The following is a 72,089-nucleotide window of genomic DNA, read 5'->3' as shown; positions in this document are numbered from 1 at the left end:
TTCTTATGGTGTAAGCAGAGTTGTATGCTAAAAAGCAGGTTGAGACCTGCCAGACTACACATTTGGTGTGTTTTGGACTGGGTCATTACAATTGATATCACATTCAAATTCAGCACTTGGATCTACACCGTTATCATCAAATTTAAAGGAATAAAAGCAGTCTTATGTTCCTGAGATTGAGAATCTTGTAGAGGTTTATAAGTACTGGTTTCCTATAACCAGTTTGATGTTATAGGAGCCATTCATTAGTTAATTGGGTTAGTTTTTAGCTGTCGTTGCAGTTGAATTGGGAGACAAATTCAGTACTCAAACTTGGTCGACCTTAAAGGGGACACACTCATCAAATGTATGTGTTTCATCATATATTTAATGTGTTTTCAAATGTTGAAATAAGCACATTAATGTCGATAATGTATTATATGCTAGTTTATGTATGTGTTCACTGGGTTAGGCATCGAACTAAGGTGGAGAATATTATGCATATATAGTAATGTGATAGCATATGTGTGTGTGTGTGTGTGTGTGTGTGTTAGAAGCCCTGGTTAATGTCCCTATTTAATTATTTTAGCACGAATTACCCAACAGCTGATTTTCTAGGATTTTATGATGAACCTGGTTACAGCTAAATATATGCATGATGAATTATGATGTTAAGATACTATGTTAACTAAGCTCAAACCTAACCAAGTGTTTGGTCTTGCCGATCCCAACCTGCCCTGTAGTTGAGTTAAGTTCACACTATAAAAGATCAGAAACCAGGACTTAATAAACACCCAAATTGGATATATGGCATAAAGCTTACCCCATTCAACCAACCCTATGAGAAGATTTTGGAATACCTCATCTCCAAAGAAACTATCATGCTGCCTAAAGTTTCAAATCCACCAAGAATGATGAGAAATGACAACATAAGTTTTCAAGTTTCATCATGCACTTGGTCATAACACTAAGGACTGCTTTGTCCACAAGAATATCATTCGAAGTTTTATTGACAAAGATCTTGAAGCAGATGATTATAACACTCCCGAAGTCATGAAGAACCACTTTCCCAACAATGGAAAGACAACAATCATAGTGGTCACCCCGCTTCCTTACCACTTGCAAAAGTACATCCAACCTTGCAATGAATAAGAGCCGCATCAAGTTGTGGTAATCAGTCGGGGAAACTAGTTCCTACATTTCACCAGTATGAAATACAAATCAAAGAACCAATACAGTTCAATAATTCAACAGCAATACCTAAGACTTTCCTCTTGCAAGATGGTTAATTATTTGAGGTTTAATGAAGAGCGATACTTTGTAGGCAAAGTCTCTCCCCTTTAAAAGAATGTTTCATTGAAGAAGACTAGATTTCATGATTCAGAGAACTAGTCAATCACCTTCACGGAAAAGATCTCTCATAATAGGGATACTCTTGTGAGATAATTTGAAGATGGTTGTCTTTAACCGTAAACCTAGGTGAATATAATTGATCCTCCTCAATTAATTATAGATACAAAGAAAGCAAGTGCATTCATATAACCAAACGTACCGAGTAGTATATGCCATGCCGACATGGTCAAGGTTAAAAGGTGTGTGCTTAATGCCAGCAATAATGACAATATTTAAATAAAAATGCTATGAGGTTGCACATAGCTAAAAAATGACAGGTCTCATAATGGCCTCCATCTGTTTGCTTTTGCAAAATTGATTTTGGTTTCACCATGCATAATCTGTTTTTGAAAGTAAAAAAAAAAAAAAGGCCCGCCTGTTGGTACAAGGATGAGCCGTTCCAAACGGCTTTACCAGGGTAAATAAAGCAATGACTGTGCTCATTCTCGGTGCATTTTTATATTCTTTTTAAACATTATCTTTGGCCTATATGTGATGTGATGCATAGTAAGACTTTTAGAAGTTTAAAGTTTTATAAAGTGAAGAAAAGATGAAATCATAATTTTTTTAAATAAAAAAATATTTTGTAATCCCTTAGAAAGAAACAAGTTGTAAGATCTATGTGACAAAGCAATCCAATATTTTGGATGAAATAACATGTGGTTAATAAATCATGATTTGACAAAAACCTTTAATCTTTTTGAAAATCTTTGAAGATAAATAAAGTTAGATTTGGTTTTTATTAATTTGGTTGGCTAGTGTATCCATTTGAAATATTAGGCAGGTTCAAAATTTTAGTCTAATTCGGTTACTATGTAATTAGAGCTTCATCTCTTCCTTTTTAAGCCCTTTAAATGAGTGCTTATGAACATTTGTGAATTCCATAAGTACTTGCATATGCATGATTGCATGAATTCTATATGTTTTTCCACCAAAACATTCATCCAAGAGTATTCAATAATCACATGCATCTAAGGCTTCATTTATTTAAAGGACATCTTTTTTTCTTAGAAAACATTCATATTATGAGACTTTTTAAGGAAAAAAATTTTAAAAATGGATTCAGGTTGTAGGCCACATATATAATTTCAATCTTGGACAGAATACTTGGCTTTGAACTTAGTAGATTTTAGGCCAAGAAAAATAAGAATTTAAATTTACACTTTGAGGGAGAGGTAGAGAGAAATATGTTTAAAAGAGAGACTGAATTAAAGAGAGATCTTTAAAAAGAAGAAAAGAGAAAGAGAGAGGGGGGGTTTTAAGAGAGAGAAATTGAAAAAGAGAGAGAGAGAGAGAGAGAGAGAGAGAAAGATATCAGAGAGAGAAAGAGAAAATTTTTAAAAGAAAGAGACAAAAAGAGAAATTAAAAGATAAAGAAAAATTAATAGAAAAAGTGATTAATAAATGACCAAGAGAGAATAATGAATGAGTGAGATCGAAGAGAGAAAGGTAGAAATTAAAAAGAAAAAGATAGAGAGATTTAAAAGAGAAAGAAATTAATAAAAGAGAGGGAGATTTAAAAAAGCGAAATCAAAAAAAGAGAGGCGGGGAGAGAGAGATTAAATAGAAGAGAGAGAAAAAGAAAACGATAGAGATTAACAAAAAAGAAGGATAGAAAGAAATTTATAAGGGAGAGAAATTTTTAAAAGAGATAGAGTAAAAAGAGAAAAGGAGAGATTAATAAAAGAAAGAGAGAAAGAGAGGGAGGGATTTGAAAGAAAAATAGAAATTAATAAAAAAGAGTGATTTGCTTTAGTAAGCAGACATCTTATTTTTTTTTATATAAATTAAGACTATAAGTTTAAGAGATACTTTTAAAAATTTTACCGAATTTTTTTTATATAAGCTGGAAGGAATTGAGCTTATTGAAGAGCCTAGGTCAAGTCTCCAAACTTCTCTAAGGACTTGTTTTGAAATACTTTTGAAATCGGTAAAGGAAATTGAAGGACATAATAATAAAATCTCTCAATTAATTTTTCAGGTTATAAAAGAAAATATGTCTCTCCTATCATTGAATATGTGAAGGAGATCAAACTGTGAAGGAGTCACCTTTTATAAAAGTGGTTCATGAAGAATGTTCCTTTTGTACTCTTCTTGCACTTCAATCCCATTGAAGATGCGCTTTCAAGGAAAATCACTCTTGAAACTACAAATAAGATGGACAACAGGTGGCGACCTATAAAGAGAATGAGGATTAGAAAGTAGTTAAAGCTATGGTTAAAATTAATCCTAGAAATGTCATGGAAATATATGCATATTAACATGTATACATTCATAGAGTTTTCTTAAAATTGGACAAGCTCCAACTTCAAATTAAATCCCATTTCCAAGCTTTCCCCATCATCATTCATTTGTTCACAAATCAAAAAATCAGCCATCTATGTGTGCACACCGTTGAGTTTGTAGAGATATAAGCAAAACAAGCATTCGATGAGAGGCAGAAAGAAAGAGGCATATATCGTGCTCTGAATTGTAAAGAAAAGAAACGAGAGTTTAGCTTCTCCTAGTTCATGCTCCCACTGCACTAAAGGTTATCCCTTAGCTTCAAATATGATATTTCAGGAGGCCCCTTGCACTGCCATAGGGAGAAAAGGAAGGATTAAATGGAAGGGAGAAACCTACATACCATGAAGAAGCTTGAATATGGGGGCGATTCCTTTGCTTTCTTGAACCAGAAAGACTTCCAAATGATGTTTCCAACGAGTGGAAAGAGTATCACCAAGAGTCTCCCACGTGCTCCTACAAGGCTCGTGGCTCGTGGGTGAGTGATTGAAGTTGACGAGGAAGATGAACACCAAGTTTGAAAACAGAGGAATGATAAAGATAGAGGGTTGGTAGAGGAAGGAATGAGAGAGGCTTGAAAGTGTCCAAATTCATAGTTTGAAAGCTCAAAGGGTTCTTCAAGAGTTAGCATGTACTCAAGGGCCAAAATAGAGTATTTATAGAAAGAAATAGAGTTAAAATTCAAGATTTGAGTTTTTTTAATTTTTCATGTCTTATTACAAAATTTGAGTTTTTAAATTAGGGCGAGTTTTGATGAAAAAAAAAGGCAGGCGACCTATGCCCTACAACACGCACGACCTTCTATTGGCTGCGAGCGCTGCCATGCACTGCCCTGCATGTTACGCTCAGCGAGAGAGAGTTTTGTACCTCGCTTCGTGTATGTAATAAGTGTTTGCCAGATGTGAACCCTCTTATCAATATATACATTTACTTTTATGCCCAAACATTGCAAATGTATGTGCGTGAAATAAAAAATATGTATGAAATAACAAATAAGTATGAGATAATGTTTATAAGATAACAAAAGATTTATGAAATAATGAATGGACAGATATATCAGATAACCCTAAACATATGTATGAGATCAGAAAAGACTTATAAGATAATAACATAATATAAGTATGAGATAACACTAAACATATGAGATAGCATTTATGAGATAATGGATAGATGTACGAGATAACACTAAACATAAGTATGATGAGATAATATTTAAGAGATAATAAGATAACGGTATAAATGGGTCAAAAAAAAATAGAAATGTTTTTTTACTGTTTAAAGAGGTGTATTAACCTATGCATGACAAATTTTATTTTTATCTAATTTCCAAATCTTCTTTTTGTGATTTCTTCTTTTATCCATATAAAAAGACTTTTTTTTATTAATCATGAGCTTCATTGTCATACTTTAAATGATACATGAAATTAGACACATGGAGATGACCTATATAACCAGCTTCGGCAACGGAGTGCCAAATGTACTTGGCGTTTAGTCCGGCCCCTGCTAAGTGGGTCCCACAAGGGGTCCGTGGCGAAAAGAAAAATTGAAAATTTATAAACTTTTTGAAGGCCCAAATGGTCTTTTGGCAAAATGAGCATAACGATCGTTTCGGATCCGCAGCAAATTTCCTCCAATGGGGAAGGGTCTGGCCCTCTGAGTCGATGTCAAAAGCTCAAATCACGCTTTTGATCTCTGTTTAGGTTTGAAATATGGTTTTTTGATCCAGTTTTGGATTTTATAAAGTGAAATTGAGTCGAAAGGGGAGACGGAGCCCATGCGCCTGCTCAAGGATTCAAATCGAAATACGATGTTGGAAATTGATTATTGAACTCGATTTTGGGCATTTGTATTTAAAACTTGGGACAAAATCCAGATTTTATTTTTTTGAATCAAATTTCGATCTGACGGCGGTTTTTTTTATCTATATTTTTGTTTGGATTACCATCCTGATTTTGGGTCTAATTGTGGATCTTGGATCAGGTTTTTGGATCTAGGATATGATTTTGGATCTTAATTTAGATTTGAATCTGGATCTAAGAGCTTGAATTTAGTTATGGATCTCGAATATTGGATCTAAAGCTTGGATCTGGATCTAAGGTCTATTTTTATCTAAATCTAGGAATTGAATCCAAATTTTGAGCTAGGGCTTAGTTTTGGATCTAGAGCACGGTTTGGATCCAGACAGATTGGGATCTGGATATTTGTTTAGGATTTAAAACTGGGATTTGTATCAGGATCTGGATATAAGGTTTAGTTTTGCTTCTAGAGGTGGGATTTAGATCTAGATCTGTATCTACTATCCGAGTTAAAGTGAAATTTGGGCTGGACCTAGATATGAATTTGGATTTGAATTATAGATTGAGCTTGGGCTTGGGTTCAAAGTCCAAAACTAAATCAGCATAGGTACCAAATCTAGTCGACAATCACCTCATTGATCAGAATTAAGGATAATTGAAGCATTTGAAGCCCAAATTTTCTTAATATTTTATTGTAAATTTACTATAAAATGTTGGAAAATGCTGGATATAGACTTCAAAATTTTAGGGTCATTTCAACAATTAACTATCGTGTATAAAAGAAAATGGTTGTCTTTCACTTTGTGTTCCTTTCATGTCTACTACTTTTAAATCATTTGTGCAAGTCTACAGTTATTTCTTCAAATAAAATGGTACGCATGGTAGATACCCGCAGTAGAAGGCGTAATTTCATACATAGAAAGTTATTTGTGTTCGTACTTATGTCTCTACCGAGCCTATATATCCCAGGCATTGAAGCCTTTCATTTCAAGGCTAGTGCTTCACCTTTCTTAATCAATAGGATATGCGTATGAAGTGTATAAATATGTGTGTGCGTGCATATAACAACACTATATTCTAAATCGAGTAGTTAATAAGTCAGACAACAGACAGAATCTCTCTCTCTCTCTCTCTCTCTCTCTCTCTATATATATATATATATATATATATATATATATATATAGAGAGAGAGAGAGAGAGAAAGAGAGAATCTTGGTGTGTGTGTGTGAATTTTGTCACTTTGTGTTCTTAACAAATCCACTAGTTTTAAGCCATTAATTTCGTTGGGGTTACAATCTCATCACTTTTATACAAAGGGTAGGCGTACGTAGTAGATATATCAGGTGTAGACATTCTCTTCTTTGTATATCACTTGCATCTTCCACTTTACGTGTCTACATCATCCGTCTCTTTTAAACCATTTGAAGGTTAGAGCGTCTTTCTTGGAATCTAATTTTAACACAGACGATCCACACATATCCAAGGGGCACAATTTGGTAACTTATGTTGATAATTCCTTAAATAGAAATTACTTGTAACTAGATAAAAAAAAATAGCAAAGTATACGAAAAAAACAAGTTTTGGGTTGTTATATTTAAGCCTGAACACGAGCCGAGTCTATTTCAAGTTGCACCATCTCAAGCTTGGCTTGGTACCTGAAATATTCAGCTTGTCAAGCTCAAGAAATTACGCTTGAGTTCGACTCAATAATGCATTTCTAGAACTCATCTCCACTTGATAAACTGGTTTGTTTTATTTTCAAACAATCATCCAAAACTTGCCATTAACTTCTGTTGCGGCACAAAAATGTCTAGAATAATGAAAGAGAGAGGATGCTTTAATATAAACCGGACAAAGACAAAGAGAGCGACAGAAAGTAATCAATCGGTCGCGGGGGAAAGAGAAAGGGAGGAAAAGTGTGCGTGCAAACAGCAAAATGAATTAAACGGAATCAAAAGGTGAACGAGCCCGACTCGAGCTCTATTCGGTTAAACATATGAGTTTCCGTAAGAACTCCAATTCTAATAGTTTGTGAAAAGAGTCAGCTCGAACTTGACTCTAAACAAGATATACTGAATCAAGATCAGGCTACTCAGGCTCATGTTCAGACCTAATCATACTGCCAACCCGACTACATCACATGCCATGTCACAGGTGCAACCAAGTCCAGTGGGTCCCAACCAAAAAGGTAACACAAAAGTTCAGCTTTGACTCCCATTTTGTAAGTATTACAAAGGTACTGACATCCAAACAGTAACCTTCACCCAACCTCACGTGCAGCGATGGCCCCATTAATAAAAAAAGGGACGTTTGCTTCTCTCTCTTTCTCTCTTCCCACCACTCTCAACCCTCTGTCCCTTTCTCTCTGGTTCTTATTTAATTCTAAACATTTTGTTGTCGGCTTCACTCACATGTGTTTTATTGCAGGACTTTAGGTTCAAGAACGCAGATATTCAGGTGCATCCCTTATTCTGAGGTCATTCTTGTTGGAGCTTTGCGAGGAATCAAGATAGCGGACAAACGAAAATGCAGAAATTGAACAAACATTCATGGATCCATGTGTTTCATATAGGGCGGAAGAAGAACCTATAGAGGCGACCGCCGACTGAATGTCGGTGGCGGTGGGAAGAACAGCTACAGTCCCCATAGAGTTGTTCCCTAGCGGCATTGGCAGCAGCGGTGGCGGTGGCGGTGGCGGCGGCGGCAATGGGTTTCTCTCCTCAGCCATAGCAGCCCAGTGATGGGGACAGGCAATTCATGTATGGTTAAGGGGACCGATTACCCAGGCGGTAAAAACTGAATGTGCCTCACACCATCACAAGACACGAGCATTTATACTTAGGATCCCAAACGGATATGGACCCGTATCGACGCAAGACTATCCAGATGGAAAAATCCTAACAATCTCCCACTAGTCCAAGTTGATATCGATGGTAAACAAAATGAATGGACTAGCCTTAAAATCCATTCCAAGGTCTCACCTTGTTGTCTTACAAAACTTCTCAACAAACAAATGAGAATACAAAATAAATAGACAACAAACTTAATGAGAATCAACAAACTGTATGTGATCACATTCATAAATGTTTGCATAATAGTGTATTTACATTGAACTACACAAACTCATCCTCTTAACATGTTCAAAGAACATACCAGATGCTAGCGCTTTAGTAAGAGGATCTGCAACCATATTTGTAGTTCCAATGTGTTGAATACACACTACTTGATTCTCTGTCCTTTCCTTAACAACAAAATACTTAAGTTCCATACGCTTACAAGAAGTAGTACTTTTGTTGTTGTTGGAAAAGGACACTGCAGCTTCATTATCACAGTGAACCTTAAGTGGTTTCTCAATAGATTCCATTATCTTGAGCTGTGAAATGAAATTCTTTATCCAAATTGTCTGTGATGTAGTCTCATATAATGCAATGAATTCTGCTTTCATTGTGTGAGCAGCAGTCACAGTCTGCTTTTTGCTCCCCCATGAGGTGGCACCTCTTGATGGAAGGAAAACAAAACCAGTAGTAGACTTCCTACTATCGGTACATCCTCCAAGATCGGCGTCAGAATAGCCAATCACTTCTAAATGGTCCACCTTGCGATATGTCAACATGTAATCTTTTGTCCCTTGCAAGTATCGCATGACTCTCTTTACGGCCTTCCAATGTGCCATGCCTGGATTAGATTGAAATCTACCAAGCATGCCAATAGCAAAGAAAATGTCAGGCCTAGTGCAAATCTGCGCATACTGCAAGCTGCCAACCGCTGATGCATATGGAATGTTGATCATTTGTGTCTTTTCAAATTCGTCATTTGGACAATCATTTAGGCTCAATTTATCCCATTTAGCTATGGGTGCCGAAATAGGAGAACAATTCTCCATCTCATATCTCTTAAGAACTTTATTGATATATGCTAATTGGGAGAGACTTAAACCACATTTAGATCTATCTCGACGAATCTCAATGCCGAGAACAAATGAAGCCTCACCCATGTCCTTCATCTCAAAATGAGATGCGATAAAATGTTTGGTTTTTGTTAGCAATTGAAGATCATTTGAAGCAAGCAAAATGTCACCCACATATAAAGTCAAAATTATGAACTTACTCCCACATGTCTTAAGATACACACATCGATCAATGCTGTTTTCTGTAAATCCAAAAGTCGTAATGACTTCGAAAAACTTAATGTATAATTGACGTGAGGCCTGTTTAAGTCCATAAATCGCTTTATTAAGTTTGCATACCAAATGACCTTTACCACTCCCTGAAAACCCTTGAGGTTGATCCATATATACCTCTTCATCCAAATCACCATTTAAGAAAGCCGTTTTCACATCCATCTGATATAGCTCTAAGTCAAAATGAGCTACAAGTGCAAGGACAATCCTCATTGGCTTTTTAGCAGAGACAGGTGAATATGTCTCATTATAGTCAATGCCCTCCATTTGTGTGAATCCTTTAGCAACTAATCTTGCCTTGTATCTCTCTATGTTGCCTTTAGAGTCCCTCTTGGTCTTATAGACTCATTTACACCCTACGGGTTTTACTCCTTTAGGCAATGATACAAGACTCCATGTCTGGTTTTTAGCCATAGAGTCAAGCTCTTCTTTCATGGCATTAATCCAGAACCTGTATTGTTTACTTTCAACGGCTTCATTGAATGTGAAAGGATCATCGTCAACATCTATGAAATCACTAGGCTCTTGTAAGTATACCACATAGTCTGATGATATGGCAGATCTCCTGGCTCTTGCAGATCTACGAACAGGTAATTGATCATTTTCAATTTGTATGTCTACATCCTTTTCGTGTTCATCAGTATGATCTACATTTAATTCATTTGGATCTGATGCATTACCTGTATGATTTGCATTCATGTCATCCTGGGAGACAACATAATCATACACATTTATATTCTCTTTATCAGGTCTACTTTCAGTATCTTGTATTTCCTCAAAAGTGAGGTTTTGTAATGCATCTAACCCAAAAGAGCCATCTTTCAGGAACTTAACCTTAGCTGTTTCTACAATATGTGGTGTATGAGATGGACAATAAAACCTATAACCTTTCGATCTTTCTTGATAACCAATAAAGAAACCACTGGTTGTTCTAGGATCAAAGGTTTTTATGTAGGGGTTATACAATTTAGCTTCAGCAGGACATCCCCACATGTGCATATAAGAAAGAGAAGGTTTCCTATTTGTCCATAACTTGTAAGGAGTTGTAGGAACAGCTTTAGTAGGAACCCTATTTTGGATATGCACTGCTGTCCTGAGAGCTTCACCCCACAAAGTTAGAGGGAGAGTAGAGTAATTTAACATAGCTCGAACCATTTCTTTAAGCGTACGATTTCTTCTTTCGGCAACACCATTTTGATAGGCACTGCCTGGCATAGTGTATTGAGGCACAATGCCTTCTTCATTTAGAAATCGCGCTAATGGTCTCTCCCTTTGTCCCATCTCAGTAAACCTATCATAATATTCACCACCTCTATCTGATCTGACTATCTTGATAACCTCACCGGTTTGTTTCTCTACTTCTTTCTTATAGTCCTTGAAAACTTGACACACATCGGATTTTCAAAGATTAAGTAGAGATATAAATACCGAGAATAGTCATCTATAAAGGTGACAAAATACTTTTCGCCTGTGTAACAAGGAGGGAAAGGTCCACAAACATCTGTGTGAACAATTCCTAATCTTTCAGTACATTGCTCGGCACCTTCTTTATATATGTTAGTTTGCTTTGCCTTTATCCAATCTACACATATGTCGTTATCTGTAAAATCAAGAGATCGTAAGATCCATTCATTTATAAGTCTCCTTATTCTCTTTTCAGAGATATGACCCAAACGGCAGTGCCATAGCATGTATGAATCATCCTTTATGGTACTACGCTTATTGCTAATTATATTATGAGTAGAAACCAACGATTCAGGAGATTGGATCTTCACATTCAACTTGTATAAACCATCACACAAAATAGCAGAACCAATTTCAACAAGATCTTTATAAATGAACATCTTTGAATTCTCAAACTTTAAACAAAAATCAAATTTGTCCAGTCTTGATACAGAAATCAAGTTTCTACTATATGATGAAACAAAGAAAACATCATGAAGATCCAAAACAAAGCCAGTATCAAGCCTAATCTGGCATTCTCCAAAAACCTTCACATGTGAGCGCATTTTGTTTCCTGAGAAAATGCTCCTCGCATGTAGCGTTGGTTCCCTTTTGCTCAGAAAGGCTTGTAAAGAATTGGCAATATGCACAGTAGCACTAGAGTCAATCCACCAGCTATTAATAGGAACATGTAACTACTTTCAAGTGAAACAAATGATATGTTACTTTTCTTCTCTAACAAATTCTTATACTTGATGCAGTCTGACTTCTTATGTCCTTTTTTCTTGTAAAAGAAACACTTTATAGGAGCTAAGTTAGTCTGCACAGTTTGAGAAGCAGGTTGACTTGATGACTTCTTCTTGGCACTCCTTTTTATTAAACTTTTCTTTATGCCAACTTTACCAGCCCCAGAGTGAGAAACCATATGTGCACTTTGCAACTTCTCACCCTTCATCCTTTCCTCCTCTTCAACACACTTAGACATCAATTCATTGAATGTCCATTCAGTATTATGTGTATTGTAACTGATCTTAAAAGGAGTGTATTCAGCTGGTAAAGAAGTCAAAGTAAAGAATACCAAGAAAGATTCAGAAATAGTCAACTTCATGTCATTCAATTGAAAAGCAATGTTCCTCATTTATAACATATGCTGGCGAATGTTACCCCCTCCTTGATATTTCATAGATATTAACTTTGACATTAGGGTACTAGCTCTGGCTTTATGAGAGCTGACAAACTGAGCCTCAACTGCATCCAAGAACTCTCTTACCGATCTACAAGGTGGGATAGCACCACGTATGTTCTTAGCGACCCTTGATTGTAAAAGCAACAAACTTAGTCGGTTAGAACGCTCCCACTTGTCAAAATACACTATTTTATTATGTGTACTTTCTGGTGTAAGAGGTGGTGGCTCAGGTCGCCTCAATGCCATATCCACATCCATATACCACAATGTAAACACAACATTTTCTTTCCATTCAGCATAATTGGAATCATCAAGTAAAGGGATAGAATTTGAGCCATTAAAATAAATAGAACCAGGCACTGCAGATGACAAAAGATATCTATAAGTTGACATGCATTATATGAGACAAACCATCTGGAACAGTAAACCAAATAAAAGGCTCTTTATGTCTACTATTTACAAGACAAATACCCGGGGTCATTAGGATACTACTTTGGTAATATACATAATACGCACATGTATTCCGTCTTAACTTATCTAGTAAAAGTAGGAAATGTAAATCCAAATTATAGTTAAGCATAACACCTTTGGGTGTAAAATGACAGAACTATGTAAGGATCTATTTTCCTATTTTACTCTACTTATTCTCTTAAAACATAACACACTACCTTTGGGTAATTATGTTACTTCAAATGAGAATAAATACAACATGAAACACTAATGTGCCTTTAAATCATGCGTAGTCACTTTGGTGAAGTATGACATGATTTAACTAATCATAGGCTTTTTATATTAGCGTTATCGTACAAACTTTATGATCATGCAATAAAACTAACTTTAGCATAATCCTAAACAAAACATGATACAAGAATATGTTATAATAACACATATAAAATGAAATACACGAATCACATGAATCATTTCTGCATAATCAACTTAATACTATCTAAATTGTTCATTAAAGCTCCATAAAACATAATGAATCGGTCTCGTATCGATCTAAAATGATCGAACCAATCCATTAAACACCTTAAATGGGCATACAACCACATATACCAGCTCCCTCTAGCTTAGAACCGGTCCCGTATCAGTCTTCAATGAACCGAACTGGTGAAAAACTAGGTGAACCGGTCTGAAAAGGGAAAGAACCGGTCTCAAACAACTCTGAATCGGTTTGAAAAATCCTGACTCGGTTCAGCATCACAAACCAACAATCACAGTATGGAGTATGCTGTATGCTCAAATAGTTTAAGAGTTGCTTGTCATATTTTTTAAACTCTTCCTTTCTTAATTAGATTGGTTAAGCAAAATATTGTGGTTTTCAAAAGGGTTTAATTCATGTCTTTGCCAAGAATTTTTCCTGAGATCAATATTAGGCCAAAAGGATACATATACATTGTGAGAAAGAGATGATACACTGTGCAAATCATATTTCTGTAACCAATCATCCCTCAGGCATCATCAATATCAAATCCAAGGGCATCCCCATTCATCAGCAAGCACCTTTTTTTATTTATCATGCCATGCTCTGTCCAATATATGGAATTTGAAGCAAGAAAAAGACAGACCTTTGCCAATTCGGTGAAAGAGAGTAGTTGCGTGTGGCATCATCTAGAAAAAGTCTGGCCATTCTAAGGAAAACATTACAGGATTTAATCTACATCAGTTACATTTTAGATATTTGGCGTGTGGAAACAGTTCTAGTGTCCAACCGTTCGTTTGATTGCCTATTGTGAGATCAGGTCAGTTGCCTGCTCTTTTGTTCACCTTGAACTAGCTACAAGAAGCACCCATCTGTCACGGCCCTTTCAGTGATCATGGTATGCTGACAACAAAATAAAGGGAACTCGTATTCTTCTTCAAAAAAAAAAATAAAAGGCTCTCCTAATGTCAGATAAATGCATAAAATTGCTTTTATTTCTTACGTTCTTTTCTTCCATTGCACTGGGCAAAGCCTTGCACTCTACCTTGTCAATAATTCAGTTGCAAAACTTGCGTTGAACATTACAATTATGAAGTCTTTGAAAACCAATTTTCCAGGATTCAGGTATAGAAAGGACATACTAAGAATAGTAAGCCCTTGACTGCAAATGGCTGCTTGAGATATGTTCCTAAGAATAAAATGCTGATTTAACTAATGGACAAGGGGAGTGGGTCCCCGCACGTGGAGATCTAACCAGGGAAGGGAGGGAGGGACAAGATTTCAGCTCTTGCTCAAGTGGGGATTAATCCTCCTGCTCATCCCAAACTAGTAGACGAGGCTCGATGTAGCATAGCATCTTGTTTTGATATTGGCGTATTTTTTTCCCACCACAGTAATAGAATTTACAAAGAAAAGAAACAAATGAGAAAACAGGTAATGGACCACAGCTGCAAAGAGAAAAGGACCACAGCTGCAAAGCCAGTTCTCTCAGACAACTTACCAAACAGGTAATGGGCACAGTATAAGGACACCTCCAGACTAAACATCGGACAAAGAGAAAAAACACACAAGACAAAACTAAACCGAACTAAGATGCAAAACAAGACAAAACTATCAAGCAGAGCAGACAAGTTTCTCACGAATACTAAATACCATTTGATGGAATGACCTCAAAAGAAAAGAAACAAATGGCGCCCAGTCTCTGTCCGAGATGATAACGAAGAGGAGATGGAGATAAGTGAACATGAACAGGAAGAGCCAGTACGAACCTCAAAACATGTGGTTTCTGACGGGATCACGCGGACTTCGATCCGAACTCGAGTGGCCTGAAAGCTTCGTGTTCTCCTCTTAATTGGGACTGTTCTAGCGTGATTCCAGCAGATTCTCACCTCTTTTGATGCTGAGCAGCTACCTAATTAATATGCTATACAATTACAAAACCATGAATACGAGAAACACAATGGGGGAAAGCCAAAGATAACAAAAGAGAAACACACCCAAAACTGTGACAGCCGACTGGGAGGACCGAACTCCGAAGGAGGCAGCCGATGGGTGACGGCGACGACAACTGGGAGGACCGGTCACCGGAGGAGGCAGACCATGGGCGATGGCGACGGCGACTGCGACTGGGAGGACCGGTCACCAGAGGAGGCAGCCGTTGGGCGACGAGGAGGCAGTCTTCACTGAAGAGTCTCGACGGCGGCGAGGAACAGCCAAATAGGGAAGGGAAGAATCGAGAGAGTGAAAACTGAAAGTCTGAAACCCTACGTTAATGTCATAACTCATAAGTTAATTTTTTTTAAAAAAATAATAGTATCGGGCTCTCGGGTCGCCGCCGAGTACAGTGGCGGGCCCGAGCCCGACCCGTTAACTACCGGGCCGGGCCGAGCCCGGTAATTAATGGCCCGAAATTCATTTTTTCAAGGCCCGGGCCCGAGTCGGGCTGGGTACCGGGTACCCGGCGGCGGCCCAGCCTAGTGCCCAGGCTTAATTAGCCCTGCCCACACCCCAAAGGGGCATTCGGATGGCTAATGGCCAATGAGACTTAGTCAAAACCTATCTAACAAAGAAAATAAAAATCATTAAAAAATACTTGGAATTCGCATGAAAATGTTGTTCAATTAAAAAAAAAATCAAATTTTGAGTTTTGGCTTCAAAACTCTCTATAAAAACCCCCACAATCTCTTCTCTTAGACATGAACTAACCCTTGGGGAACCTCTAGTCTTTGTCATTTAAAAATCTATAGTTTTCCTTATCTCTCTTTTTTCAGTTCTCTCTTCGCAAGAAAATATCTCTTGGAATGATATCTTCATTATTTTGGAGCTTTACCCAAGGTAACCTTAGGATCATATGAAGAAAGATACACATTCATAAAATCATCTATATTAGAGGTACGTAACCCCTTTTTGTTTTCATTTCATCTTGCCACTTCGCCAAGGCTGTCCAAAAAGGCTCTAAAGATTTTCTATTTGGAGTCGAAAGTTACTCTTGAGTGCACCAGGAGTATAAGCAAGACAGAATAAAATTTCATTTTTTCATCTATTTCCAAAATATGTTTGTTATTTTGCTTTGTTCATAGTTTGTGTTTGAGAGCACATAGGCTCATAAGAAATCATTTTAGCTATGGATTTTACAAGATAGATGAGCAATGCAAAGTGAAGGAGAAATATTCTAGTCATCTAACATTAACAGCAACTTTTTCTTCTTGATTTTCTTAACTATTTATCCAAGAAAAAGTAATGACCATGATTATTCTTTACAGATCCGGCACCTGAACGTCTTGTACCTACCAATCTATATATATATATATATATATATATATATATATATATATATATATATATATATATATATATATATATATATATATATATATATCAAACCACTTCAATAAGGGATAAAACCAGACCTCATATATTTATGTTAAAAAGTGTTTTAAATCAGACTCCAATTTTAGTATTTTTGTGAAAAACATTAGATTTTCTACTGTCAAAATTTTCATCTTACAAGAGCCATTCATTTTTTTCTTATTAAAAAAAATCATTTAAGTAGAAACAGACAACCAAACCACTCTTAAGATCATATCCATAAAATTAGATTGCAAAAATAATAATCTAACAATTAATTTTAACCTAAGAATGTGTGTGTGTGTGTGTGTGTATAAGGAACAATTTCTTCACATCGATGGTTATAGAAAAATGAAGAAAAAATGGTGATTGACATTTTCATCATCATGTTCACTTTTTTCTTTGGGTTTTTTCTCAACTACTAAGCTAGAAAAGATTAAGGGTTGAGATTGTTTCTTATCTAAGTGTCTATTTTCCATGACTTAACGAGAGAGAGAGAGAATTTGATTATGCACCTTTGGCATGGAGTCTAACTATTTCTCCAAATGGAAGAGTGTGGCACATATAGGGTTATATATTGAACGATTTGAAGCTGCTAAATATCTTATACTTGAGTTTGTCGTGGGGTTAACGAGAACCAGTATTTGGTTAATAATAGCTTGGTACTCGCTATTTTTATTTATTCTAAATGCTATAACCGCAAAAGGTAATCGAATGCCAAAAGCTTCACAAATTGCAATTTTTAGCATGCCAGTTTGCCTGTCACAGGGAAACTTTTTGTGTTTGTGTGTGTGTCTCTCTCTCTCTCTCTCTCTCTCTCTCTCTCTCTCACACACACACACACACACACACAATTTTGTTGTTAATCAGGTTTCAAGCAAAGCATCACTGTCAATTCTTTTGAACTTCATTTATAGGTCCTAAATGGTTGGAGATCAGGTCATTTGAAGCTTTTGCTAAGTAGAATGAAATGCCATCAGAATCATTTCCTTGTGGCTATATCATTGCCGCTCAATTGACAAAGCTGCTCGTTTGCGTTAAATATTTAGTAACGCATAAATCAAAGGTCCAGAGCCTTTGTACAAAAACCTATATATGAATATTAGGTAAATAATGATAACAAAGTTAAACCAATCAGAGACATGCAATTTACAACAACCAAAATAATAACTAGCATGTTCTGAGAAATTAGAAAGGATGACTTAGTGTGATGACATGAACCAATTCACTTTTTTGCATCATTTTCCTTATTTAATCAATTATATTCCCCTTTTTATTTGATTTTAACAGCACTTGTGTGAAGTGCTGAAGTTTGAGCCTTGATATCTAACAAAAAAATTAATGTTAATTGAGCTAATGTACCATACATAAACCATAAACCAATGCTTAATTATTTGTTTCGATGCAGAAGCCACCGTTTTCCCTTTTTCTCTCCCCCTCTTTTTTTTTTTTTTTTTAGTGATGAAAACCCATCGTGAAGGGTGGTGGAGGGCACTAAATTGTTCAACTCGAGCCATGTGACCACAATGCCACTTTTCTTGGTTCTCACTCATATTTTGACTAGTTCCCAGCGGGGCTGTTAAAGGAACCTCAAGAGAACCTTCTCTGCATTTGGAGATTGAATATATTGCCGTCCAAGCATGACTGATAAAGAAACTGCCAACAAGAGGTTCACCCACTTTGTTATGGAGTTGGTTAGTTTTCAGGCCATCATGTTGAAGAAGGTCCGAAAGGGCCCCTGGCATGGTCTCTGTTTCTCTTTGAAACCGCACTAGGACTGTGGGACTTGGCTGTGCTTTTGCGACTTAAAACTTCAGCAGTTCCCTTGTTTTCTCTGCTGGCCGCTTGGCCCATAAACGCATTATAGAGCAGAGCTAGGATTTTTTGGTTGACGAGCACTCTAGCCAACAGTCAGTCCAATTTTGGTGTGGGCACCTAACTTAATTTTTAAGTCATCACAATATAATTTTGAATTTGTAAACTGAAACTTTTAATGGGTTGGTGTGGATCACACCAGCCTCCGGTGTATCTTGGCCATTGGAGCAGCAGCAGATCCAAAAAAAAAAAAAAAAAAATCTTCGCTAAAAATATTTCTCAAAATTTTTAAAGGAGCCAAATTATATTTTTTTTAGTTTTTTTGTTTGGAAAGGGTTGGAAGGGCACGAATTTTTAGAAGGGCTAGATTATATTTTTGCTTGGTAGAACTTCCTTTTGCAAAATTTTTTGGGGTCTTCTTTATCATGAAATTTTACGTTGAAAGGCTATCGTCGATGCAATAGGTAACAATGGCGCTGCCAGATATCGCACTCGAAGGGTTGTTTCTCTCTGACCAAAACCCAAAGTTCTGCCTTTTTTTTTATTGGAAAGAAAAATTGTTGTACTATCTTGACCATGCATACATTTGAAATAATAAAAGCATGCAACTTGGCTCCCTTGTTTTGGCTACATACAGCCCCCATATCCTTTACTCTCAAAACAAGAAATGAAAAAACAATCTGCAGTCAAACGGAATCCATTCGATTGCCTTTTTCAAGTTCCCCAGCATCAATTGACTGCTTAATAGTTTCATCTGTCAAAAAAGATAGTTGTCAGTATAGCTGATGGAGCTGTTGGCACAAAAACAAAGTATTGCCAACTGCGCTTCTAAATTATATTGGATGCAGCACGGTACTAAGTTGATGCTGCACTTTTTTTAGCGGCGGAGCTATGACGTGAGCAATTGTCTGCACAATTCCATCAAATTCACTTTATGTACGTATAGATACTTCAATAATTTTCATTTTTCTTTTTATACACGAGTGTCCTTCAAAGTTCAAATTTTAAACTTAAAAACTCTTCAATCCAAAAATTCTTATTCCGCCACTGAATTGTCCGTGAACCTTTATTGCTAACACAGCTTGTGCAAGCTTAAAATGTGTATAAAGAACAGGATCTGGAAAGATAGAAAAGCAGAGTTGGTGCATGAATTTGGAGGGGGCCAAGGCTCCCTTCCGAAATATATATGTAATAATTTTTAAGTTGTCGTTTCTCAAAGTATCGACATTATTTTTGATTTGACGCAACAACGTGCCATGTTCGCGTGCGGGACCCACCGCGCCGAAACCTCGCTCGAGAAAGTAGTAGTAACAATAATAAATGAATTTGCGGGCCGCACGTGAAGGCGCGGCCGCCGGTGTCCACTCTCGCGCGGGACCCGTCTTTAGGTGTCCCGCCGTTCTGCGCCTTATTATGTTAAGACGATTTTTTTTTGCGTAGAGGATCAGTTCCCACATAATCTCGAGCATGCGACACAAGTTTCTAATATTTTTCATATACGTCTCAGATGCACTAATAACCGCCAACTGTTAATGTCGACTTTTGCTTTAGAAAAAAAATTGTATAGAAGTTGCTTACATGTTATGAGAACAGAAATGATAGTGATATCCTTGTACTCTTTTTTTCTATTCTTTTTTTTGCAATAAAAAGGTCCGCAGCCTAACTCCCTTCAATTTCCGATTGGAAATTATAGTAATGTTCTTTCTTTTAAATAAAACAATAAAGAGATCCTTTTAACTTAAGAAAACAGAAGAGCTATAACCCTTGAAACCCATTTCTTGTAGAATTGTTAAAGAGTCTGAACTTAGAAGTAGAAAAATAAGAAAAGTGGAGTCCTAATCAGAAAAGTGGACTCCCAAACGATTACACCCCCCACAAGAGCTTTCCAACGGCGCCGAACCGAACCCCCAATCAGAGCGCCCATTCCAACCACCCGCCCCACCATCACTCGAAGATGGCGCAGAAATACACAGACGACCAGGGTCCCCCACATTCTTTATCATCTATTTTCTTACTTTTTCCTATGTTTAGTTTTATTTGTTCTCGGAAGACTTTCAATCGTGCACAGCACTTTCACTCTCTCTCTCTCTCTCTCTTTCCATCATCCTACCTTCGCCACACCCACATAGCATCATCACCAATACACTAACTGTAACCAGGACTTAGACTACATCTAAATGTGAAAAAACAAAAAAGTTAACAACATATGAACGGCTGGAGGTTACTTGAATACAGAAGCTTTCCAAATTACGACATGAATTAGCTTATACTGAATTAAAAATGCATAAAATATTAATTGGGCATTGAACAGAGAACGTGATCTTTCTGTGCCCGTTGATCTCTGCTGTGAGCCTGTTTATAGGAGCGCCTCTCTCCAATCCTGAAATGGCAGGGTTGATGCTCAAACTGAAACGATGAGAAAGCCGAGCTAGTGAAAGTAGGCAGCTACTTTCCCACTTTGACTGTGTCCCTGGTTTTGGCTGGACGCCATGAAGCTCGCTTGTTTTCTTCTGAATCTGCTAACTCTTTCAATTTTTCTAATGCTGTTGGCAGATAGAAATATAGAAATGAGATCGAGAAGTCGGCTTCAGAGAATAAGAAAGACCAAAATATGTGCGTACCAGATGAATAAACAGGCATAAGGCGTTCAATCGAATCTGATGCAAGTGGATATACGCTACACTTACTGATACCAGCCTTTTGTAACATCTTCTTGAAGCGTTTGACCTGAAGGAACACAAATGGTTCATGTGCAGTGATAGGATTAGGATGACCGTCAGAAGGGGAGAATACATTACACCACGGTAGTTCTTAACACTCTAACCGACCAAGTCGAAAGAAAATAAAACATGCAAATAGCCACGCAAAACTTTCATGTTATTGAGGAAAAAAAGGCAAGATGACTACCATCCATCAAGATAAACGTCAAGGTATATTCATGACAAAAATAACTCCACTTTTTCTATGAAATTATGTTATGATTGAGACAACACAAAAATTATTATCCCTGATCACGACCAATAATTAGAATACTACTACCTACTTGTTAACTAGCAGATTCCCAGAAAATCTTACAAAATTTTAGTATGCTTTCTCCCGTCACGAAGAACAGCCAAGATATCGTGTGAAGAAAAAAATATAATATCTTTAGAAAAAAACAGCCATCACACCACAGATGTTCAATTCCTGAGAAATACCACTGGAATCAATCACCATGACCAAGAGAGAAGACAAAGGAGGCACACAATCGTCACGAATCCCAACGTGTGGGTACTGTTGCTTCAGTGCATTGAAAGAATAACAATACCATGCTACATAAAGAAGAAATACAATAATATACAAGATAATGGTAAATACGTCAGACAAAAGAATGCACGTCTCAGGGATTCAGATTTAGTTTTGAGAAGCCTCAACCGCTTCCCTTGACTTGTGCATGGGCTTGTGCCAAAAAACAAAGCCAATATTTGATCAAGTCTTTTGTGAAAGCCAGTTACCTGATTTTCAGCAAGAAGAAATTCAATCTTTTTTCAAATTTTGACTGATGAAATGTTGACCAATCTCAATATATTTTGTTTCATGTTGATGGATGAAATGGAAAAAAAAAAAATCTCCAAATAGACTCACTCAATTCAGTCAACAAATGTCTGATCCATGTGACATCTGCTGGTAGTAGTCAACATCTTCATTTTGTTTTAGTGCTAGATCTAACAATGATTTTTTATTGTCTGCTACTCCAAGATACTAAATCAGCTCCAATAAAGACATTGTCATCTGGGACTAGCCTTCTTTCATGAAAATCCCGTCAAATGTGCATATGGGCCTTTATCCAACCAACTGGTTTTATACAAGAGTCCAATAGTGCCTTTCAAATATCTTTTTTTTTTTTTTTTTTTCTACATCAATACGTCATGGTGTTAGCCACCGCTAACCTTGATGAGCCCTTACAAGAGAAAACCCCCAAACTCCACTCAGCCCTAATCTCTAGATTAGGGTTTCTCCTCCCAGAGGAACACCCACTAATTTCTGCAATAACCTAATTACAGCTGCCCAACCCTTATTTATACTTGTTCCTGGGTCAGTCTAATGGGCCTGACCCACGACCCAGGACCCGGTCCCTAACAATACTCCCCTCTTTGAAGCACACCTTGCCCTCAAGGTATGAGCATGAAAGGCAATCACTGTCTGCGTCAAACTCCCTTTTGTTTGGCTTATGGCCTCTCTCCTAACTTTTGTGTGGCCCTGGGATGTCCCCTCTTTTTTCTTGAGTTTCAAGTTGAAGTCATTAATGACCACTAGAGGCTTGGAACTTCCGTAGCTAAACTTGCCCCGCCTTGGTGTAAGCGACCAAAGATCCCTTCTCCTTGTGACCCCTTCAATGGCCTCCAATATTGTTGGGAGTAGCTCGACGTGGTGGTAGTCAGCACAAAGAATTTCTCCATCCGTCATACAACTTCTTGTCTGTTGTAAGAAGTGAAAGTTGAAACAAAAAATTCCCTGCACGTTGCTTCATTATTCCTATAACTTCCAAGGCAGTTGCCTCCTTAGATGTTTGCAAGCAAATAGTAGGCTCCATCTCCTTTAATCTGGCACCTAGTAACCTTTTCACATGAAAATCAAGCAAGGGCATGAGTTCTTCCTTCTTGAAGTGCTCAGGTAGCTTCGTTGTAGAAACTTCTAGCGATTGAAGAAATGTCCACCTAACCTCGTCAAAATCTATGATAAAAAAAATGGCCTCCCTTTTGCTATTTCCTTCATGTAACAATCATGAAGTGCTACATATGTGGATCGACAAAATAGGACAAAACATATATCCCACGAGTCATCCACTTTTACCAATTGGTTGTGACAAGTGTCCTTACCTGCCGCAGCACTGAACTTCTCTAGCCACCTGGTGAGGTAATGCTCATCATTACCACTTTCTGCCGAGAATTCCCCTGTGCCAACTGGAGCTTCGACCAACATATACGGTGTTGGATAGAATGATAACATCGATGGTCCCAATATGAGTTTAATGGCTTGGATTGCTCCTCAGTGAGCCATCTATAGCTTCCATCTCCCTTCGAGGTACCTCAAGGACGCCGTGGCAAGGACAACCGTATAACCTTTACTATGGAAGAAGTTAGATAAAGAGGCCAGGGCAGGTTTTAGAGCAGTCATAGTGACAAGCGACCCTACCAGTTCTACGGCAAGCCAAACACCCAACGTCCAAATTGCAGTCAACTTCGTCTCTTCTTCCCGTTTCTCACTGGCTGCTTCCTCCATTTCGATTTCTAGAGTCGTTCTCTTCCATACTGAAAGGATACTTCTACCTCCTTCATCATCATCAATGGTCTTGCACACGATGGAACCCGTCTTTGGCTCCTCCAGCTTCCATCCCAGAAGACCTAATCTCAGAATATTAATCAGTGGCCAAATTCCACAGTCGCCCAAAGCATCTCTCCCATACACAGACTGCAATGGTAGGTAGCCTTTTCCCGTTTTATTGTGGTTGCCTTTATTTGTGTCCTGTCCATGTACTTCCTTCAGCAGGGGTGACACCTTCTGATCATCGAACTCAATGGCCGACCCTTCCATATCCTCTGTTGTTACTGCCACGTCTTGATTCCAAGGGGGCTTCTCTTGCTGCCTAACTGAAATATGCGAGGGCATCTCCCTTTCTAACTCATTCTCTTCGTACTTCTTTCCCCCAGTGCCAAACTCGAAGTGCGCAGTCCTATGGGTGATGCCATCCTCTCGTTGGCTCATTGATTCAACTATAAGAGCTCCTTTAGCTTTGTTGTCTCTGCCTTGGTGCTCGACGACATGACCGATCATCCTCTGTGGTAGGATTTGGAGTGGGAAAGCAATGTCTTCATCATCCCTAACTGCATGACGTTGTCTTCTAGCATCCCCCACGAACACAGGTTTTGACCCATCGCCTTGAACATCTTCTTCTTCTCGTTCACTATTTGAATTTTCTGAATCAATTGTTGCTTGTGCGTGAACTTCCTCTCTTGACAGAGCGACCTCGATCAGTTTCTTACCAAGAAGCTCTTCAAGCATTAGACGCATCTGCCTGTATTCTGCTATCATAGCCTCCCACATCTTATTCACGTTGTTTGGCATCTTCGCGGCCTCCCAACCAGTCGATCTTCCAACGTCTTTGCCTATTGAGGACAGCGTTTTCTCTACTCTTCCCAATGGAGGCGGTCCATGCTATCCCCCCGCCAGTTGATAGCTCTTTGTATCAGCCCTCTCTAGACTCGGTGAGTTTGAGTTCTTACCTTGTCGTAGAAGCTCTCGCATCATCACCGTGAGGGATTGCTACTCGCTGAGAACAGCCGGAATTCTTCCGTCCTTTTCCCAGCGATGTCGCTCCACCGTCTGCAGATATTGGTCCAATGCCTCCATCGATTCTTTTGCGCATTGGAGGACGTCTATGGCCGTCAAAGTGTCACACCAGGTCATCCGCTCCCCTTTCTTTGGCTCTGATACCATTGTTAGCCACCGCTAAGCTTGATGAGCCCTTACAAGAGAAAACCCTCAAACTCCATAAGCACACTGAGCCCTAATCTCCAGATTATGGTTTCTCCTCCCAAAGGAACACCCACTAATTTCTACAATACCCTAATTACAACTGCCCAACCCTTATTTATACGTGTTCCGTCAATCTAATGGGCCTGACACGCGACTCAAGACCCGGCCCCTAACACATGGCCACGATTTATACATCAGTTGATACACCCAATTCACAAAATAAATGATGTTTAGTTAGTTTAAAAAAAAAAAAAAAAAAAAAAAACTACTAATGCATACCCACTAACTGTTAAGTCTGTATGTATATTGGATCGGGTCTGTTCAGACCCGATCCACTTTCTTTCTTTTTTCACGCCTAAACATATTAGGCGGTGGTATCTCTTGTAATTACTTCATGTTTTATTCCTTTTGTTGTAACCTGATTAGGTCATGTTTTAATATAGAGATCAAGCATCGTGCGGCTGCATTGGCCGATGGCATTCTCTCCTTCATTGCTTCCCTTCTATTCTCTATTCTCCATCCCCCTTATTATCAGACGGAGAGACGTGGTCTCATGGTATTTTAAGAAGATTCTTACATGGTATCAGAGCCAGGATCGTCCTCCGGTGAGTGATTTCCGTTTGATATAATCTGCCCTAATTTCTGCCGTGATTATTCCTAAGTTCTGTTTCTGCCCTAAATCCCACGATTTGCCCTAATCTGCCCTAAATCCCACGTTTTGCCCTAATTTCTGCCTAAGTTCTGTTTCTGCCCTAAATCCCACGATTTGCCCTAATTTCGGTTGCGACAATTTGCCCTAATTTCTGTCGTTGCCTTTAAATTCTGCCCAAAACTTCAAATCGCCTGCCCTAATCTTCTCTAATCAGTCATGGATCAGCCGACCCCTTCTCTTCTATCCTCCAGTCTCCTCTCCCAACTCATCTCTCAAAAACTGAACCATAGCAATTATTTGACTTGGAAACGTCAAATTGTCCCATTTATTAAAAGTCATAGACTGTATGGGCACATCGATGGGACTACTCCAGCACCTCCAAAGTATATTGACCGTGAAGTAAAGAAGACAGTCGTGGGAGATAAAGGTGAAATTAGTTTTGAATATGAAACTCTTACTGAGAACAATCCCGAATATGAAGTTTGGCTGGCTCACGACCAGTCCCTTGTTGCTTATATCACTTCTACCTTGTCAGAGGAGGTATTGATAGGTATTGATGATGATTTAACTGCCCTAGAGTTGTGGTCTACCCTTGCCACAACATATTCTCAAGTCTCGGAAGCACTTTTTCTACAATTAAGAAGGCAATTTCAGGACATCAAGCGTGGGACGCGTACAGTTTTGGAATACTTGAATGAAATCAAGAGTGTTAGCGATCAGCTTGCTGCAATTGGACATCCTGTCAGCGACAAGGACAAAGTCCAACAAGCCTTGAGTGGACTGGGAACAGAATTTGATATTTTCTGCACAGCCTTGGAAGTCCTACCTGTTCTCCCATCTTTTGAAGATCTGAAGGCCAAGCTTTTTCAACATGAAGCTAGTCGTGTTCAGCGACAGAATTTGATTCCTTCTAATAGCCACAATGTACTGATCACAATGACACATGCACTGCAAGGGAATCGCACTCGTCCTTGGACTTCTCAGGCAGGAATGGGAAAAGGGATTCTCCCAACACCATCAGGCATGAATACTACCTCTGCCACATCTAGAAGGGTTCCAACTTGTTTCTATTGCAACAAAAGGGGGCATGTAAAATCAGAATGTTGGCACAACCCTCAGAACAAAAATAATCAGGTTAGGCGTGAGAACAGGGCAGCAGCAAGGTCAGCTTCGTCATCATCTGGCTCAAATCAGACATCAAATGTTTCAGCAGACGTGCAGCAACTTCGCATGACAACCCTATCTAAGCTCCACTTGAAACAAAACGAGCAAGGAGAGTGGTATGTGGACTCTGAAGCAGCAGCCCATGTTACTGGTGACACAGGTAATCTCTCTAGTGTTTTCCCCTATTTAGATCAAGGCTCAGTTGTCACAGGAGATGGTTCCCATCACACAATATCGCACATTGGAAATGCACAAATATCTATGGGCTATTCTTCCATTCCGTTAAAGAATGTCCTTGTTGTTCCAAATGTCAAGAAAAGTATCATCTCAGTGTCTAAACTTATTGATGATACTCACTCCTCTGTTGAATTCACACCATCTTCTGTTTATGTCAAGGATGCTCGAACCAAGAAGACATTCGCTGAGGGCACTCGCAAAGGAAATATGTATGTCCTTGAAGAAGCTCCACAGCTGTCAATACCTCACCCTTCAGATTCATGTTTTCCTAGTCATAGTGAAGTCAATGTCGCAGAGTATAATAAGCCATCCATTTGGCATGGTCGGTTAGCTCATTGTAGTCAGTCTTTTGTTCGAAGTCTTGTTGCAGACGGACTCTTAGATAAGTCCAGTTTAAGTTCAGTTAGTGAGTCCAGCATGTGCTCAAGTTGTCATATCTGTAAGAGCCATGCCCTTCCTTTTCAATTAATCAATAAAAGAGCTTCAAAGGTTTTTGACACCATATATTCTGATGTTTGGGGGCCTGCTCCAATTCCTTCTTCTTCTGGGAGTAGATACTATGTCATTTTTATTGATTCATATTCCCGATATACTTGGATCCATTTCATGAAACACAAATCAGAAGTTTTCCGCTTGTTCACTCAATTTCATGCCTTGGTTCGGAATAAATACTCCAGTAATATTGTGCATTTTCAATGTGATGGTGGTGGTGAATTTATTTCTAATGAATTTACTGAGTACTTACTAGATAAGGGGATCACTAGACAAATTTCATGCCCGCATACTCCTCAGCAAAACGGAATTGTTGAAAGGAAACATAGACATATTGTTGAAAGCGCCCTCAGCATGATGCATGACACAGACTTACCCATGACATTGTGGACCGAGGCTTTTCATACGGCTGTCCATGTTATAAATCGACTGCCATTAGCTTTGCTTGATGGAAAATCACCATATTTTCTATTACATCAAAAGCAGCCACACTATGAGGAATTGCGTGTTTTTGGATGTGTTTGCTATGTGCATGTTGATGTTTCTCTACGAAACAAGTTTCAAGATCGTGCTATTTTGTGCAGATTTATAGGGTATGCAGAAAATTACAAGGGTTATAGATGCTACAATCCTAAAACTGGGTGTGTTCATATTTCACGGCATGTTGTTTTTTATGAAAGCAGGTTACAAGAACAAGGCTACTTGTATGACACTCAAGGATAAAAATGAGGTTTATGACACTTGGCTACATGCTGAAATCTTAAAACAAGGGACAGAACGTTTGACTGAGCATAAAGAGCAAGGTGTTAATGAGCCCGATACACTTGTGAGTAGTGCCTTGGACAACATGCCCCCATCTTCTCACAGTGATCCACCTATACATAGTCGGTTCTTAGGGCTGGTGTACTCTAGGCGATCAGCTCCTACTGCAGTCCCACGTCAATCACAACGTGTGCGACATCTCATTGATCGATGGGTGAGTTATAACAACTTTTCTTTAGATTTTCAGTTGTTTATGACAGAAGTGAGCAAAAAGGTGGAACCTAAATCCTATCAACATGCGAGTAAGGAAAAATGTTGGGTTGAAGCTATGAATGAAGAAATGAAAGCCTTGCATGAGTGTCAGACTTATCCCTCGTCCAGATGATAAGAATGTTGTGGGCTCCAAATGGGTTTACAAACTGAAGTATAAGCCAGATGGTAGCATTGTTCGACATAAAGCACGTCTTGTGGCGCGTGGTTTCACTCAGCACTATGGGGAAGATTATGATGAAACATTCAGTCCTGTTATCAAGATGGGCACAATACGTGTGATTATTTCTCTTGCAGTCTCATATGGATGGTCTCTTTACCAGTTAGACATCAAAAATATTTTTCTTCATGGGATTCTTAAGGAAGAGGTATACATGGAGCAACCTCCCGGCTACACTACTCATGATCCTCACAAGTGGGTTTGTAAGTTACACAAGTCTTTATATGGGCTGAAGCAAGCTTCTAGATCATGGTTCGATCGGTTTTCTCATCATATACAACAAGTTGGTTTTCTACGAAGCTCTCTCGATCATTCCTTGTTTATATATCATACCGGAGAAGCTACCACTTGGTTACTTATATATGTAGATGATATTGTTATAACTGGGAATTCTTCTTCACATATATCTTATGTTAAGGGTATGTTGCAGCAAGAATTCAAGATGAAGGATCTCGGCGAACTATGGTACTTCTTGGGTGTTGAACTTGACAGGACGAATGATCGATTGACTCTTACCCAGCATAAGTATACCCTTGATATTTTAGACAGGGCAGGTATGATTAATTGCAAACCCATAACTACTCCTAGTGTTCTGAACACTAAATTGGCTGCCTCTGATGGAACCGCTGCCTATTCAAATCTTACCTTCTATCGCAGCATTGTTGGTATGTTACAATACCTCACTTTTACTCGCCCAGACATAGTATATGCTGTAAATCAGATTTCTCAATTTATGCATGCACCCATAGAAGGACATATGGATGCCGCTAAGCGGATCTTACGGTATCTCAAAGCTACTCTTGGGGATGGACTGGTCTATACAAAGTGCCCCAATGTTTCTCTTGGACATAGCATATATACTTATACTGATGCAGACTGGGCAGGAGATCCCGATGACCGACGCTCCGTTTCAGGTTTTTGTCTTTTTCTTGATTCTAATCTCATTTGTTGGAGCAGTAAAAAGCAGCACGCAGTTGCACGATCTAGCACTGAGGCAGAGTATAGAGCAATGGCTGCAGGGACAGCTGAAGCGTCATGGTTACGGCATTTGCTTGGCGAGCTCAATCTTCCGATTGTTCAGTCATCATTACTATGTGACAATCAAAGCGCAATCAAAATTGCCTACAACCCCGTTTTGCATAATCGTACCAAACACATTGAGATTGATCAACACTTCATTCGTCAGAAGGTTGAAGAAGCCGAGATCTTGCCTACTTATATCTCCACCAGTGAACAGATAGCGGATCTTTTTACCAAAGGACTCACAGGGCAGCACTTTTGGGATTTGAAAAACAAGTTGTGCATGATCAAATCTCATGCACAACTTGAGGGGGGCTGTTAAGTCTGTATGTATATTGGATCGGGTCTGTTCAGACCCGATCCACTTTCTTTCTTTTTTCACGCCTAAACATATTAGGCGGTGGTATCTCTTGTAATTACTTCATGTTTTATTCCTTTTGTTGTAACCTGATTAGGTCATGTTTTAATATAGAGATCAAGCATCGTGCGGCTGCATTGGCCGACGACATTCTCTCCTTCATTGCTTCCCTTCTATTCTCTATTCTCCATCCCCCTTATTATCAGACGGAGAGACGTGGTCTCATGGTATTTTGAGAAGATTCTTACACTAACTACCATACCTGATCAGATCATGATAATGAGTCAAAAAAGATCTCCATTTTGAGGGTTAAGTTTTTTATCGATTACACAAAGTTTAGCCAATGGTTTGTAAACTTTCATTTATGCCTTAATAAATATGTCTAGTGTGTACTTTCGTGGAGTTAAGACAAACTCTATCTTTCTTATCCATCTCCACCCTAGGAAAGTATTGTAAACTACCAAGATCCATCATTTTGCATCTTCAACTGTCATCTACATATTCAACAATAATGTGGACACATGTCCATAGCTTTAAAGATAAATAGTGGATGATCCAGTTCAAATCAATAAAGTCATGTTTCAATTTGTGGATCTCTAAAGAAAAGCTTTAAAACCAAGATTGAGAAATCTGCTTCGAACTATAGACAGCTCTCTTCAACTTACGTACATATGCTTTGGGGTTTCCTCTATGTCGTGCGGGTAGTTTCACTTATATCTCCTCCCTCAAGTCACCATGTAAGAACGTGTTTTTACATCTAACTCTACAACCACCCGTGATCAACAGCTAGCAAGAGTATAATCCAAATTGTTCTCATCTTAACAACAGGATTAAATTTTTCATTATAATCATGTACATTCTCCTGCATTAAGTCCTCTGTTACAAGTCTAGCCTTGTATAATTTAATGCTCCCATTTGGCTTGTATAATTTAGTACACTCAATTAGACCCTATAACATTCTTATTTCATGATCTCGCTGGAACTGCTTACAATTTGACAGTCATATTTATAATCTCAGTTCATTTGTTTGTCTTGGAAACTTGGCAAAAAAGGTTATAAGTTCACTTATATTTTTAATTTGAGGCAAAAATGATTGAATTTTCAAGGAAAGAATGCATGGCTACCCCATTTTCAACAGGTTATCTCTTGTGGATGGTTGTCTTGTGGGAGGAATATCTACGCTACGTATGATGGAAGAAGCATCTTGTTCTTCCCTATTTCTGAAGATGATCTGTTTTTTCCTTGTTTATAAATTTGTCAATGTAAAATAAAAAACAAGAAAGGAACACAATGTAATGTGGAAAACCCCTCAACAAGAGGGAAAAAAACACGGGTGAGGAGGCCTGGTGCCCACTAGCAACCAGACTCTCTCTCTCGCACACCGAAATTAGGGTTTACACAAGTTAAGTAGGCCCATAACAGTAACACACTGGATCGAGTCTAGATCCAGACCCGGATAGGTGACCCAAATACAACATATGTCAACACTCCCCCTCAAGTTAGACATACATATCAAACATGCCCAACTTGGATACATTTCTCTCAACCTGAGTCACAGGTAAGGCTTTAGTCATCTTCGGATTTCATATATGGTACAATCAACTCTCTGACATCAATTCTCTCCCGGATGAAGTGATGGTCAATGTCGACATGCTTTGTTCGGTCATGTAACACAGGGTTGTTGGCCAGATTGATTGCGGATTTGTTATCACAGTATATCTTCATAGGTCCTTCCGTCTCTATCCCAATATCAGTCAGTAATACTTTCAGCCACAGTAATTCTGACACTCCAGTAGTAATAGCCCTATATTCAGCTTCTGTACTTGAGCGGGAACAAACATCTTGTCTCTTGCTCCTCCAAACAACAAGTTTTTCCCCCAAGTAGACGTAGTACCCTGAAGTAGATCTTCTAGTATCAACATAGCATGCTCAGTCTGCATCTGAATACCCTTCAATCTCAATCGACCTTTGTTTCACATATAGAAGCCCCTTGCCATGATTCCTCTTCAAGTAACACAAGATTCTGTCGACAGCCTTCAAGTGAGTATCTTGTAGGTGTGTGCATGAACTGACTCATCACATTTACAGCAAATGTGATATCAGGTCTAGTCAGAGTGAGGTAGATCAATCTTACAACCAGACGTTGATACCTACCCTTAGCTTCTTCACAAAGAGGTTCTTCATCCTTAATACTAAGTTTGTGTCCAGCATCCAGAGGAGTAGAAGCCGGTCTACAACCTAGTTTTCCTATCTCCTTCAGTAAATCCAGGGTATGCTTCTTTTAATTTAGCACAAGGGTCGTACCTGATCTAGCAATTTTTGCCAAGATCCTTGAGACCAATTCAGCAACCAATAAACCCTTTAATCTTGTTATCTCATCTTCATCATCACATGTAACAATCATATCATCAACATAGACTAACAAGAGAGTAACCTTACCTTCCTTGCTCTTTACAAAGAGAGTATGATCTTTGTTTCCTTGATTGTAGCCATGTTGTCTCATTACAAGTCTAAGACGTTCAAACCATGAGCGAGGAGACTACTTGAGCCCATACAAAGCATTCTTCAGTTTACAACATTTTCCCGGTTTCTCATATCCTGGGAGCATACACATATATACTTCTTCTTCAAGATCTCCATTGAGAAAAGCATTCTTAACGTCAAGTTGGCACATCTTCCACTCCTTCAACACTGCTAGAGAAACAATAACTCTAACAGTCTTCATCTTCACAACAGGAGCAAATGTCTCCAAGTAATCAATCTCATATTTCTAACTAAACCCCTTAGCAACCAGGCGAGCTTTGTACCTCTCAACATTCCCATCTGGTTTGTACTTAATGGTGTAGAACCACTTGGATCCAACCAGATGAGCCGCTTCAGGGATCTCTACCACTTCCCATGTTCGGTTTCTGATCAAAGCTTCCATCCCTTCTTGCATAGCATGAATCCACTTGGGATCACTCTGAGCCTCTGTAACAGTCCTGGGAATCACAGCCAAAGAGAGAGATGATACAAAACATTTGTAATTCGTACTCAGTCTAGAATATGACACAAAGTTACCAATAGGGTGTTGGGTATAGGACCTAACACCCTTTCTCAGGGCAATGGGAAGCTCCTCATTTTCAGTTTCTGTCTGAAGCTCCTCATTTTCAGTTTCTGTCTGAATGTCTTCCTCAACAGGTTTCTTCTGAGCACGACTTAGGTCATCCAGGGAAGAAGTAGGATTGGGATTAGGAGTAGAATTCTCACCATCAGTCACCTTATCTGTAGAACTCTTTGCCTAGAGTACATCTGCCCAAACAAGCGATTACATTCTTCTTCCGTCCCAGTGGAACATCCTTCATTTCTCTCATGTTCAAGCACCTCAACACCCGATGGACTCTCTTCCTGCTTGTACTCCAAGAAATCAGTAAACTGAATTTCCTGACTCGGAGAATACTTTTCCCGTGACATAGACTTCTCCCCTCGAAGAGGATTCTCACTGAAATAAGAGACGTGTTCCAAGAATGTGACATCCTTGATAACGTAAACACAACCAGTGGTAGGATCAAGACATTTATACCCCTTTTGAGTAGGAGGATACCCAACAAATATTCCCTTGATTGACCTTGAATCAAGTTTTTTAACATTAAGGCTGTGATCATGAATGAAGCAAACACACCCAAAGACACGAGGGGGGAGGTGAAGGGGTTGACGATTCCCTGGAAGCATAGAGTGGGTCGTCCGCCCATTTAACACACGACTAGGCATGCGCTGGTAAGAACAGTATCTCCCCAATAATGTTTGGGAAGATTCCTTTGAAACAAGAGGGCTTTGATGACATTAAACAACTGACAATTTTTCCTCTCAGCGACCCCATTTTGAGTTGTATAACTACAAGATGTCTCATGAACAATCCCCCTTTTTCGAAAGAAATCCTCAACAGCATGACACACATACTCACGAGTGTTATCAGACCGAAATGTCTTAACAGAACCACCATATTGGTTCTCCACAAGAAGAATGAAAGTCTCTATGACATGAGGCACTTCACTACGATCTTTCAAGAGGTAAACAAAGGTAGTCCGTGAGTAATCATCTATAAATGTTATAAAATACTGAAAACCACAACGGGTATGAATTCCCGAAGGCCCCCACACATCAGAATGGATCAAGGAAAAAACTTCATTAGCACGACTGTTGGAAACAAGGTATGAAGCCCTAACATGTTTAGCAAACTGACATACATCACAAGATATCATAGATATGTCCAAACTAGAACATAACTCAGGAAATAACTTTTTCAAAACTCCAAAAGGGAGATGTCCAAGGCGTTCATGCCAATACAAAAAAAACTAAAGACAATCTTCTTTCTTCTTCTCGGTCCTGCTAATTGTTGTCATAAGAGCATTGGCCACACAGATGGGAAGTCAATATAAGCCTTTAGACACCAAACCAATCTCAATTCTCTTTCATGTCACCAAGTACTGCAAAACACAACGATTTGTAGAGAATATGAGTTCACAGTTCAACTCCTTAGTAATCTTGCTCACAGATAACATATCCAAGGGAGGATGAGGAACATGTAAGGCACCATGCACTAAAAATTTGTTTAACAAAGAAAGACTCGCTTTTCCTGCCACAAAGGTAAAGGAACCATCGGAAGATAGTTTATACTCATGAAAAAACTTAGGATTACCAGTCATGTGATGGGTGGCACCACTGTCAACAATCCATTCTTCCATACAAGAATTACCTTTTTCACCAGAAATGGCCAAATCATGGTTAACCTTTACATCATCTGACACTTCGGCCTGACCAACTGACTTAGATAAGCACAAAGCTCACGAATCTGTTCAGCTGAGATAGAAGTTGTCCCTCCACTAGAGTTGGTAGCATCAGAAGTAGATTTCTTCCCACTGGAAGGTTTCCCTCGACTATTCTTTTTTTTAGGATGGAGGTCCCAACAAAAATCCACTGTATGACTAATTTTATTGCAGTGAGTGAACTTGCGAGGAGGTCGGGCAGCTCCTACAGGACCACGGCTAACAAGGGCAGACCTCTCATTATACGAGATGTGATCCCCCTTTTTTCTAGTAATAACAAGGCGGCGTTGCTCTTCAGCCTCTACACGAGAGTAAACATCTTCAACACTAGGTAGTCTGTCAGAATTAAGGATTTGACTCCTTGTACCTTCAAAGTCATCATTCAACCCTGCTAAAAATAGGAATACCCCTATTCTCCCATTCTTTGGCTAAATAACGCACTTGATCTTGAGGACAATCTCAAGTGTCATCAGAGTAGTAGTCAAGTTCCTCCCACTTAGATTTCAAGACAGCATAGAAATCTGCTACAGAGTGTTCACCTTGCCAAAGAGAATAGACATCCTTCATCAACTGATACACCCGAACAACTTTCTTCTTTTGGCCAAACATCTGCTCAAGTATAACCCACATATCCCTCGCAGTCCTCTTGCAAAGAATAAGAGGTTGAATCTCGGGGGACACAGAGTTGACAATTCAAGTCTTAACTTGGTTGCCCTCAAGAAACAACGTGTCCTAAGCAACATTAGTCTCAGCAGGTTCAACTTTCCTTCCGTTAACATACGCAATTCGGCCCCGTCCAGCAATCCCCATAGTGATCGCTGCAGACCATTGAAGGTAATTTTCCTTGGTGAGGCGAATTGTAGTGAACTGGAATATTCTCAGTTGTAGACGCCCCAAAGAATCGACAGACTGAGCAGGGAGCACGGTGGAGCAGGGAGCACAGGAGAGCAGGGAGCACGGCAGAGCAGGGGGACGGTAGCCGAGGCTCAGGCGTCGGTGTTGTGCACACTTGAGCAGGGGCAGCAAACAGACAGCTCAGGCGACGACGGATGGGAGGCGACCAGCTGGCACTGGCGACGGTAGAAGCATAGCGATAGCCCCCACACACGACAGAAGGCAGCAGAATAAGGGCGCCAGAACTCCATGGCGACTACTCAACCGTTGAACAAGGAGCGCATAACCAACAGCGACCCTTGGGCGATCCGCGTAACAGTGGACTCCGTCGGCAGACCTTCCCGGAACTCAGGGCAACGACACCAAAAGACCACGGCGGCGAGCAGTGGGAAGCCGGAAGCCAGTGGGGAGCAGTGGTCGGGCGAGGGTGGCTTCGAGCGAGCAGTGGGAAGTCGGAAGTTCACGGCAGCGGCAGAAAGCAGGCAACAGGGAATCCTTCACCCAAACACTGTCCAGGGATTTTCGGTCTAAACTGAACAGTAATTTCAGAACCAGCCGGCTCTGATACCATGTATAGTCAAAAACAAGAAATGAACACAATGTAACGTGGAAAACCCCTCAACAAGAGGGAAAAAACCACGGGTGAGGAGGTGCCCACTAGCAACCAGACTCTCTCTCTCTTAGAATATCATTCACACTGAAATTAGGGTTTACACAGGTTAAGTAGGCCCATAACAGTAACACACTGGATCGGGTCGAAATCCAAACCCGGATAGGTGACCCAAATACAACATATGTCAACAGTCTATTTAAGGAACACAAACCTGTTGACCTCTGGCAGCAATGTCGCACACAGGCATTAATTTTAAACACAAGTAGATGAATAGCCACTGGCATTGCTAAAAGGGAGTTTTGCACTTAGCAATGGACGCCAAAGCTCACTGTTCAACTGCATAAGACTTGCACCTTCATCGTAAGCTGCCCTTGTCAAAAACATGCTTCAATGTCTTCATTTGACAATGATATTCCAGTCAAGAGAAGCTTCTTCCCACCCTGCTAGCCACTGGCACTTCTGGCTCTTTTCTACTCGATGATGATTCTCCCTTCTAAGAACAGTTCTTAAATATGGATTTCTTGCACTCAAAGTGGCAAGCGAAGAGTGGCCTATAGCTCTCGACCTCGTTATGCACTTATAGCTCAGCATCTTCCTCGAAAAGGGAAAAATCACCACACCCTCGTATTTCTGGACATCCTAGTAAGAACTCCATGCCTGTTGGACTATACATCAGAACCATCAGTCTTCCTCTTCATCATCATCTCATACTGTGAGACCTTTGCAGACAAAAATTTCCAAGGCAGCAAACGAGCACAAATATAAAGAGGTTGTATAGACACGATTTTTAGGCCCCAATCCACTTAATCTTTATTACACTTCAACCTTATCTGACACTTTGCAGCCTCTACAACTGCTAATTGATCTGTAATGCACTTCATTTAAGTACTTCGTCTCTGACATAGAACCCTTTTTGAAGCTGGAACTCATGTTTGAGAAATAAAACTGTTGCTTTTGATATCTGAGAATAGGTATAAACCAATTTGCTTCATTGGTTTATCGTTGAACAATCATTTGATATGGCCATTAGTACCTCATGAGACAAAGTAGAGGTGATACAGGCAACTAAATTTGGATCTTGCTTCATCCAGAAGACAAACTTAGAACTTCAAGAAATTGGGCAGAAGCAACTCTTTTTCATCTTGGATTTCCTTGTGACAAATTCTAGTGGAAAAGGAAGCGATTCATCCAGGTGTCTAGAGAGATCTCAGCTCTGTAAGAATAAAGCAATTTGTCTTTTTCAGACCCAGAAATAGAAGTTGTTGAGTCTTAAAAACAAGTTGGCTCAATAAATTGGATAAAACTCCAGTTGAGAATGAGAATAATCCATGCTTGAAAAGTAGGTAATGACACAACGAAGATGACTGAAAAAAGAGACAACCAAAAACCAGAAGTCAGTTCGGAAGGCAACCTTAGATGCAATCCCACTTTAAATGATAAAAAGGTCCCCTTCCTTTTGTTCTCTCTTTTCTTTTACTTCTACTTTTTCCTTTTTCCTGGTGGGAATAAAGAAATGACCAGCAATGATACTTTACATCAGATCAATTAGCAGTTATATCAGTATGATATATTTGAACCTAAGCAAATAGAGGAACTTGATTGCTCAGATACTGCAGCAAGACTACAGCAATAAACAGCCCCTAATACATCTGAGAAATTAATTGAAGCACAATGAGGACCCTCAGTTTTTCATATCCCTGTGAATCCCTGTGAATGACCAGAAGACAAGTACACTGATCTCAAAAGACAGTTCTCTCTCTCCCTCTAATGCCAGCAGCCTACTACATATTCACTATCCACCATCTCCATTGCATTTTCTTACCTCTTCTACAAATTAAAACGTAACTGTGTGAGTCTCTAAATGATCTCTAATGTGTGAATTTTCATGAATGGTAAATGACAATTGACAAGTAAGATTACATAATTCTAAAAGCTCCAAAGGATGTTTCAGAACCAAGAGAGATGCTTGGGTGCATTTGACAGACTCAATATACATACAAAAGCATAGGTTAAGTTACAGTGAGATAATGTAAACTGACAAAATCCCTCATATATCAAAAGCAAAGTGTGCGTTAAGGGGGAAGGAATTGACACAGATCCAAACCTTAGGTCATAGGCTCAGCTGTGTATGATCCGTATCATGCCATATCAAGGATTGAATTTGGGAAAATGCTGCCTGGGAAAATGGCAGGAGGACCAAATGCAGCAACAGATTAAGTACTGTTAGGGTCCACATCCACTCAAAGTTGCCATAAATACTCTACACTACTGGATGTGAATATCCTTCAGGAATTGATTGCTGCTTTCTTTGAAGTTTAAAGTGAAACAACTAAAATGCTGTGAACTTATTATGTCAAAGTAATCATTAAATAAGGTTTTAAAATAACATCCTAGCTCATAAAGCATAAATTGACATGCTACCTTTTCTCCTAGTCTATAAATTGACTTACTACCTTTTATTATCCTAGTCTATCTTATACATATGATGGATATGAAGAACATAGTTAACTTATGAATTTATTACCCTAGTAAATTGAACTATATGTGTGACACTGCGACCTGAAAGCTGAAAGCATAAACAAGTCATCAAGTTCTTTGAAATTTGATGGTAAGCAAAACCATCCATATAATGACTGATATCCTATAGAATACTTAAAGAGATCTATGGTGATTGGTTAAGAGGCTAGAACTTTTTTGAGAAAATTCATTCCTACCAAATAAATGCTTACAGATATGCACTTGATATAATATTGTAATAAGTAGGAAAAGGAAACAATGAAATTGATAATTAATTAAATTATTATGCCAGCCTTGAAGAATATGGCACTACCTCATCCTTCCTCAGTAATGTGAAGCAACACCCAGGTCGACCTGCACGAGCAGTGCGACCAGCCCGATGAACATATGTCTTGATATATGGAGGCATGTCATAATTAATGACATTGTAGACCCCTTCAATATCCATACCACGAGTCATGGCATCTGAAGCAACAATGACCTGTATGTCGCCTGCCCGAAAGGCATCAAGTGTCATGCTGCAGAAAATTGAATTCATGCATCAACACTCCGCAAGTCACTAATCTTGTTGTAGAACATAAAGTATATATTTTCATGTTAAATTCAATGTCTATATACAGTACCTTCGCACAGATTGATGCTGAAGACTAGAATATTCACTAATTTTAGAAGGTAATTCACCAAAGCAATTCAATAATGTACAAAGTCTGTGGGTCGATCGTACAGATGATGTAAAGATAATGCTCTTCTCTCCACTTAATTTTTGAAGAAGCGTAAACAAATAAAGGGGCTTCATCTTCAAATCACAGATCTAAAATAATAAACATAGAAAGATGAAAGAATTAATCATACTTCTATAATCAGTTAAGCATCAACTTTGGGAAAAAAAATATGATGAAGCAAACTCAAGAAAATGACATCATTAAAACAGAATTAGATTAGCACTTTACCAGTTTGTAAGATTCTAGCTGGTTAGGGAGTTGATACCGTGTTCCAGATGCACCAGTTGTCAAGAATAAAGGATGATATAGATTAAGTTGAGAAAGCTTGCTAGGATCTCGTGTCAATGTAGCAGAAAGGGTTACCTTCATGACTCTTGGATATCTTTTATTCCACAACCCTCTCCCAGGGCCCCTGCAATGAACTATATGAGTATGTGTGGTTCGGTAGAGAAAAAATAAGACAAGGAAATAAGGCTGGTGCATACAATCTTCTCAAGGTTCTCAATGGCCCAAAAGTTGGTGACCCTTCATATCTGAGCATTTGTTGTTCATTCATTTGAGTGAGCTGAAGAACAGTAGGTAACCAAGATTGATATGCATCCCTCAGCAATCTATCAGTTTCATCAATGACCTATGAGCATCGATATGTCATATGTCGAATATTGTCTTTGGAAAATGCATGCACTAAGAAATTTAGAAATGTAGAGCATATGAACTTTAGATGAGAATGCGAAAAGTAATATTGTTCTATTAAAACAAATGTTGGAAGAAGATAGAACTCCAATATCTTCTGTAGCGACAAGGAGAACAGAGTCACAGACATTTCAATTGGACAATATAGTAGGATCATTTGCAATTAGGACAGTCAATAGATTGCACGGTCTTAATAACTTACTAGATAGCAAAGATGCTCTAGTGTAAAACTTTTGGTGGTCTTTATATGGTCCATCAATCGCCCTGGTGTGGCTACAAGTATGTCTACAGAACTTGTTAGTGATGAGCAGAGATCTGGTGGATCACAAGAGAATTCCATAGAGAACTTGGGCTTCTGTACCAGAGATGAAACCTCTTCAGCCATTGAAGACTGCCCAACAGCAATGCCTACTTGTAGCCCAACTGCAGGTGCAATAGCAGAGAACACATCCGAGACCTGCATCAAGGGACAGATACAAAACATCCAAAGATGAGGATAGGCAAGAGGAGGACAGTGATCATAAAACAGTCAGAGAAAATCAATCCCTAACCTACAGGTTCAACCTGTTCACTTAACATTATTTTGAGTTTCATATATCAAAATTCAAAGAAGTCAATACCAAAATATCCTAATTTTCTTCATGAGAACAGATAAGCAGATTGTGTTTGATGTTGGCCTTGTAGAAAGAGAAAATGCATGAAAAAAAAATGTAACTACCTTTTCTATAGAAAGCATCACCAACTGAACCACACCCGAGTCAACAAGCTATAAAAAACAAAAAACAAAAAATACAACCTCACTGTACATTGGATGTGTACTTGCAAACATGAGCCAGGGTGCATCTTTTTCATATGTTTCTCATCTTCTCATAAAAAAATTATGCACAGATTGCCTTAAATTTAACACTATGATAGTTTTGGCTGTTCTCCAATCTCCGCTAGGGATATTACTGGTGTTTTCAAGAATGAGTCAGTGCATGATACAATCAATGGTAACATCCTTTCCTAGGATGCCTTAGCAACTGAATCATGCCTTAGTTATATGCTATGAAAAAACAAAAACAAATTACAGCCTCACCCTACACTTTGTTGTATTTTTAAGATTGAGTATTCCTGCAGCTTTCTTTATATAGTTTTTCATCTACTCACCAACAAATTATGCACAGACGACCTTAAATCTAACAATCCGATTATCTTGGCTGCCCTTCAATCTTCACTAAAATATTTCGGCCTCCAATGGTCAAATATATCAATGGGGAGCTAATGGAAGAACATCACTGGACATTAATTCTTTGTAATATAACAATTTCTAAATATCACCATGGTGCCTTATGTCACTGCCTCCAAGCGTGTTATTACTAATCAAAAACTTAAATGCAAGGATAGGGAGGCATTGTTTGCATCAAGTATCAACTATATCACATGCATAAATACACATATAGCACGAAGAGGGACAAGCACCACCCAGGCCTGCATTGCCTAATCCCACTCATACACTATAACCACAAAAGGAAGTTTCCAAGGAGCAGACTTAGTTGTCAAGGCATCTAGGCACCAGCCAACGCGCGCCTGGCCTAAAAAAGAATCCAATATCTAGCAGACTTTTACTCTGTTGCTAACATTTCAGTTCTTTGAGAGCTCTTTTGTAATCAAGTCCATCTAGAATTCATTGCCATAACCAAGAACTGCATTTAGTATGTAAATGAAGATGAAGAAATTTACCAATATTTAACAAACTTCTACTTTGTTACTCGTGTGCCGAATATTTGATGAACATGAATTGATAAGTAAATGCATCAAAGAGGATTTTCACAACATAGTAATTTAGGAAACGTTTTATGCTTCATGTGTGGACTACCATCTACATGGTTGATATTGTTTCTTTGCAGCTCTAACATCAGACTATGCTAAAGTGAGGTCTGCACGTATTTCTCTGATTACTAGACATGCACTAAACTAGAGAAACTGGTGGTCTTTTTACCATAACCTAGGTTTTAACATGGGTAAGAAGGCTGGCATAGGTTCCACACAAATATGTTTTAGAGCAGATAAGATATATACAGAAATTCATGGTTTTATAGAATACGTACTTAATATATGGCTGGAACTTCCACTAGATGAGTTGATATAGAATATGTAATCAACGTACAGCAAACTGTACTTAAATAACAGAAATTATATAATATAACTGCACATAATACAAGTACGTACAGTATAACACTGTATAATAAAATTACAGAACTTAATTTGAAGGGAAGGTGACTTTTCACCTTCCCATGGACTAGGTGTGCTAGCGCCTAGTCCAGCCTAGGCGCACCTAGGCACCAGTCTAACACCTGTCGCCTAAGTGATGGAATTAGGCGACGGGTGTGGACTCACGCCTAGGCTTGGACTAGTCCATGCCTTAACAACTAAGGGAGCAGATATAACGACTCAACCAAAACTTAGCCCAATCTCCAGTTTAGTGGATCTCCACTTTGTAGCTTCTTATCCCACTTATACACTTAAGATCTACAAGGTGCCTCCATAAAGAAGTAAGCTCCATATGCGTAGAACTTCAAGTCTGGGAGCTAAACAGCACAGTGATAGTAACTATAGGCCCAACCCAAAACTGTTGACACACCCAGTCAGGTGGATATAAACTCTCATCCTATATTTGGTTGCAATTCTACAACAGAAGGGTTATAAACCAGGGCAGAAGATAATAACCAGAACCAAATAAATATAGTTAACAATCTTCCTCAAAAAGTTAGATATGAATTCGTCTACCACTTTTATAGTTTAGAAATTACAACAAATGCACCCAAACGAACACAACATGGTGCAGGTGCGGGTGCAACCTCCCTCCTTTTCTAATTTCATGACAGGTGGGTGTATCACTTTCTCTGTCTCATGCTTTTTCTTTTCTACTTTCCGCCACCTTCTTCTTGTCATTCTTCCTGCTCTCATTTTCTTCTTCTTTCTCACTCTTCTTCTATTTCCTCCCTTCACAAAAAACAGTTGTGTCTCCAAATGTGATGAACTTTGTTGTTGGACAATATGTCAATAAAAAAAAAAAATCACATGAAAGGAAAAGCACTTGACGCGAGCAAAATTGTTGTAAATACAAAAGACACACTGATGTTCTAGCCATTCCCATAAAACAACTGCATTTGCAACCTAAACAAAAGCCTATCCTTTTATTGTTCCCAAAAAGGGGAAATAAACACATCCACACAATATTTCTCTCAACACACATAATTGTCTGAGAAAAGGCTTTTACATATTGTGGAGATATATACACAAAACCTAACCTGCAGTGCAAGATCACGAGTAGGCAGCACAACTAAAGCCCGCAAGTGTTTCAATTTACGAGTAGAGAGCATTTGGACAATTGGTAAAGCATAAGCCAACGTCTTGCCACTTCCTGTCGGTGAGTTTATGCATAAGTCACGTTCCCAGCCACCTGGTCCAATTGTCTCTTGCCAGACTGCCACTTGAATTGGAAAGAGTGAATTGATTCCCTTTTTTTGTAAAGCCTCCACCAACCTAAGCAAATACACAATGTGAGATACATATTCCTATTTATGGAAAACGGTTAACATAATTGAAACCAAACAAGCAAGCTTCCAACCACTTTCAGCAGATGATGAAATCAAAGGCACCCTTAACAGACAAAGGAATCATGACGCGAATCAACAGGGTTTTGCAATTAGATTTTGGTTATGTTGCCATAGAGATATAAATATATGCCTTGGTAGCATTCCAACACCATCTCTACATCAATTTTCTGTTCTACATTGACATGTATGGGAGTGACATATGAGGTTCTATGCATGTTTCACGTCCTAGATAATTATGTGCCATTATGTAGTTCCAGCCTTGGCAAACGCATTCATACATTTAACAAAAAAAAAAACCCCGAAAGTGATAAAACAGCTTGGCTTGCATGCTAAATTAACCTGGCAGGTCTCCGACAAAATGATATGGCTAGCAAAGAAGCTGGTAGGACGGTCCTGGCCCGTATCAGAAGCCCACCTTTCCACCTCAATACTAGAAGGCAACACCACCATCAAGGTGGTGAAAGTATGCATGTACCATTTTAGCTACCTCTAGCATATTTTATGCCACCCAACATGTTACCTAAATTGACATTAAAATCTACTAGTCACATGTTCATATTGGCTAAGTTCCACCTAACTAAACATGGACCAGACAAATCTGGAGGAACATCATTAAATTGATTATATGGTGTTATATTATTTGAAATGCTTTCTATCATGACCTTTGCTGATGATGCGACATAAGCCTAATTTTCAAGAGCCTTAAAACAAAGTTAAGCATATATTAACAACAGTAACAACCACATACTTTGTTGGAGAAAGACTACATGAACTTGGATTAGGTGGTTATATCAATAAATTAATTTGACGCCAGGTTGCCAGCACATAAGCACAGACTCCAAACCTTCAAAGGAACTAGTACATTTTAATAATTCCACCAACTCCAGCTCAAAGGTACCAACCCAAGAAGCAGAAGCAAGAAAACATAGAATTGTGGAATCAGTACTCTGATCCATATGTGAGGGAAGCAAAACTCAATTTTGTAGAGTAATCTAGACCAACTTCACCGCAGCCTTGAACTTTGTTAGATTATTTGTAGTTAATCATGAGAGACCCTGACAACCATTACTAACTTCCAAATAATGCCAATCAATTGGTCAATCCTGTGGACACACTAAACCATTACTTCCATGAGAAGCTGCTACAGACAGTTTCTTCTCAGTATTTGAGTAAAGAGCATCTTGACAATCCTATCCCCTACTTTAGTAATCATGTCAGCCATAATCTACAAGCGAAAACTATATCCACTAAATGACATGCAGGTTTCATAAAAACACATACCAACCAATAAGTCTTCTTGTTTCATCACATGCTTGAGAACTATTGACGATGCACATATGAAGCAGAAAGTCTAAGATCATCCTACACAAGGTGATGGCCACTCCCAGAACTTCAAAAAAGAAATCGTGCATAAAATCTTGAAAGAAGACCTGTCTCCTTCTAAAATTTTCACAACATATGCCTGCCCCCTGAAATTTTCAAAAAAACAGCAAGGCTGCAAGTTCTAAGAAAGTATTTAGAATAAGGGAGCTTCATGTGTTTTTATGTGCTTGTTATCCTATATATAACTGGCCACACCTACAAATATTTTTTGGACTCTCCCCTTCACCTACAAAGGAAATAACTGCCAACCCCATACCTCAGCCTCATAACTCCTCTTCTTGGAGCCGCTTATGTTTCTGGTTTTGCCAACACAGCTAATTTTATACAATGACAATGAAAAATGAACTCATCAATTTGACATGGTGTTCATCAACTTAGGGCCTAAGACACATGGGTACGGATACACATACGGGTATGGTGACTTTAGAAAATTTGCGTATGGGGGTACGGCGAAGTGTATATGTCAATATATATATATATATATATAATCTACAAAATTTTCAAAATCAAAGAAAAATGAGAAGAAAATATAGAATCTTGGTGGATAACAAATAAAAATAAAAAAGAAAAATCAAAATAAAAAAATGTTTGAAAATACAATTGTTTTGAGATACAACCATTACCATGTACCAATGTCGCCATACCCGTGTACCGACATGGGTATGCGGGCAAATCACCTGTACCCATGTGACTTAGCTTAGGACATAGACTGTGTGGTTCTGTAATTGCTACAGACATCAGAAGCAAGGTCAGAAATGGATTATCGTGGCTATAAATGAGAAGTTATCTATACTAGAGTCAAACCATCTGAATCCATCATTAGCTAAAGACAAGTTTCTCTTATTTCATTAATTTTTATCAATCATATAAACTACAATGCCAATAATGTATTTTTAACTTTCTCCAAATTAGAAAGGTATTTTTCCCACTATATCTAAAGCAAGGAGCTCCACGCCTCAACTTTTCAACAATGGTAGGAAGGTAAGTGCAGTTCCCAATTATGCCAAAGCTTACATGTATTTTTGGGAATGCTTTCAAAACTTAAATGTTTCTGAAAATTTATTCAAAATATTGCATGTTTATTTAGATCTTTCTTAGAGGTAATTGGTAAATGTTCCACTCAATTCTGGACCATTTAATTAACGACTAAAAAAGGACAGGCATGTTTTTTACAATATCAATAACACAGGTATGCTTTTTCTGTGAAACAGTTAGAGGTGTGTGAACATTTTCCTAAAAAATGACTCATTCTTCCAATACATCAAAAGGTTGTGACCAGTCATCATTTATGCTTTCTCTTTCGTGGCTCTTGAGAATACCACCACAATACATAGTGTTGTTGCAAAGAAAAAAAAATGAAATATTCAAAGTAAAGAAAACAAATCCAAAGTGTAAGCACACACACAAGAGAGAGAGAGAGAGAGAGAGAGAGAGAGAGAGACCTGGGATCTAAGTAAGGAACAACTTCGAGAGTGCATTCTTCATAAGAATCAACATCCACTGGATTCCTCATCCATGGCAGAAATGGTTCACTTTTATTCTGTCCCATTGACTCCTCAAACACTTCAACTCCCTTCTTAACCATCCTGCAGAATCTTACTTGAATCAGGCTTCCATGTATGTGTTCCACCACATATGCTGACAACACATAGATTTTCGGAAAACCTAGTTTGGCGCCTGCTTTGTTGAGAGACTACAAATACCTGATCTCGTTTTTTGAGTGACAGTAGTTAGCTTGCAGCTACCTAGCTATCTGAGTTTTGTTATCTGAGGTAAAAATCTAATTTGCAATTTTCCTCAGAAGAATAACCCATTTTAATACTTTTCAGTTAAGGCTTAACGCTTGCATAAAGAAAGGGCCTTCATAAACGTAAATCCAGCTTAGCACGTCAGCTGGGAAAGTAGTTAGTTGTTTTTCAATCATCAGTACACAGAAACTGATGGTTAATTAACCATCCAATGATATTGAGATATTCAAATTAAATAAAATTTGATAAAGGACAAACAAAAGTCAAGGAAGATTAATTATACGACTCATTCACTCTCTGGACGACAGATCCTGAAAACCTAGATTTTCAACACTTGGTTTTAACTTCTTAGGTAGTGATTGGATGACAGGTTAAAACTTAAAACCAGTGATTTCCAAACTAGTTCCGTGAGAGCTTGGTTTTATAACTCGTAATACTCAAGGCACAACAAAAACCTTATTTGTCGTAAGCACTACACTGAATCAAACAACAGACTAGAGAATAATTCAATCAGATAATAGCCAAATGAGACAGTAATCTGAAAGCAGCAAAGGCTTTTCATTCGAAGGATGAAGTTGAGGATACAGGAAATCAAGACGTGTTTTTCTTTTTCACATATTTCTCTTGAATATTATATCAAACGTCTGGTATGCAATTACTGACAAGATAAACATTAGAAAACACAACTATAAGTATGAAAGATGAAGAACATAGACAATGGTTAACGCTGGGTGTCCATGACAATAAAGTTCAAGAAGAAGCATTCCCTAGTGCCTACGGCAGCCAACAAGTATGTGCGTATGTGTATGCGCGCGCGCGTGTCTGAGTTTAGCAACAGTTGCCGGCCGGTCACCCCTAAAACCAGAAGGGGTTGTCCGCCGGTGCAACCAGAACGAGAGAGGGGGCCGGGTACCTAGTCGCTCGCCGAAACACGGCCTGCTGCGTTTTCTAGTATCGCCGGAAGAAGGTGTTCACCGGTGAGAACTGAAACCTTTGGCGAGCCGTGGAAATTCTACAAAAATTGCGAGAAGTGCATCATATTTTGCACAAATTCAATGCAGCGCTTCTGATTTTTGAGTTTCAACTTCCAAGCAATTTTTCTTGCTCTAGCAACCGATCCGTCATCCGATTCGAGTAGGATGTATCATCTATAATATCCTTTTTACGGGATGTCCACATATTTGAATTTGGATTGCAATATGATGAAGAAAAGTTCACACTATAGCTGAATTTGAGTCCGAATTTATAATCTGGATCTAATTTTTAGATTCACAACCGAAAGCAAGTCTGACTCTTAAACCGAAGTTGAATTGAAGAACCAACTTAAAGATGGATGAATATTAGATATTTATTTAAAAATTAAAACGAATATGAACATGACCGCATATTTATTGAAATCTATATCTTAAGGTGTCCTTTTCTAAATCCAAATATGATTTCTTAACTTCGCATTGAAATTTTTATATTCAATTTTATTGAAACAGTGCAATCGAATCCAAATTAGTTTTGTTGATATCCCTAGTTCCATACTGGGTGTTTGGCTGGAGACAGTCACTTCTTTGCCTCCGCCGCTTTGTGGCATCAATAAATTGATATGCTTATAAGCCCTAGCCATTGATTGCAAGAAAATTTTGCATTTTCTTTTTAATTCATATGAGAAGATTTTCTTGCATGACAACTTTTCATTTGGAAAAGATTTTCCCATTTGATTATGAATGAAGCAAACTAAAAATGAAAAAAAAAATCCCTTTTAGACTTCTGTTTTTTATTGTAAGTTCAAAAGAGAGTCCACCTTTTGCAATTTTCATAAAAAAAAGGAGTTACGTTTATAAAACCATATCAAGTAAGGGTAGACGACGTAAACTTGTGTCTCAAAGAAATTGTGCAAAATGGTGGGAATATAATTCATTAGTACGATTAGTACGAGAAAGCCCAGAGTCGAAGGGTTGGTTGGAGGTCCGACCGGGGGGTTTTCTTCTCTCCTAGGGGTTGAGCGTATGGAGTGTGATTTCAGGCGAACTTTCCGGCGATCGGAGCTGTTCCTCGCACGGGAATGATTCGTGTGGGGGAACAGTAGGTGCATGCTTGGAAGATGGTCGATTAGGCGGCAGTAGGTAGTGGGCAAGGATTCTTTCTCAAGAATCTGAAGGACATTGGTCGGTGTTGCCTCCTTTGAAGGTTCAGGAGATCGATAGTAGGCTTAAATCATCGTGCTGAAAGAGAGTATGAAAGAATGGCGGCTTCTTTCAGATGGGCAGCCATTGCTTGATTTGATGGATGTTCAGCCAAAGTATGGAATACTCGTATGTGTTTCAGGAACTTGGTAGGTTGTGGACGAGTAAGGTCAATCCCAGGTTCATAATGTTAGGGAAGGTTGTTATTTTTGGTGCGAGTAGGTAGTGAGGAGGGATTGTCCTGAAAGCGAGCTTGGGGAAGGCTAATGGTGGCGATGTGGTGGTAAGTTGCCATGCCCCCGTGTCTAAGCTTAACAGCATGTTTGGATGGTGGGAAAGGAAAAAAAAAATGGATGAAGATGGAGAAAGAAAGAATAGGAAAAAAAAAACATATTTACACTGCAACGAGGAAAATTCCACCAAGTCATGGCACCACTGACCTCTCTACGCCATTTGTTCTACTAATTGCCTTCCTACAGAAATAGTAGACCACTCACCTATCACTTCTTATCGTTTCTATGAGATAGGATGTAGAGCACGTCCTACATAGACCTGAGCAACGGGCCGCGCCCGCTCGGCCAGGTAAAACCAGGCCCGGGTCGGCCCGTTGGGCCCGAAACCTGGCCTGGGCTCGGCCCGATAGCTCGGGTCCCGGCACGCGGCTCGACCCGGCCCAGCCCCTTTGGTAATAAAAAATATTTTTTAATTATAAAATAAATTTTTAGTAATATAAAATATATTTTTACTAATAAAATACATATTATTAAATTTTTAAAAAATTAAAAATTTATTTTTTTAATTATAAATGGAACGGATCGGGCCCCGCCCGTTGCCCAGGTCTAGTCCTACATGCGTTGTCTAGGCTTCCTTGCGGCGATCACTCCTCCCTGCATCTAGATTTCAACCATAGTCCGTTCCTTCTCTTTCTAGTTGATGTCTCTGAAAGCTTCCTTGGTATATTGCCAAACTAATTGGGACATATTACAGATAGCATGCAGCGCCCAGTCCCCTCGAAGGATTTAATTCCTTGCCTACCATAGCTTTCAGATAACAATTGGGAAGGATATATGCCAACACATCGCAAGCCATTAAGCCATTGTTGGAATGCCATGCAAATTTCCCTCCAAGGGATTTTGGACTTTCCAAAGTGCCTGGTGACAAGCTACAATTGCTAGCAAGATTGATCCCGTAAGGGGCTGTTTGAGAACAATAACACTGTGTTGCTGTTTCATGCATTTAATCCAAAAATTTGTTAGATTCATTGGACCCTTTAAAAAGTATTTCATAAATCTGTCCCACTTTTTGTGGTAAATGCCTAGAACATTAACACTATTATTGTTCCCAAACAACCTCTAAAGTTTGAGTCCAAATATTCATGCGCCAGTTCTCTCTTGGGCCATTGGAGCTCATCCCCTTATAAATCACCCTTATAGATCAACATATTTGTTTCATGGCCAAATGATTCTATCTACCTTCTCAGTAAAGTTCCATCCTTGCAGGAATTGCATTTCCTACTCTATCTCATATAAGCTGCTCAAATCGCTGCTCCATGCATCTTTAAGGCTCATTTGGAGATCCATTCTCACTCTTCTTTGTGATTTATCTCTAAAGCTTTCAATCATAGTGGCACTCAGCCACTTATTTGTCCAAAAACACACAATTTTACCACCTTCAATTTTCCATTTGATTCCACTTTTGATGAGAGACCACCCCCACCCCATGCTATGCCAACAACAAGGGCCTTTCCATTTGCTTGCCACTGACCAAAGTCCTTTACCTAGTGGCGGAGATGCATGGTGAAAATTTCTTCATTTTTAAATGGGCATCTTTAAACATTTATCCTTATATATACAAGTGCCCCACCAAATATGAGTATTTTTAAACAAGTGCTCCTCCAATCAATTTTTCTGGCTCTACCACTACCTTTACCATTGCTTGGATATCTATTATGGAGCCACTTCCAAGTATTGGAATTGGCAATAATCATGTGGCAGGTTCTACTCATAAGCAAGACCCGATTCCGATCTTTCAGCTTTCTCACATCAACACCCCCTTCGCTTGGGTGTTTGCTCAATTGCACCCTGGTGATCAAGTGTTGCTTGCTTTTTCCATTTGTTGGAGTTTGTGCAGCAGAATGATGCCTTTGATCAGTTCTGAGTTTCATGAAAAAGTTCACCAACGGAGTCTTCAGAATGAGCACATGAACAGTAGAAGTACCGAAACAGTAGGTAGCAGCTGCAGCTTAAAAGGGAAAAAGAAGAAGAGAAATAGAGACAGAAGTAGGTGATAACCGGGTTTGCTTCTATGAGGCTTGACCAAGGGTAATCTCTCGATTAACCTAATTATAGAATATTGTTGGGCTTTTATAACCAGCCTCCTAGGTTTTCCCGTATTCCCATTGTATGGTTAGGGCCAGTGAGATATTTCAAGAATAGATAGGGTAAAACCAAAATTTGTTTTAAAGAAGATCTTCAATTCGAAAAACTTTTGTAAAGATTATCTCGTAACTGCAAGCGGGCCCCCATGCAATTAGAAGAGATATGGATAGGACTCATGCCACTATTCAACATCTCCCACTTGGTCATGAGACCATCAATTTGCTTCCACTATTGTAGGTTTCCTTTAATTTGAGCTACATAATTTTTCACAGTTGGTTTATCCATTTTAACTTAAATTTGTTCAAGGTTTATAACAATGTTTTTCTTTGAACGGCTTTCCTTCGCACCTTTCAAATATATTTTCGTCCCGTATGTGCTACATGCTTGGTAAGCAGAGCTTCAGAAATTCCCTTAGTTAAGGGGTCAGCTACCATATCATTGGTAGACATGCAATCAACTGAGATTTCATTTTTCTCAATCATTTCATAAACATAATGGTATTTCACCATTATATGTTTACTCTTTGAGCTAACTGCTCCATTTTTATAAGAAATATCATTGGCTGATTATCACAATATAGTTGAACTAGTTCATGATCAAGATCTAACTTCAAGTCTTTCAAGAACCAATTTATTTAGACAGTAACGGTAGTTGCAACACTACAGACTATGTACTCTGCTTCTTGAGTATGTTGAGCAACACATCCTTGTTTTTAACAAATCCAGGATATCACTCCACCTCCAAAGAAAAACACATATCTAGATGTGGACTTACTATCGTCTTTACAACATGCAAAATCTATATCAGAATAGCCAACTAAAGCTAATTCATTAGTTTGGTATGAAAATTTCAAGTCTTTTGTTTCTTTGTATATAGTGAAAAACTTTTTTACTGTTTTCTGGTGAGGCCAACCAAGATTACTTTGGTCGTGGCTTACAAGAACAATAGGAGAATTTATGTCAAGTTTTGTGCATAGCATTAGATACATTAAATTCCCAACAACCTGAGCATATGTGACATTTAGTTTTTGTTGTTCTTTATTAGGATAATTGCTTCTGCTTAGATTTTCTCCTTTTACTATGGAAGTCTCATCAGGTTTGCAATCTTGCATTTAGAAGTTTTTTAAGATATAATCAATGTATCGTTCTTGGCTCAAACTCAGAATCCTCGAGTTTATATCTCGAGTGATCTTTATTCGTATGATATAGGATGCTTCACCCATACCTTTCATTTCAAAGTTTTTGTTTAGCCAAGTATTTGTTTTGAATATCATTTTTAGTCAATGAAATGTCATCGACATATAATGACATAATGCAAAAAAGACTTTCATTTTTTCATACATATACACAATAGTCTGGCTGATTTGCTATATATCCAAGCTTAGTGATTACCTTGTGAAAAGCAAAATAAAATTGTTTGGGAGGCTGCTTCAAGTTGTGCAAGGATTTTTTTCTTGTATACTTTATCTTTATTCTCTTCGATTACATATCTAGGTAGTTGTGTCATATATATAATTTCTTTTAACTCACCATTTAAAAAGACAATCTTTACATCCATCTAGAATATATCCAACTTATAGAATGTTGCCATAGCCAAAACGATTCAGATTGAATAAATTTTGCAACTAGTGAATGGGTTTTCAAATAATCAATTCCTTTATTTTGGAAAAAACCCTTCGCCATCAGTCTTGCTTTAAATTTCTCGATTGATCCATCAACTTTATACTTTTTCTTTAGCACTCATTTATACCCAATGGGTTTTCTATCTTTAGGAGGATTTACTAATTCTTATATTTATTCTTTTCTATGGATTTGATTTCCTCATCTATAGCATTTACTCAATCTGATGATTCATGCAAATTTATTGCTTCATCATATGTCAAATTGCCTAATATTTCATTAATATCTATTAAATAACATAGCTCCTTTGTCAGATATACGTAATATTCTTTCAAATAAGAAGATGAGCTCTACGTCTTTTATGGCCCACAAAGTCTGAGAGAATGAAACATCATAATTAGTTGGTTCATTACCAAACTATTCTCTAGTCGGTTTATTGTCATACTGTTCCTCAGTCAGTTTATTGCCAAAGTGTTCACCTGAGTAAGTCAGACCATCCTGTAGAACAATTTGATCTTTCACTGGATCATTGTCATCATTATTGAATTCTTTTAGAAACTCTACATTTATACTTTCGATAAGTCTCATAGTCAAATGATATAATTTGTAGCCTTTGGATACTTTTGGATATCTAATAAATAAACATGTTACAAATCTATTATCTAGTTTATCCATTTTTGGATCTATGACTTTGGCAGAGGCTATAGATCCTCATCTCCTGAGTTATTTTACATATGGTTTCACACCAGTCCATCTCTCATAAGGAGTGGTTGAAACTGCTTTGTATTATAGTAGACATAGTTGTTAATGTAACAACCTGACCTACTTCTAGGCTCGAGCCCCTAGTTCAGTGGATCCCAACCCACCTCTTAGCATTTTCGGCTCCAACCTCAAAAACACTAAAAACCATGACAACCATCTATTTTAATAACCATTTTTATAAGCCATTGAAAATCCCTCACAATCTTAAATACAAGATTAAATTTTTTGGGTGTTACAATCCACCCCCCTTAAGGCACACGCGTCGGCGTTCTGAGTGTTGAACCTGCTTTGATACTAAAGTATCAACCAAACCCACTCCTGGGCTCGAGCCCCTAGTTCAGTGGATCCAAACCCACCCCCTAGAAGTTTCTGCTTTAACTCCAAAAATGCTAGGAACTAGGACAACCATCTACTTAATAACTCACTTTATAAGCACTTGAAGATCTCTCACAATCTTCAATATGAAACTAAATTTTTGGGGTATTACAATTAATACAACTTTACCACAGAACACTTGGGGCAAGTGTGCACCTGCTAACATGGATCTTAGCATGTTCAAGAGGGTTTTATTGCACCTCTCAGCTACATCATTTTGTTGTGGTGTTTTAAACATTATTTTTTGCCTATTAATTCCAAGACATTTGCTGTATTCGATGAATTCATTTGATGTATACTCATCACCTCAATCAGACCTTACAACCTTGATGTATTTGCCAAGTTGTCTCTCGACTTCACTTTTGTATTCTTCGAATTTCTCAAAGGCTTCAATTTACGTTTGATCAAGTAAAGATAACCAAATCTTGAGAAGTCATCAATGAATGTTATGAAATATAACATGTCACTACGTGTTTGGACTCTGAAAGTTCTACAAATATCTGTATGGATGATCTCCAACAAATAAATGGCTTGAATTACTTCAGAGGAAAAGGGTTTCTTTATCATCTTTTCATATGGACATGACTCGCATTTCGCAAAATCATTTATATTAATATCGAGTATTATACCTTGTTGTGTTAAAGTATTCGTCTTGTTAATACTTACATGGCTTAATATCTCATGTCATTAGTTCACATTCACATTCAATGCACAACCAGTATAAGCAAAACCTGAAACTTTATTAATTTCATTAAGCTTACACGTTATATTCTTTTACATATTTTCCTTGAAACATTGTTCAGTCATATTTTTCCATTGTGACTTTTCTTGAAACAAAACGAACTTCAAAACATTTCCCAGACAGAGCATGGAACATACACTAGGTTCCTCCTCATAGAATGAAAATACAAAGCCTCGTTCAGAATGATACTGGTGCCCCCAACATTGAGTCGATATGTCCCGACTCTCCTGACATCACAATATGAATTATTTCCTATGTAGACCTTTTGTACTCTGAACTCAGGTGTTCCATACGAACCACACCTTCCTTTGTTTTAGTTATGTGGCGGGTAAACCATGAATCTACCCACCAACCAGTCAGTTCTTTATTTACGAACAAACACTATGACACAACACATATGACTTCTCTGTTGTAGTCTCTTTGATCTTTCCTCCTATTGTTATTGTCCTGACCATTATTGTTCTTCTTGTTCAGGAACTTTGTCTTGAAGTTCTTCTTAATGTGTTGAACTTCCTGTACATGTAGCATTTCACTATAGCTTCTTGAGGTCTTTGAGAATCTGCAAAATTGTCATTAAACTTGCCATCATTTTTCTTTTTAAATTGTTTGTCTTACTAACACATGACTACTAACATGTTTATCCTAGACTGTCATAAATTCTGCATTCTTTCTCTTAGTCAGGTGTTCTTCTTGAACAGCTAGTTGAATATGGAGCTTTTATAGAGTCAAAGTATCAAATTGAAGGTTCAGGGCAGTGACAGCCATGTCCCAAGAAGGGGTTAGACTATTTAGGATTGCACAAATCTGCATGTTATCTGAAATCACATTTTCTAATACAGCTAGGTTTCTAGCCATGACCAACATCTTATTAACATGATCAACTACTCTATCTGACTCATTCATTTTGTTTGAATTATACTGCTCTAGGAGTAGCTGAGCATGCATTGTAATAGTGGTATTATACTTCGAGGAGATAGCATCAAACATCTCCTTAGCTATTGGATAGTCCTCAAATACCATGATGAGGTCATCTTCCATGAATGCTAACATAATGGTTTTAGCAATCAAGTCATCAGTTTCAAAAGCATCATATGTTTTCCTGTCCTCATCTATGAACTTGTCTCCTAAGGTCGGAAATGGTTTGTTAATGGCATGAATTAACCTCTCAAGTGTCAAGGTCCACATAATCCTCATTTCGATATATGAAAGTTGGTCCCATTGAGTTTTTCAGTCTTGGCCAATTCTAAAGCTTCTACTCTAGAAGTCATTTTTAAGTTTTTGAATTTTTAATGGCAAGGAGTAACAAGAAGAAATCAATCCACCATTATAGTATGTGCAGCATAAAAAAAATTCATATCAAGTCAGGAATACTCTACAATATCCTAAAATATCATTTAGCAGCAAGGAGACCTCAATTTGAAATTTTATATCAAGATTTTCCTTCTTTATTTTTTGAGACCCTTTTTTAATAATTTTAACAACTCTGAGGGTATCTCCATGCAATTTTGAATAAATTTTTGTTTTAAATAAATTTAACTAAGCCTCTTTCTGGAAAAAAATAGCAAAAACATTGTGGCATTAATTTTTGTTAAATGCGACAACGTTTTTGAAAAAATTGTGAAAGGGGTTGACTGAAACTGTTATTTTTAATTTAAGGCTATAAATTTGTTCAACTGGAGTTTTTTCTTTATTTTTTTTGTTCGATCTTCTCTCTCTTCTCATGAAACCTCTATGCTAGGGCTTCGTCCATTGTTTCTCTCTTCTCTCGAACCTTCGTTGCTAAGAAGAAGATGGCCAGAACTGGGGCCAACGAGCAACAATAACTCTGGCACGGAGCAACAATAACTCTGGAACCCTCTCTGTTGGAGTTTGGGTTGTCGCAAGGAGGAAATAGGAGCTGTGGTCGGCGAGCCAGTAACTTTGTTTCCGGCTAGTGTCATCGACCTGGATGCAATGCGGCGGAGGGAGCAGCGGTTGAACTTTGGTCGGTGCTTTGTTTCATCGTATCAATGATAGAGGGCGGCCAGATCTGAAGGGTAGTGACAGAGGGCTATATCGGGTATGCCGGAAGCCACAACTGTTGTTGGGGAGAGGAGGGTTTCTGGTCTACGATGCCTTAGACCAGAAACCCTTGAGAGGAGCTGAAATCCCCTTCTCTCGAGAGACAAAACTTGAGTTTGGTCACCTACCTGCACGTCTGTCGGAAAGAGGAACAACAACTTCCGTACCAGTTGCCGAAAAAGAGACAGCGGTGACCACTCAGGTTTGTTGAACATCTAATCTAAATTTTGTTTTGTGTGTGCTTCCCTTCATTGTATCCTTCTTCTTATCGTTTATTAATGTTTGTAGACCACAAAAAAAAAGATAGCATTATTTTGAGCAGAAGTTCTCTTTTCAACACTGAGTTCCTCTATTTTAACTAGAACTACTTGAATATAATATTTTCTAATATACTGCAAGTTATATCATCTAGCATGCTCAGGCATTCACGATAGCTTTCTATTGATGTATAGATTTATATAATTCTAGCATGCTAGTAAGTTTCATCATCTGAAATTTAATTACTTGTTTCAAACCATATTGATATCTAGGGGTGAACACGAGCCGAGTTGAGCCCGAGTTCAGTCAGCTCAAGCTCGGCTCGACTAAATAAGACCTCAAGCTCAACTCAACTCGAGCTCGACTACACTAGCTCGAACTCGACTTGATATTTACGTCTTGAGCTCGAGCTCGACTCGATTAAGCTCGACAAACTCGTTTGATACTCATCCTTACCTGTTGAGCTCGAGCTCAACTAAGGCTCGATTAACTTGTTACGAATCGAGCTCGATTAAGGCTCGATTAACTCGTTACGAATCGAGCTCGATTAAGGCTCGATTGGCTCGTTATGAATCTGTCAAGGCGAGAGAAAAAAAAAAGGTTGTATTTGAGGAGTTCACTCTTTGCAAATTTGAATAAATAGAATTTGGGTTTTCAATGTCTACTATAAAATTCATCTCCCCATAAGGTCAGATTTGTTTCACATTTCTGAGAACCCAAACCTGGTTGTTGTGCATTTGCCAGAGCTGCAAGTTCTAACAATTATCAAAGCCAACATCCAATCTTAGGTCCGCACCATGGTGCCAAACCAAACCAACAGGCGGCAGTGTCTGATCACTATTAGACAAAGACTAAACAAATAGCTGCCTGAGGGATTACTGAGACTGTTAACTAAATATCCAAGCAAACTTTCAGAATGAAATAATTGGTACTTCAATGAATGAACATAGAATAGTTAGACCGACTGAATCATTGACTATCAGGATAACAAATTCAATGTCCTTTTCTTTCAACTCAATCCTACCAAGAGGACACAATGATTATCAATATATACTCCCTGATTAGTGTGTTCAAGTGCTAGAGCATATCAGAATCAACGTCGTCTGTCATGAATAAGATATGCTACCATTATGCTGCCTTAGGAACATATTTCGTCACCTTCAAACTCCAATTGAACAATGAAATTTGATAAAAAAACAAGAAATGCCAACAAAGTGTAATGCAAATCACAAGCATTTCCTCTGTTCTACCTCTCCATAAATAATGTTATGTTAGAATACTCGTTTTTATCATTTTACATCTAAATTTTCTGCTTAAAATTATAAATAATTGTTAGAATCAACGTTTATTACCATGGACAAGGTGCAGCAGCATCAATGACAAGTACTTGTAACTGTAAGAAGAGATTCCTGTTACCATGGACAAGAAACAATTGATGAAGCTAACAGTGCTGTCAACATATGACTTTGGTTATGCAGTTTTATCAAATTCATTCCAAATGAATGGCACTTCTACATAATTAGCTTGTTCAGAAATATGTAAAAATATGTGAACAAAGGTACAAACAATTGATCTTACTTATTTCTTTTCTTTCTAATGCCCAATTGAAAAGGCAAAAAAATGAAGCAAAACATGAAAATGAACCATCCCTTCCTCTGGCCACAATAATCAACATGAACAAGTCATCCAGACATTTATAAATAACTTAACATGATTAAATTGCAACAACAACTATGTTTTGAGAACCCTCTCTCCTCTCAAGGAACCAAAACATGAAAATGAACTATTCCTTCCTCTAGCCACAATAACAGCAAGCTCCTGAATAACATAGAAAAAGGACTATGTCACATTATTGTCAAATCTAAAAAATGACTTTTTAAGTGCACAGTGGTCATAAACACTGAAAATAATGAAAAAAAAGGCACCAAGAAGCAAAAGGTGTAGCAAGAACATTCTTTAAGAGGTGAAGGAAAGTTAAGAAACTGTATCACTATCTCGAATTCACATACTCACTTTATATAGAAGCTCTTCACACAATCATGATTCATGAACATTGGACATCAAAGCAGAAAACCTGCAAAAGGCAACACAAACAGACACTAGAATCACATTAGATCAAGAAAAGAAGAAAGCAAAAGAACGAGAAAAAACAAGCATTACCAAGAGGCAACTTGGATCATTCTAATGATACATATTCACTTGATTCCTCATCCTAAAAGAAATATATATAGTCAGTTAACAAATGATTCATAAAATATTTAATGAATACAATTTCTTCAAAACATACTTACTTTTGTTAATACTTCATGCATTGGATCATTCTTTACCCAAGTACCTAAACAAACCGAAGCTTCAACTATTTTTGGTATCAATGAACTATGACTATCATTAAGAATTCAACCTCATGTACTAAAAGAGTTTTTTGAAGCAACAGAAGATATTGGAATAGACAACAGATCATGTGCCATTTGTAAAAAGATTCGATACTTGGATTCTTTATCTTTCCACCATTGCAAAATATTGAAAGAATCTTCATCACCATTATCATCATGTTTAATCAATTCATCATCCAAATATGTGTCTATCTTGGATTTGGTGACCTGAAAAACAACATTCTCAACTTTACCTAAGAACTTAAAAAATAGCTTTCTTCCACCGCGTGGTGTGTCTCGACTCTCTCGACCTTGAATACTGGAGACATTAGTTGATATGGTAGAAATATTAGCATCCACTTCATTTCTTTGGATGTAAGTTTCATGAATATCTTGTAAAGATTGTTTTGTCGTTTCCATTTGTTCTTCCTTTTCTTATCTTGACTGGTAAATTTTTGAAAAAACAAATTCTTATAATGTGAGTTTTAAGCGTGGATCTAATATAGATGCAATAATCATTACCAAGTTACAGGATTTCTAATATTTATCAAATTTCTCCTTTATTTTCATTGTCATTGCCTTCATAAATCCACTTTTATTTTCAACATTTTCCTGCAATATTTCTTGAACTCTCCAAATTTCAAGAAAATACAAGTTTGTTGTTGCATAAGATGACCCAAAAAATAAGGTGGAGACATAGTAGAAAACTTGAAGAAAATCACATATCACTACTATTTTTTCCCAATCCTTAGGTCCAAGCAACCATATCAAGTCTGGGTCTTCCATGTTGTATCTTGCAAAAGTATCTTTATATGCAAGAGTTGTTTCCAATATAAAATATGTTGAATTCCATCGAGTTGGTACATCTAACACTAACTTCTTTGTCGTTGAAATTTTCAACTCTCTAGCTACAGCAAAACCATGGAATCTTGAAGGTGAAACTTTGATATATTTTATTGCATCTTTCATGGCACTCAACCTATCTTGTACCATTAGATTCAAAATATGTGCACCACATGAAAAAATTTACCTCCATAATACAAGTTGATGCAGCTTTTTTCCATGTTCTCTTTTAATTTTCTGACAAGAACATCATTTGTTGAAGTATGGTCGACTGTAATAGATATTATTTTCTTTTTAATCTTTCAATCTGCAAGATGCTTAGCAATTACATTTGCTAAAACTAACCCAGTATGAGGTGGCTCAACTTCGGTAAAGTTGATGATACATTGTTGCATATTCCACTCTTTATCAATGAAATGTGTTGTTAATGCCATATATCCAAGTTGTTGGTTTGATGTCCACGTATCTGTAGTCAAAGCAATCTTATCAACACCCTTCAAGACTTTTTTCAATTTCTTCTTTTCATCCTCATATAATTTAATGACATCTCTCCTAACTGTCATTCTTAAAACTGGCACCCAATTAGGAAAACCAAGCCTAAGAAGGAACCTAAACCAACAATTATCCACTATAGAAAAAGGATGTTCTCCGGTTGCCACTAATTTTACAATTATCTCTCTTATTGATTAAGCATCGATGTTGGGACCTATTTCCATAAGCTTCTTCGTGACATCTGAAGTATTTCCGGATTTAAAACTTAAAATCTTTTTTTTTTTTTTGTTAGCAAAATGTGTCAAACATTTGTGCCTTCTCATTAAAGTTACTTACGACACGTATTTCATTAACTATGAATTCTTACATATGACTTTGTTTTGTCATAATCTTTTTTAGTGTAATTTTTTTGTGAAGCTATCACCATTTATGGTGTTATAGTGGCAAACATTCTCTGAACAAAACTAGAGAGCGTCCCACCATCAAAAATATATTCCCCTGATTCACTCAGAGTCGGATATGCCATCTTTGCTTCTGGCATCATTGTTGGTTTTGCCAACTTGGTTTGTGGGTATGTATTTCTCTTCTTGCTCGAGAGATTCATTAGGTCTTCAGGCACCTCAGATAGTTGAATACTTCTTTTGCAACAGGGTCTGTGTGGGAATAATCGGCAGCAGTTGTGCACTGGCTGATGCTCAAAATTCATCACTGTTTGTGAAGATATTGGTGATTGAAATCTTTGGTAGTGCTCTTGGGTTGTTTGGAGTTATTGTGGGCATAATCATGTCAGCTCAGGCAGTATTTGCCCCAAAGTAATAAAACGTATACAGGTGGGAATGAGAGCATCTCTTGTTTATTTAGTTGGGGATAACATGGATTTTCATGCCGGAACCATTCTCCATTTTTCAGGAAAATGAGGGGATCCTTACTATGAGAAAATATACAAAAAAGGGATCACCAAACATAAGTACCGAGTACCAACAATACACAATGATTTGCTAGGGGAAAACCAGAATACTATAAAAAACAGAAACACAAAAGCGAGCAAGAAATATCTAACAAGATGGCAACCTCCTATCTTCCAACAAAGCACGGGAAAAAAAGAAAGGACTGAAATATCAAGGAAACTTGCCCCCTTTGCAGCAGGCACAGGTAGGAACCTTGGGCTGAAAGCTGAAGGGAGAAGGCCGAAGCGGAGCTGCTGGCTGACCTTGAAGGCTGAAGCGGCCCACGGGCGGAAGATCTACGAGTTAAGGTTAGGGTTGCAATGGGGGAAAAAGTTTCAAAACTAGAGACAAAGAGAAGGAGAAGTTTCGAGACGAGGAGAGACGGGAGAGAGAGAGAGAACAAAAAGGAAAGCAAAAACCTAAAACTAAAAAGAGGGTTTCTGACTGAGACGCTTTTGGAAACCAGTTTTTCAAAACCGGTATTTACACATTTGAGCCGAGTCGAGCTGTAACGGTTCCAGTCGAGTGAACTCGACTCGATTAGTTGAACGAGTCAATTTGTGAGCTCGAGCTCGACTCATTCAACACATCATGCAGCTCGAACTTACTTACGAGTCGAGCTCGAGTAGCTCGAGTGGTATCCTTGGATCTGATACCACTGTTGGAGTTTGTACAGCGGAATGGTGCCTTTCATCAATTATGCATTTCACGCCAAGTTCACCAATAGAGTCTCCATGATGAGTGCACAAGTAGTAGAAGCACCAAAACAATAGGTAGCAGCTGCAGCTGAAATGGGAAAAAGAAGAAGAGAAACTGAGACAGAAGTAGGGTGATAACCAGGTTTGCTTCTATGAGGCTCGATCAAGGGTAAGATCTTGATTATCCTAATTTTAGAGTATTGTTGGGCTTTTATAACCAGCATCATAGGTTTTCTTGTATTCCCAACGTGCGGTTAGGGACAGTGAGATATTTCAGGAATTGATAGTGTAAAACCAAAATTTGTTTTAAAGAAGATCTTTAGTTCGAAAAACTTTTGTAAAGATTATCTCGTAATTGCGAGTGGGCCCCTTCATAGTTACGAGAGATATGGATAGGGCTTGTGGCCACTATTCAACACCATTTCACAAGAAGTTGCACATAAGTCTTTCCATTTTAGAGATAATAGACTTGAGCAACTTATAGGCTTTCATATAGTTACCAGAAGCAAGATTATACTTGATTAAACAATCCATAGGAGAGGAGGTTCGCTTTCCAGCCAGCTAATTTCCTTTCCATACACTCTATCAACGGGCTGCACATGTTTTCTGATAATCATCCATTGGTTAGAGGATGACCCAAAGAGCTTGTTAGGAAACTATTGATACTCCATCCTAGACACGCTGCCAACTAGCATCTCCTGCCTTTAGTTAGGTTAATACCCAACAATTCAGATTTATCTTTGTTGATTAGTAGGTCCGAGGGTATCTTCACTTCCTCCAAGAAGTTTTGAATCTTATACATATACCCACTTTTGGCACAAATAAAGATAAGAACATATCGGTAATCAAAAGAATTCCCTTAAAATTGCTCTTATGGGACCCGTGAGGAACTCCTATAGCTCACTATGAACTAGGGGTGAACACAAGCTGAGTTAAGCCCGAGGTCAATCAGCTCAAACTCGACTCGACTAATGAAACCTTGAGCTTGACTCGGCTCAAGCTTGAGAATAGCTCGACAGAAGCAGCTGGAGCTCGACAGAAGCAGCTGGAGCTCGACTCAACAGTTACTTGTGGAGCTCGATCTTGACTTGATTAAGTTTCGATAAACTCGTAAACTCGTTTGAATATATCGATTTGATTAACGCTTGACAAACTCGATTAAAGCTTGAGCTCGACTCGGCAGTTATGTGTTGAGCTCGAACTCAACTTGATTATTTGAACGAGTCAACTCATGAACTCAAGCTCGACTCGTTAAGCAAATGACTCGGCTCGAACTCATTCACGAGCTGAGCTTTAAAGAGTCGAGCTCGAGTAGCTTGACTCGTTGTTCACCCCTACTATTAACCAAACGTTTGAACCGCCAGGCAATGGATTACATCACAATTAGGAATAAGTAAGGGGACAAGGAATCACCCTGACTATCTCTTTTGGCCTAAAAAAAAGTCACTTTTCATACCATTAATATCATTGTAAAAAAGCCTGCAGTCTGCATACGAACCATTCTCCTTTGAATCCAGCTGTCATGGGACCCCATGTCTCTCAAGCTACTCTTGAGGACTGACCATGAGTCATCTTGTAGGCTTTAGACAAGTCAAGCTTGAGACATGCCACCTCCTTCTCATTCCGGTTAAACCAGTTAACCATGTCTTATGCTAAGACAAACTGATCATGGATAGTCCTACCAAGGAGAAAAGCTCCTTGACTAGCATCAATAATCCTACCTAAGATATCTCTCATTCTCCTGATCTTAAGTTTGGAGATTATCTTATAGACGCTATTGCACAAAAGACTTGGTCAAAAATCTTCAATCTGAGCACTTTTCATGTATGAAATTCATGTTGGACCTCATAACTTGATAAGCCTTAAAATAAAATGCTCATTTTTCATGTTATGGAATCTGATATCAACCTTACCGATGAATTTTGTCAAAAATAAAGTTCATCTGCCATTAATCCTTGCTTTTGTTGTTTAACATGGTGAAGAAGGAATATGCAACATGTTGCTCCATGAAAATAAATCTTGATTTGTTTGTTTAAATTGTCATGTATATCCACTTTGGCCCTTACACTGTTACATAAAGGATCCATGGATCATTCAAATATTCAATCAAAGCCACAGATTCCCTTGTTGAATAATATTTTCTTACTACGTTTATTTACATTTTACAGTTCAAAAAATGATTTTCTGCTTCTGTCAACTCCCTTTTTTGGTTGTTTAACGAGGCCAAATTTTTTTATTAAACAACTAGAAAAAAAGGTTGATCTCATTTCAACCAACTAAAATCTAATTAGTGAAGGCCAAATGGGAGGGGTAACAGAGGTCAAACGTACTTATCTTCGTTGACAGTGTGGTGGTCTGGATGGTGCCAGGCCAATGCTCTACCGGAATGAGCTTTTTTAAAACCAATCGACACGAAAAAACACCAGAGCCCCAGTAATAGGTACATCTTAAACCAGCCCTCACAAGTGGTAAGAAGAAAAAGGAAAATCTCAAAAACGAGGAACTTTCAAAACCCGTCTTTTTGTCACGTATTTTTCAGAAAAATGATCGTCTTATATATAAAAAATAAGTCAACCGAAAAATAAAAACTGTTCTTTTGAATAAGACATCGAAACCAAAGAAAATGCCAATAAATGGGAAAAATACAAAATTTTCCATTTTTTCACATTTTTATTTCTACATTTTACTTTTGCAATTTGTGTACGATGTTTTCATCTTTCTAATGCCAAAATTTTCTCAAAATTTCAATTTTACCGTATTATACCCGAAAAAGTCTCACTATTTAAAATTGGTAAACGATAACTTATGCTTCAGAGTGACCCTCACAACAGTTAAAGCTATGGTCCTTAGTCCCGAGGTCGCCGACCTGTGCCAGAGTGACCCTCACAACAGTTAAAATTCACGACTGCTCATGTGACAGCTGCAATTACTTCCACTATCCTTACTTGAACATCCACTTTGAGGTGAACTTTTCTTTGTTTGTCGGAACACACTATTGTTCCATATTTTCTGTTTTCTCAAGGCTGCATGTGCAATACAAAGGTAGAAAAAGCATCACCACCCACCTTAAAGTGCGGTCCCTTGTTTGCCTAAAAGCATAACAAGTTTTCTGGAAAACAGATTCCTTCATCAGCTTCTCCTACCGATGTTTATATTCAAATGCTATATTTTAAAAGTAATGGCAGTTCTAGCAGCTTCAAAATTCTGCTTTAGGTTTCTGAATTTCTAGAGGAAACATTGCCTGCTTCTACATTGAACAAGCACTGACCGTTATAATTAACAGTATGAAGCAACACAATTTTCATGAATCATGAACCGAACAGCTTTCATCTTGGATGATGGATCACTTACCAAGTTAGCATCTTCTTTTACTTGTAAACAGCATTTGTGAAGAAAAAACCCACGGATTAATGTACAAACAATACAGGAGTGAGTGTACGTGGAAGCTTGCTTATTCTACCAGTACCAGCTCAGAATAAGCTTTAATACACTGATGTTTTCTGAAAAGATCAAAATAACCTGCAGATCTTTGTCATAAAGATCACGATACTCTGCAGAGATTTATCCACAGATATCATTTTCCTGATGGACTTAACAGCCAGATAGCTAGAACTTGCATTATTTTCTACAAGCAACACACATTAAGCTTGCTTGTAAATCCCCCAGCGAACACTTTGAAAAAGAAACTACAAAACTTTTGGCATTTTACATGCACAGGAGCAGAATCATTAGCTCAGCAACAATAAAACCTGTAATGACCATTATAATATCAACACACACCAAAATCATGAACTAGACTTGCCACCTAATCAGTGCCATGAGGAAAAGGATGAAATTAGTTTAATTATGATAAGTATCAAGTACTAATCACAAAACATGCTAATTGCATAATATCACTGCCTTGTAGACGAAAATTTTATGACAATCGTTGCTTTTCCATATTCAACAAACACAATCACCTCTTGCAACAGAGAACAACAAAAAATAGGCTATGCCATATATAAGATATGAACATCAGTAACAAACTTAGGCATGCAATGATTAAGAGCTCTCAACAAGCTCAGATTCTCACAAAAACTTGGCCCCGATGCTGGGATATGGACCTCCTTGATAGAGTATTCAAAATCAGATTTTCCAATTTATATGTTGTCCACCACTTAAAGGAATCTTCATTATTTGTCACCAACAGTGTGCGAGGAAAACCAAATCTCCTGATAAAATCATTTGCAAGATTGCATTGGATTGCTTTCGAAGATAAGATAATTTGATGAAGTCTCCAAGAATAAATTATCTATTTTATCAAATTCAGGTTCCATGTTACAAGGGGAACATGATCATCACTGCATGATGGCTACTTCTTTCTATAGTATGTTGAGAACAGGAATCTGCCATGCAAAATAAATTAATGTTAACTTTAGCCTGTCATGTTTTGAAACTTTTGAACAATGCAAATCTGTTCCTGCTGAACATTGACAAAAAACAAATAATTTGCATGGGAAAGCATGTCTGAAAATTCATTCTAAAGACTTGGAACAGCATATTCCAAAGACTTTACATCAAAAGATGCAACTTCTTTATGACGACGAAGAAGAGAAACCAATTACAATTACGTACAGCTACAGGAACCACGACCATATGTTTATACTTTATAGTAAATTTTAGGATTCAGTCCATCATAGAATTGAAAATTCATATCCGGCATAAAAACAAAATGAAATTATTTATATCCTAAAAAGTGACAAATATGTTGACCTTTCCTAATCACAATTACAGATCCATTGCTCTACGTGAGAGGGCAAGGATGGCTATATTGCTGGGAGTGAACTCCATGCTTATATAAAGCGCATGGATACAAGTTATGCCTTCAACAAAGCCCATGAAGTCCTTGAGAATTGGGGGATTGCACAATCTGGCACTTTTGCCGACCACATTGATTCGTGACAAAAGAAAGAAGAGAACAAACTGGGAGCAGGCACCTACGATAGCATGCACTGCACAAACTAATAAAGACACATGCAGTCCTACAAACAGCTTTCAACAAATTTATCTAATAATTATAAGGTTTCCATGTGAATGATGAATCAATGCAAAGAAAAGCTCATTCTTTAACGGAATTAATCATCACTACCCATTACTAACTAAGAATACCACTTGCAAGTGATATATCAAACTAAAGATAGAATATTAGGGATGGTATAGGTATCTTGAACCATTGATTGAGTTCATTCATATGTTTTCTTATGTGTACATGTATATTAATTGTGAGCATCTATGTCACACGGGTACGGGTACGCAGACACGGCAATTTTCAAAATTTTAGGATACCCGGACACAGCAAATTTTATATTTTAGAAAAATAAAAATGATAATAAAATAAGAAAAACATTAAACTAATAATTCACTCTTACATTCTCATAAGTCATAAGAAAGAAAGTCTCAAACAAAACATTGTTTATCACAAACGAAAACATCCCCAAATCAGCAAATGCAAAGCAAAAAAAACCCAAATGAAGCATGAAACCCTAACTTCTAATATCAAAAAGAAAAAAAAAAAACTAACCCTAACTTCTAATATCAAAAAGAAAAAAAAAAACTTACCTGTCTGTCGCCGGCTGCCGCCAGACACCAAAGGATGACACCGTGGATCGCCAGACCTCGTCGCCGTCGCCGTTGCCAAACTCTGCTGTCGCCGGTTACAGGTCGTCGAGGACTCGAGGGTAAAGGTCGAGCATGAAAGCGTAAAAAGAAATCCAGGGTTAAAACTTAAAAAGAATGTCGGGTTAGGAAAGTGGTTCGGATCGGGTCTGACCCAAACCCGATCCAAAACGTATCCTACCGTGTCCAAGTGTCGGGATCCGTGTGTCGGAGTGTCGACGCCGGTATGTGGCCCATTTTGCCATGTCCGTGTGACATAGATATGATCTTGTTCTTGCTCAAAGATTTGCCTCTACATCTGTTTCTACACATGCCACCTTCTACATATGCCACCACATTAGTAGGAGACTCAACTTTCACTGTTGGTGCCCCTACTGATGACCCAGGTATGATGTGGATGATAGATTCAAGAGCATCCAAGCACTGTTGCAATCAACCACAGATGTTTTCTTCCTTCATCAGATTCTCTACTCCACAACATGTCTGACTAGCTGATGGCAAGTTGTCCCCTGTTTTGGGCAATGGTGATATTTACCTCCCACACTTAGGCACCATTACACATGTGCTATATGCTCACCGGTTCCTCGTTAATTTGTTATCTATTAAGCAACTGGCTAGTAATTTATAGTGTAGAGTCATTTTTTATCCTAGTTTATGTTCTTTTAGGACTTACTAACTGGGAAGATGATTGGTGGCAGCCATGAACACGAGGGACTCTATTTTCTGTCTGACCCAGTCGATGTTGCTGCATCTTCATTTCCTTCGAAGCCTTCTCCTTTCCAGTGGCATCTCAGACTGGGTCATTCATCGGTGTCCAAACATCGTCGCATGTTTCCAGATATTTCTGCATCAGAATCCTTCTTATGTGATGTGTGCTAGTTAGGCAAGCATACAAGGAACAATTTTCCTTCGAGTCAGAATCCATCTAGTCAAGTCCGTTTGATCTTCTTCATGTGGATGTGTAGGGTCCTAATCGGGTTTCCTTTCGATCGTGTTTTTGGTATTATCTTGTTTTGGTTGATGATTTCACTAGAGTCAGTTGGGTATTTTTGTCAGAGGAAAGATCTGAATGTATTTGTATTCTTCAGAAACTTGTCAAGGAAATAAAAACTCAGTTTGGTTCCATTGTCAAAAGTATTCGCATTGATAATGCTCTTGAAGTCACTTCTTTCGTTCTGCTTTAATTTTATGCTAATCATAGAATTCGACCACAATACACTTATCCTCACACATCCGAATAAAATGGTGTTGCCAAACGCAAACATGGACAACTCCAAAATGTCGCCTGCACCCTCATGCTGCAAGTTTGATCGAAAACTCCTAAACTGACTATTTGACTACAAGTTTGGGCACTTTGATTGAGCTATGTCTAGTCACGTTATCCCATCTTCTCGCCACCAAGCCTTATTAGATTCACGGTGGAGGCAAGCCATGCCGGAGGAAATGGATGCTCTTATTTCTAGGGAGACGTGGGACTTGGTGGATCCACTGATGCACTGTGATGTGGTTGGCTCGAAATAGGTGTTCACCATCAATTATCATTCTGATAGTTCAATTGAACGGTTTAAAGTCTGTCTTGTCGCTGAAGGATATATACAGATGCATAAGGTTGACTTCTTTGAGACCTTTTTGCCCGTGCCTCGGTTGGACACTATTCGATTGATTATATCTCTTGTCGTCCAGCAAGATTGGCCTCTATTTCAGCTGGACGTGAAAAATGCCTTTCTCTATGGAGATCTCTCTGGAACTGTCTTTATACAGCAACCACCTGCTTTTGAGCGACAGAGGGAGTGTTCCAAAGTATGCAAACTAAAGGAGGCTATTTATGGATTGAAACAGAGTCACTATGCATGGTTCCATAAGCTAATTGAGGTTGTATCTAAGTGTAGATTTCGAAGATCCCAACTTGATCATTCGTTGTTCACTAAGCGAGGCACATCTGATATCGTGATTTTGATTGTATATGTTGATGATATTGTACTCACTGGGAAAAATAATCAAGAAATAGCTCAGACAAAGGAGTTCCTAGAGAAGCACTTTGTCAAAAAGGACCTTGGTCAACTCCGTTATTTTCTTAGTATTGAGGTGGCTCGTAGCAGTAAAGGGATTATAGTGTCTCAAAGAAAATATGTTTTTGATCTTCTGCAAGAAACAGGTTAATTGGAAGCTAAACTTGCCACACTTCCTATGAATCCTCGAGTTCATATCCATGATGATGAATCATAGTAGTTTGACTCTAGATCTTATAATCTCTGATAGGAAAACTTTTAGATTTGACTCTTACTCGACTTGACATTAGTTTTGCTACAAATAAGCTAAGTCAATTCATGGAAAAACCCCGAAATGTTCAGTGGGAGGCTGCACTAATGGTAGTAAGATACTTGAAATAAGTCCCGAGAAAGGGGTTATGGTTCAAAAAGGGAAAAGGTGTTCACATAGAAGCTTATAGTGATGCTGATTATGCAGTGTAGATGACAGAAAGTCAACTACAGGTTTTTGTGTCTCTATGGGAGGTAATTTTATTTCTTTGAGGAGCAAGAAGCAGAATGTGGTGGCTCGATCTAGTGCTAAGTCTAATATATGGTTATAGTTCAAACTACGGCTGAAATGTCATGGGTCAGATCAGTGCTTCTAGATTTGAGTGTTTTGGTGAATCTCCCAATGAAGATGTATTGTGAATTTGTGACAACAAGGCAGCAACTTATATTGCAAACAATCCTGTCTTCCATGAGAGGACGAAACACATTGAAGTGGATTGCCACTATATTCGAGATTTAGTACAAGAAGGAGTTATTAACACTATTCATGTCTTCTCAGAAGAATAGGCAGCTGATATTTTTACCAAGGCTCTTTCCATAGGCAATTTCCTGAAAGATTGTAACAAGTTGAGCCAGTGGCAGAGCCAGAAACTTTTGGCTGTGGGGCACTAGTACATAGAATGTAAAATTCAATTTAAAATATATGGTATTTTATAAATAAAGCAAATATTCAACTAGATTCAGCATGTAATTAACAACTTTGAGAAGGAGTCGACTAAAAATAAGCCCAATTTTTTAGAAATAGCATCAAAATCTAACAAAAACCCTCAGAAATAGCTCGCTGCTTGACTAGAAGTTAGAACGCATAAATCACAAATGTGAAAACCCCAAATCAAATGCACGCTCATCAAAAGTCCAAAATCAAAACAAGAAAAGGGGGAGAGGCGGAGAGAGTGTGAGAGAGAGAGAGAGAGAGAGAGAGAAAGAGAGAGAGAGTAGAAACACTGACTTTGTGAAAGAAATCCCACGGGCAAAGCACCATGCCAAGACGCACATATTGGGCAAAGAACCTATATGACCTAATACAACACGAGTGAAAGGCGCACAGATGTGATATCAAATGTGAAAAAACCCCAAATCAAATGCAAGCTCATCAAAAGTGCAAAATCAAAACAAGAAAAGGGGGGTAGAGTCAAAGAGAGAGAGAAAGAAACACTGACCTTGTGAAATCCCAACGGGCAATGCGCCATGCCAAGATGCACAGATTGCCCTCTGCGCGCCTTGCGGCTTCGCAGTTTGCCCCTTCCCCTCTCTGGTGAATGTTTGGGTGCAACAATGGGCAGGAAGACATTAACTTCTAAGTTTCGGGCGGGGAAAAGTTTTTGATGAATGTTTGGGCGCAACATTGGGCGGGGAAGCATGAAGTTTTAGGTTTTGGGCGGG

The 72,089-nt window shown here is 38.3% G+C and overlaps 1 protein-coding gene across 5 annotated transcripts; it reads right to left on the bottom strand.

Moving 5' to 3' along the window:
- Positions 1-20,470: 20,470 nt before the first annotated feature.
- LOC116246289 (DEAD-box ATP-dependent RNA helicase 1-like) lies at positions 20,471-48,065 on the bottom strand. Of its 5 annotated transcripts, XR_007572322.1 has the most exons (11): positions 47,780-47,991; positions 46,707-46,851; positions 43,573-43,807; positions 40,482-40,736; positions 40,072-40,217; positions 39,815-39,998; positions 39,488-39,675; positions 39,178-39,382; positions 37,759-37,843; positions 36,559-37,560; positions 20,966-21,071 (listed from the first exon to the last, which is right to left on the bottom strand). XR_007572322.1 is itself a non-coding variant. In XM_031618089.2 (10 exons), the coding sequence occupies exons 2-10, from the start codon at positions 46,847-46,849 to the stop codon at positions 20,790-20,792; spliced, it is 1,560 nt and encodes a 519-aa protein (XP_031473949.1). In that variant the 5' UTR covers position 46,850; positions 47,926-48,065; the 3' UTR covers positions 20,471-20,789. The 5 variants fall into 5 exon arrangements, 3 of the variants coding, with proteins under 3 accessions (XP_031473949.1, XP_049931592.1, XP_049931594.1); XM_031618089.2 differs by lacking the exons at positions 36,559-37,560; positions 37,759-37,843 and adding an exon at positions 20,471-20,887 and having other exon boundaries at positions 46,707-46,850; positions 47,926-48,065; XM_050075635.1 differs by lacking the exons at positions 36,559-37,560; positions 37,759-37,843 and adding an exon at positions 20,471-20,887 and having other exon boundaries at positions 47,780-47,989.
- Between the last annotated feature and the right edge of the window lie 24,024 nt (positions 48,066-72,089).

This window comes from Nymphaea colorata, chromosome 1 (assembly GCF_008831285.2).
Source record: "Nymphaea colorata isolate Beijing-Zhang1983 chromosome 1, ASM883128v2, whole genome shotgun sequence".
NCBI lineage: Eukaryota > Viridiplantae > Streptophyta > Magnoliopsida > Nymphaeales > Nymphaeaceae > Nymphaea > Nymphaea colorata.
Note: the sequence above shows the minus strand (reverse complement) of the source record. Positions and strands in the feature narration are given on the sequence as shown.

Coding starts and splice junctions, on each gene's coding strand:
- LOC116246289 (XM_031618089.2), bottom strand. CDS start 46,849: ATGGTTAAGAAGGGAGTTGAAGTGTTTGAGGAGTCAATGGGACAGAAT. Junction 40,737..43,572: donor CTCGTGATCTTGCACTGCAG/GTTAGGTTTTGT, acceptor CCCTTGATGCAG/GTCTCGGATGTGTTCTCTGC. Junction 40,218..40,481: donor TAGAGCATCTTTGCTATCTA/GTAAGTTATTAA, acceptor CGATGCTCATAG/GTCATTGATGAAACTGATAG.